This window comes from Amblyraja radiata, unplaced genomic scaffold (assembly GCF_010909765.2).
Source record: "Amblyraja radiata isolate CabotCenter1 unplaced genomic scaffold, sAmbRad1.1.pri scaffold_354_ctg1, whole genome shotgun sequence".
NCBI classification, from domain to species: domain Eukaryota; kingdom Metazoa; phylum Chordata; class Chondrichthyes; order Rajiformes; family Rajidae; genus Amblyraja; species Amblyraja radiata.
The window spans coordinates 37,955-110,043 of record NW_022630508.1 but is presented as its reverse complement, the minus strand read 5'-3'; the positions used below and the strand labels follow the sequence as shown (position 1 = coordinate 110,043).

The 72,089-nt window shown below is 47.1% G+C and overlaps 1 protein-coding gene across 1 annotated transcript; it reads left to right on the top strand.

The window, feature by feature from the left end:
- Positions 1-44,739: 44,739 nt before the first annotated feature.
- On the top strand, positions 44,740-66,403 carry LOC116969867. Its single transcript, XM_033016631.1, has 5 exons — positions 44,740-44,779; positions 47,690-48,037; positions 48,116-48,376; positions 56,895-57,002; positions 66,030-66,403. Exons 1-5 carry the CDS (start codon positions 44,740-44,742, stop codon positions 66,401-66,403), a joined length of 1,131 nt encoding a protein of 376 aa, XP_032872522.1.
- The last annotated feature ends 5,686 nt before the right edge of the window (positions 66,404-72,089 follow it).

Genomic DNA, 72,089 nt, shown 5'->3' with positions numbered 1-72,089 from the left:
GACCCCTGACACATGTGGCTGGTCACATTGACGCAGTGAAATGCCGGCTGTTCACCGTGGGACTGCAGGTGGAACCGGAAACATACAGGCATTGTTGTATTTACACATGCTCTGTTTCAAATATTCACAAACTGTTGAAATGCATCTATTTCCAAACCTTCTAGGTGTATCTGATTGGTCTCAGGAGGTGAACTCTATGACAGAGCCCATGTTCCACAGGTGATGGATGGACTTCCATCCACCTGTTCACAGGGTAACATTAAGTAGCAGTGTCACCCCGGGACCACTACACGGACACATTGGTTCCATACCACCTTGCTTGCCGCGATCACGTTACCGTGTGCCGACACGAAGACCATGGTATTCGCTGCGGCTAGATTCATTGATTTGCTGTTCCCAGTGAAGTCATCAAACTATTATCACCCATGCCTGCTGATCATTACAGAATCAATGAACAAAATCACTTCCCCAGTTGTTTGACTTTTCACCGGGTGGAAGAAGTCTCACAATTCCCGCCATCTCTCATCATTCATTATACGTGACAATATTTACAGAGATTAATTCAACATTATTGATCCTTATCGCATCTACTCACCTTTCATCCCAAATACTTCATATTGTTTCAGGATTTGTTTTCTCGGTTCTGTTTGATTCAAAGTGAAAATTCCCGCCAATTTAAATGTGGGTTTATCAATTGTTAGAGCAAGGGTATAGGAATCCACTTTCATCTCCGGGTACAAGTTGCCATCGGTCTTCTCTTTGATCCAATAGTTACCCGTTCTTCTAAAAGTCAATAATCCGATTTCCTTCCCTGAGTGTGGTTTCCATTCCCAGACAACAACAGTGTACATCTCAGCATTGTCCGTTCCGTTTAACACAATGTCGTCTCCATCATCCAAGAAATACATTCGATTTCTGTTTTCTGTTGCGAATACGAACAATAAAGAATTAACATTTAAAACACATTTTCCCCACCCACCCCATATCTATAATCATTAATTTTGAACTGAATTTAATTCCAGACAGTTGTGATCTTCCTTGGAAACCCCAGCGAGGAAGTCACGGTTTGTGAAGAGATGTGTGTGTGGAATAACCTGGCCTGATTGATGCAGGGATATTTCATCACATGAGTGAATGAGTGAGTGAGTGGGGGAGAGGGAGGGAGGGAGGGAGGTGGGGATAGGGGGTTGTGTTGGGGTTAGTGGAGGAACTACAACTGGTTTTGAAGGGACTTTGTGGGAATGTGAAGTGAAGACATTGCGTCTGGTTCTTGGGCTGCGACTGAATCGATAAGTCGAGGGCAGATCCACCCACATGGACTGTGATGAGGAGATGTTGGGGAGGATGGTGTGGACAACCGTGTCAAAGGCTGCAGAGGCTGAGCGGGATGAGGAGGGAGAGTTTAACTCTGCTACAAGTTCACAGGAGGCCATTTCTGACTTTGATAAGGACCGTGTCGGTGCAGGAGAAGGAGAGAGAGTTGATGGGATGGGCTCAGAAATGGAGGTCCAGCAAAGATTGTGTGGATTTTTGAGACAGCAACACATTAATGGATGTGTAGTGGAGGTCCAGCAAGGATGGTGTGGGTTTGTGAGGCAGCAACACATACAGGGATGTGGAATGGAAGTCCAGCAAGGATGGTGTGGATTTGTGAGGCAGCAACACATACATGGATGTGGAATGGAGGTCCAGCAAGGATGGGGTGGATTTGTGAAGCAGCAACACATACAGGGATGTGGAATGGAGGTCCAGAAAGGATGGTGTGGATTTGTGAGGCAGCAACACATACAAGGATGTGGAATGGAGGTCCAGCAAGTATAGTGTGGATTTGTGAGGCAGCAACACATACAGGGATGTGGAATGGAGGTCCAGCTTTATTCACTGATATAACATTATGCCATCAATTGACAGGCTCCAGTGAAGTGACACTTTGATCTGTAGCATTGGGCATTGATGGAAATATGGGAGACTTTGAGAGAAATGGTTTTATTTAGGATTATACAGGGAAAAGGAAGTTTGCAACCTTCACGTGGCCCGCCCAGTGTCAACTAATGCACTAATGCAATCAACTCGACGTGTACAAACGGAAGATCAAAGAGAACAAGTTGGGATGGAATGAAACCTCCCGGAGACTCCCGAGAGCGGTGTGGGAGGTGAATGTCTCTGTTAGTCTGCAGGAGGTGGTTCAGGTTCAGGTTTAGGTTCAGGTTCAGGTTCGGGTTCGGATTCAGGTTCGGGTTCAGGTTCAGGTTCAGGTTCGGGTTCGGGTTCGGGTTCGGGTTCAGGTTCAGGTTCGGGTTCAGGTTCGGGTTCGGGTTCGGGTTCGTGTTCAGGTTCAGTCTGTGGACAGAAGCAGCCCAGAGGATGCCTGCACGGGGCCTGACCCGGTCACGTTGGCACTTCAAGTGGATCGGCTCATTCCCATTATTCCCACCATCCCTCTCCCATTCACACCCATTGATTCCCTGTCCTTCCCTGTTCCCGGGTCCTGCTCCCAGCTGAATGCTGATCCCAAGCCCGAGTCTGCAGCAGCTGGAATCACTTCAAGCAACACCAGACTCGGAGAGAAGGGTCAGTGTGGGGGAGAGGGGATGAATTGTTGTTCAGTGTTGATGTGTGGGTCGGGACCCCCAGTGTGAGTGTGAGCAGCAAGTGCTGGTGACTACACTTTCTGTCTGACACTTTGACGTGAGTCCTGTATCAGTATCTCAGTCTCAGATACTGGAGGATTGATGGCAAGATGAGTCCTGTATCAGTATCTCAGTCTCAGATACTGGAGCATTGATGGCAAGATGAGTCCTGTATCAGTGTCGTAGTCTCAGATACTGGAGTATTGATGGCAAGATGAGTCCTGTATCAGTATCTCAGTCTCAGATACTGGAGCATTGGTGGCAAGATGAGTCCTGTATCAGTATCTCAGTCTCAGATACTGGAGCATTGATGGCAAGATGAGTCCTGTATCAGTATCTCAGTCTCAGATACTGGAGCATTGATGGCAAGATGAGTCCTGTATCAGTATCTCAGTCTCAGATACTGGAGCATTTATGGCAAGATGAGTCCTGTATCACTATCTCAGTCTCAGATACTGGAGCATTGATGGCAAGATGAGTCCTGTATCAGTATCTCAGTCTCAGATACTGGAGCATTGATGGCAAGATGAGTCCTGTATCACTATCTCAGTCTCAGATACTGGAGCATTGATGACAAGATGAGCCCTGTATCAGTATCTCAGTCTCAGATACTGGAGCATTGATGGCAAGATAAACTGACAAAATACTTTACTGAACAATGGTTACAGAAAGACATCCCCCTCCTGTGCTGTGTGTGTGTCTGTCACACAGAGACAAGCAGGCAGCTGCTCCACACAGAGACTTTCTGGAAACTTCTCCCTGATCATTGCAACATTTTATACTGGAGAGCAGTTGGTCACTGCCACAGTTCTTCACGGAGCGTACACATAATATTACAAGAAGGACCGTGGTACAAGTGTCTACTTGATACCCAATGGGAGGTGTGAACACTTACACTTGTCTACAGCAAAACCTGCGTCACTTGTGTGAAGAATGTTTCCGTTTTCCCACACTTCACACACATACAGCTTCCCATCCACTGCCACAGTTCTTCACAGAGCGCACATATAATATTATAAGAAGCACCGTGATACAAGTGTCTACTTGATATCCAATGGGAGGTGTGTACACTTACACTTGTCTACAGTAAAATATCCGTTACTTGTGTGAAGAATGTTTCCGTTTTCCTGCACATCACACACATACAGATTCCCATCCACTGCCACAGTTCTTCACGGAGCGCACACATATAATATTACAAGAAGCACCGTGATACAAGTGTCTACTTCTCAATTTGAGAAGGAGAAGGTTAAATCGGAAGTGTCAGTGATGCAGTTGAACAAAGGGGACTATGAAGGCATGAGAGGGGAGCTGGCCAAGGTCAACTGAAAAGGGATCCTAGCAGGAATGACGGTGGAACAACAATGGCAGGAATTTCTGGGCATAATCCGGAAGACGCAGGATCATTTGATTCCAAAAAGGAAGAAAGATTCTAAGGGGAGTAGGAGGCAACCGTGGCTGACAAGAGAAGTTAGGGATAGAATAAAACTAAAAGTAAAGATGTATAACACAGCAAAGAGTAGCCGGAAGCCAGAGGATTGGGAAACTTTCATAGAACAACAGAAGGAAACAAAGCGGGCAATACGGGCTGAAAAGATGAAGTACGAAGGGAAGCTGTCCAGGAATATAAAGAAGGACAGTAAAAGCTTCTTTAGATATGTTAAGGGGAAAAGAGTAGCAAAGTCAAATGTGGGTCCCTTGAAGGCAGACACAGGTGAAATTATTATGGGCAACAGGAATGGCAGAAGAGTTGAACAGGTACTTCGGATCTGTCTTTACTAAGGAAGACACATACAATCTCCCAGATGTACTGGAGGACAGAAGATCTAAGGGGGTAGAGGAATTGAAATACATTTTCATTAGGCGACAAATGGTATTGGGTAGGCTAATGGGACTGAAGGATAATAAATCCCCTGGGCCTGATGGTCTGCATCCCAGGGTCCTCAGGGAGGTGGCACTAGAAATAGTGGTTGCATGGGTGATCATTTTCCAATGTTCAATAGATTCAGGATCAGTTCCTGTGGAGTCAAGGGATATGGGGAGAAGGCAGGCACGGGTTATTGATTGGGGACGATCAGCCATGATCACAATGAATGGCGGTGCTGGCTCGAAGGGCCGAATGGCCTCCTCCTGCACCTATTTTCTATGTTTCTATATCCAATGGGAGGTGTGCACACTTACCGTTGTTTACAGTAAAACCTGCGTTACTTGTGTGAAGAATGGTTCCGTTTTCCTGCACATCACACACATACAGCTTCCCATCCTCCACTGTAACGTGTCGAACCATCAGATAGACCGTGTTATCCATGAGGATCTGATCAGTGTTGCTCCTGTTCTGCTGGGATGAGTCCATGGGTCTCCAGTGAAGACTGACTGTATCTGAGAGTCTGGAGATGGTGCAGCTGAGTGTAACGTCATTGCCCAGCAGAGGTTTCTGTGGACTTGCCTCAACTGTGAAAAACAGATCAATGAGATTCAGAGTGAGTAGTGGTGTGCACAAGTCTAGTCCCAGATAGGACAATGGCATTCTTGCTTGCTGCAGCACAACAGAATATTGTAGGCATCAATACAGAACAGATCAATGAGATTCAGTGTGAGTAGTGGTTTGTACGCCAAGTCCCAGATAGGACAATTACATTCTTGCTTGCTGCAGCACAACAGAATATTGTAGGCATCAATACAGAACAGATCAGTGTGTCCATATACCATAGAATATTTATATATACACACATAAATAAACAGATAGTGCAATAGGCTGTTATAGTTCAGAGTTTGTTTGAAGTTGTGTTTAATAGTCTGATGGCTGTGGGGAAGTTGCTATTACTGAACCTGGATGTTGCAGATTTCAGGCTCCTGTACCTTCTACCTGATGGCAGTGGAGAGATGAGTGTGTGGCCAGGGTGGTGTGGGGCTTTAATGATACTGCCAGCCTTTTTGAGGCAGCGACTGCGATAAATCCCCTCGATGGTGTAGAGGTCAGAGCCGATGATGGACTGGGCAGTGTTTACTACTTGTTGTAGTCTTTTCAGCTCCTGGACGCTCAAGTTGCCGAACCAAGCCACGATGCAACCGGTCAGCATGCTCTCGACTGTGCACCTGTAGAAGTTAGAGAGAGTCCTCCTTGACATACCGACTCTCCGTAATCTTCTCAGGAAATAGAGGAGCTGATGAGCTTTCTTTATAATTGCATCAGTGTTCTGGGACCAGGAGAGATCTTTGGAAAGATGCACGCCCAGAAATTTGAAGCTCTTGACCCTTTCAACCATCGACCCATTGATATAAACGGGACTGTGGGTCCCCATCCTACCCCTTCCAAAGTCCACAATCATTTCCTTGGTTTTGCTGGTGTTAAGGGCCAGGTTATTGTGCTGGCACCATATGGACAGTTGCTCGATCTCTCTTCTATACTCTGACTCATCCCCATCAGTGATACGTCCCACAATAGTGGTGTTGTCGGCGAACTTGATGATGGAGTTCGAACTGTGACCGGCTACGCAGTCATGAGTATAGAGTGAGTACAGCAGGGGGCTGAGCACGCAGCCTTGAGGTGCTCCCGTGGTGATTGTTATCGAGGCTGACACATTTCCACCAATACGAACAGACTGTGGTCTGTGAATGAGGAAGTCGAGGATCCAATTGCAGAGGGACGCGCAGAGACCCAGTTCCGTGAGTTTGGTAACCAGCTTGGAGGGGATGATTGTATTAAATGCCGAGCTGTAATCGATGAAACAGCCTGACATATGACATTCAGGCCCCGCCACAGCTGCCGAACATCTGTCTCATCCTCCAGCTTGGATCAGAAGTCCCTTTCGGCCTTTTGATGGCCTTACCAAGGTCGTATCTGGACTTCTTGTAGACCTCTGTATCTCCAGACCTGAATGCCCGGGATCTGGACTTCAGAATAGTGCGGATCTCATGGTTCATCCAATAACTGGGCTTAAAACTAACAGCCTAGCTGAAAGTCAGAACAACTTCTCCCCCAGTGCTCTCAGACCCCTGACACATGTGGCTGGTCACATTGACCCAGTGAAATGCCGGCTGTTCACCATGGGACTGCAGGTGGAACCGGAAACATACAGGCATTGTTGTATTTACACATGCTCTGTTTCAAATATTCACAAACTGTTGAAAATGCATCTATTTCCACTCCTTCTAGGTGTATCTGATTGGTCTCAGGAGGTGAACTCTATGACAGAGCCCATGTTCCACAGGTGATGGATGGAATTCCATTCACCTGGTCACAGGGTAACATTAAGTAGCAGTGTCACCCCGGGACTACTACACGGACACATTGGTACCATACCACCTTGCTTGCCGCGATCACCTTACCGTGTGCCGACAAGAAGACCATGGTATTCGCTGCGGCTAGATTCATTGATTTGCTGTTCCCAGTGAAGTCATCAAATATTATCACCCATCCCTGCTGATCATTACAGAATCAATGAACAAAATCACTTCCCCAGTTGGTTGACTTTTCACCGGGTGGAAGAAGTCTCACAATTCCCGCCATCTCTCATCATTCATTATAGGTGACAATATTTACAGAGATTAATTCAACATTATTGATCCTTATCGCATCTACTCACCTTTCATCCCAAATACTTCATATTGTTTCAGGATTTGCTTTCTCGGTTCTGTTTGATTCAAAGTGAAAATTCCCGCCAATTTAAATGTGTGTTTATCAATTGTTAGAGCAAGGGTATAGGAATTCACTTTCATCTCCGGGTACAAGTTGCCATCGGTCTTCTCTTTGATCCAATAGTTACCCGTTCTTCTAAAAGTCAATAATCCGATTTCCTTCCCTGAGTGTGGTTTCCATTCCCAGACAACAACAGTGTACATCTGAGCATTGTCCGTTCCGTTTAACACAATGTCGTCTCCATCATCCAAGAAATACATTCGATTTCTGTTTTCTGTTGCGAATACGAACAATAAAGAATTAACATTTAAAACACATTTCCCCCACCCACCCCATATCTATAATCATTAATTTTGAACTGAATTTAATTCCAGACAGTTGTGATCTTCCTTGGAAACCCCAGCGAGGAAGTCACGGTTTGTGAAGAGATGTGTGTGTGGAATAACCTGGCCTGATTGATGCAGGGATATTTCATCACATGAGTGAATGAGTGAGTGAGTGGGGGAGAGGGAGGGAGGGAGGGAGGTGGGGATAGGGGGTTGTGTTGGGGTTAGTGGAGGAACTACACCTGGTTTTGAAGGGACTTTGTGGGAGCGTGAAGTGAAGACATTGCGTCTGGTTCTTGGGCTGCGACTGGATCGATAAGTCGAGGGCAGATCCACCCACATGGACTGTGATGAGGAGATGTTGGGGAGGATGGCGTGGACAACCGTGTCAAAGGCTGCAGAGGCTGAGCGGGATGAGGAGGGAGAGTTTAACTCGGCTACAAGTTCACAGGAGGCCATTTCTGACTTTGATAAGGACCGTGTCGGTGCAGGAGAAGGAGAGAGAGTTGATGGGATGGGCTCAGAAATGGAGGTCCAGCAAAGATTGTGTGGATTTTTGAGGCAGCAACACATTAATGGATGTGGAATGGAGGTCCAGCAAGGATGGTGTGGGTTTGTGAGGCAGCAACACATACAGGGATGTGGAATGGAGGTCCAGCAATGATGGTGTGGATTTGTGAGGCAGCAACACATACAGGGATGTGGAATGGAGGTTCAGCAAGGATGGTGTGAATTTGTGAGGCAGCAACACATACAGGGATGTGGAATGGAGGTCCAGCAAGGATGGTGTGGGTTTGTGAGGCAGCAACACATACAGGGATGTGGAATGGAGGTCCAGCAAGGATAGTGTGGATTTGTGTAGCAGCAACACATACAGGGATGTGGAATGGAGGTCCAGCAAGGATGGGGTGGATTTGTGAAGCAGCAACACATACAGGGATGTGGAATGGAGGTCCAGCAAGGATGGGGTGGATTTGTGAGGCAGCAACACATACAGGGATGTGGAATGGAGGTCCAGCAAGGATAGAGTGGATTTGTGAGGCAGCAACACATACAGGGATGCGGAATGGAGGTCCAGCTTTATTCACTGATATAACATTATGCCATCAATTGACAGGCTCCAGTGAAGTGACACTTTGATCTGTAGCATTGGGCATTGATGGAAATATGGGAGACTTTGAGAGAAATTGTTTTATTTAGGATTATACAGGGAAAAGGAAGTTTGCAACCTTCACGTGGCCCGCCCTGTGTCAACTAATGCAATCAACTCGACGTGTACAAACGGAAGATCAAATAGAACAAGTTGGGATGGAATGAAACCTCCCGGAGACTCCCAAGAGCGGTGTGGGAGGTGAATGTCTCTGTTAGCCTGCAGGAGGTGGTTCAGGTTCAGGTTCAGGTTCAGGTTCAGGTTCGGGTTCGGATTCAGGTTCGGGTTCAGGTTCAGGTTCAGGTTCGGGTCCGGGTTCGGGTTCGGGTTCAGGTTCAGGTTCGGGTTCAGGTTCAGGTTCAGGTTCGGGTTCAGGTTCGGATTCGGGTTCGGGTTCGTGTTCAGGTTCTGGCTGTGGACAGAAGCAGCCCAGAGGATGCCTGCACGGGGCCTGACCCGGTCACGTTGGCACTTCAAGTGGATCGGCTCATTCCCATTATTCCCACCATCCCTCTCCCATTCACACGCATTGATTCCCTGTCCTTCCCTGTTCCCGGGTCCTGCTCCCAGCTGAATGCTGATCCCAAGCCCGAGTCTGCAGCAGCTGGAATCACTTCAAGCAACACCAGACTCGGAGAGAATGGTCAGTGTGGGGGAGAGGGGATGAATTGTAGTTCAGTGTTGATGTGTGGGTCGGGACCCCCAGTGTGAGTGTGAGCAGCAAGTGCTGGTGACTACACTTTCTATCTGACACTTTGACGTGAGTCATGTATCAGTATCTCAGTCTCAGATACTGAAGCATTGATGGCAAGATGAGTCCTGTATCAGTATCTCAGTCTCAGATACTGGAGCATTGATGGCAAGATGAGTCCTGTATCAGTATCTCAGTCTCAGATACTGGGGCATTGATGGCAAGATGAGTCCTGTATCAGTATCGCAGTCTCAGATACTGGAGCATTGATGGCAAGATGAGTCCTGTATCAGTATCTCAGTCTCAGATACTGGAGCATTGATGGCAAGATGAGTCCTGTATCAGTATCTCAGTCTCAGATACTGGAGCATTGATGGCAAGATGAGTCCTGTATCACTATTTCAGTCTCAGATACTGGAGCATTGATGGCAAGATAAACTGACAAAATACTTTACTGAACAATGGTTACAGAAAGACATCCTCCTCCTGTGCTGTGTGTGTGTCTGTCACACAGAGACAAGCAGGCAGCTGCTCCACACAGAGACGTTCTGGAAACTTTTCCCTGATCATTGCAACATTTTATACTGGAGAGCAGTTGGTCACTGCCACAGTTCTTCACGGAGCGTACACATAATATTACAAGAAGCACCGTGGTACAAGTGTCTACTTGATACCCAATGGGAGGTGTGCACAGTTACACTTGTCTACAGTAAAATATTCGTTACTTGTGTGAAGAATGTTTCCGTTTTCCTGCACATCACACACATACAGATTCCCATCCACTGCCACAGTTCTTCACGGAGCGCACACATATAATATTACAAGAAGCACCGTGATACAAGTGTCTACTTCTCAATTTGAGAAGGAGAAGGTTAAATCGGAAGTGTCAGTGATGCAGTTGAACAAAGGGGACTATGAAGGCATGAGAGGGGAGCTGGCCAAGGTCAACTGAAAAGGGATCCTAGCAGGAATGACGGTGGAACAACAATGGCAGGAATTTCTGGGCATAATCCGGAAGACGCAGGATCATTTCATTCCAAAAAGGAAGAAAGATTCTAAGGGGAGTAGGAGGCAACCGTGGCTGACAAGAGAAGTTAGGGATAGAATAAAACTAAAAGTAAAGATGTATAACACAGCAAAGAGTAGCCGGAAGCCAGAGGATTGGGAAACTTTCATAGAACAACAGAAGGAAACAAAGCGGGCAATACGGGCTGAAAAGATGAAGTACGAAGGGAAGCTGTCCAGGAATATAAAGAAGGACAGTAAAAGCTTCTTTAGATATGTTAAGGGGAAAAGAGTAGCAAAGTCAAATGTGGGTCCCTTGAAGGCAGACACAGGTGAAATTATTATGGGCAACAGGAATGGCAGAAGAGTTGAACAGGTACTTCGGATCTGTCTTTACTAAGGAAGACACATACAATCTCCCAGATGTACTGGAGGACAGAAGATCTAAGGGGGTAGAGGAATTGAAATACATTTTCATTAGGCGACAAATGGTATTGGGTAGGCTAATGGGACTGAAGGATAATAAATCCCCTGGGCCTGATGGTCTGCATCCCAGGGTCCTCAGGGAGGTGGCACTAGAAATAGTGGTTGCATGGGTGATCATTTTCCAATGTTCAATAGATTCAGGATCAGTTCCTGTGGAGTCAAGGGATATGGGGAGAAGGCAGGCACGGGTTATTGATTGGGGACGATCAGCCATGATCACAATGAATGGCGGTGCTGGCTCGAAGGGCCGAATGGCCTCCTCCTGCACCTATTTTCTATGTTTCTATATCCAATGGGAGGTGTGCACACTTACCGTTGTTTACAGTAAAACCTGCGTTACTTGTGTGAAGAATGGTTCCGTTTTCCTGCACATCACACACATACAGCTTCCCATCCTCCACTGTAACGTGTCGAACCATCAGATAGACCGTGTTATCCATGAGGATCTGATCAGTGTTGCTCCTGTTCTGCTGGGATGAGTCCATGGGTCTCCAGTGAAGACTGACTGTATCTGAGAGTCTGGAGATGGTGCAGCTGAGTGTAACGTCATTGCCCAGCAGAGGTTTCTGTGGACTTGCCTCAACTGTGAAAAACAGATCAATGAGATTCAGAGTGAGTAGTGGTGTGCACAAGTCTAGTCCCAGATAGGACAATGGCATTCTTGCTTGCTGCAGCACAACAGAATATTGTAGGCATCAATACAGAACAGATCAATGAGATTCAGTGTGAGTAGTGGTTTGTACGCCAAGTCCCAGATAGGACAATTACATTCTTGCTTGCTGCAGCACAACAGAATATTGTAGGCATCAATACAGAACAGATCAGTGTGTCCATATACCATAGAATATTTATATATACACACATAAATAAACAGATAGTGCAATAGGCTGTTATAGTTCAGAGTTTGTTTGAAGTTGTGTTTAATAGTCTGATGGCTGTGGGGAAGTTGCTATTACTGAACCTGGATGTTGCAGATTTCAGGCTCCTGTACCTTCTACCTGATGGCAGTGGAGAGATGAGTGTGTGGCCAGGGTGGTGTGGGGCTTTAATGATACTGCCAGCCTTTTGAGGCAGCGACTGCGATAAATCCCCTCGATGGTGTAGAGGTCAGAGCCGATGATGGACTGGGCAGTGTTTACTACTTGTTGTAGTCTTTTCAGCTCCTGGACGCTCAAGTTGCCGAACCAAGCCACGATGCAACCGGTCAGCATGCTCTCGACTGTGCACCTGTAGAAGTTAGAGAGAGTCCTCCTTGACATACCGACTCTCCGTAATCTTCTCAGGAAATAGAGGAGCTGATGAGCTTTCTTTATAATTGCATCAGTGTTCTGGGACCAGGAGAGATCTTTGGAAAGATGCACGCCCAGAAATTTGAAGCTCTTGACCCTTTCAACCATCGACCCATTGATATAAACGGGACTGTGGGTCCCCATCCTACCCCTTCCAAAGTCCACAATCATTTCCTTGGTTTTGCTGGTGTTAAGGGCCAGGTTATTGTGCTGGCACCATATGGACAGTTGCTCGATCTCTCTTCTATACTCTGACTCATCCCATCAGTGATACGTCCCACAATAGTGGTGTTGTCGGCGAACTTGATGATGGAGTTCGAACTGTGACCGGCTACGCAGTCATGAGTATAGAGTGAGTACAGCAGGGGGCTGAGCACGCAGCCTTGAGGTGCTCCCGTGGTGATTGTTATCGAGGCTGACACATTTCCACCAATACGAACAGACTGTGGTCTGTGAATGAGGAAGTCGAGGATCCAATTGCAGAGGGACGCGCAGAGACCCAGTTCCGTGAGTTTGGTAACCAGCTTGGAGGGGATGATTGTATTAAATGCCGAGCTGTAATCGATGAAACAGCCTTACATATGACATTCAGGCCCCGCCACAGCTGCCGAACATCTGTCTCATCCTCCAGCTTGGATCAGAAGTCCCTTTCGGCCTTTTGATGGCCTTACCAAGGTCGTATCTGGACTTCTTGTAGACCTCTGTATCTCCAGACCTGAATGCCCGGGATCTGGACTTCAGAAGAGTGCGGATCTCATGGTTCATCCAATAACTGGGCTTAAAGCTAACAGCCTAGCTGAAAGTCAGAACAACTTCTCCCCCAGTGCTCTCAGACCCCTGACACATGTGGCTGGTCACATTGACCCAGTGAAATGCCGGCTGTTCACCATGGGACTGCAGGTGGAACCGGAAACATACAGGCATTGTTGTATTTACACATGCTCTGTTTCAAATATTCACAAACTGTTGAAAATGCATCTATTTCCACTCCTTCTAGGTGTATCTGATTGGTCTCAGGAGGTGAACTCTATGGACAGAGCCCATGTTCCACAGGTGATGGATGGAATTCCATTCACCTGGTCACAGGGTAACATTAAGTAGCAGTGTCACCCCGGGACTACTACACGGACACATTGGTACCATACCACCTTGCTTGCCGCGATCACCTTACCGTGTGCCGACAAGAAGACCATGGTATTCGCTGCGGCTAGATTCATTGATTTGCTGTTCCCAGTGAAGTCATCAAATATTATCACCCATCCCTGCTGATCATTACAGAATCAATGAACAAAATCACTTCCCCAGTTGGTTGACTTTTCACCGGGTGGAAGAAGTCTCACAATTCCCGCCATCTCTCATCATTCATTATAGGTGACAATATTTACAGAGATTAATTCAACATTATTGATCCTTATCGCACCCACTCACCTTTCATCACAAATATTTCATATTGTTTCAGGATTTGCTTTATCGGTTCTTTTTGAGTCAAAGTGAAAATTCCCGCCAATTTAAATGTGTGTTTATCAATTGTTAGAGCAAGGGTATTGGTATTCACTTTCATCTCCGGGTACAAGTTGCCATCGGTCTTCTCTTTGATCCAAAAGCCCCCCATTCTTCTAAAAGTCAATAATCCGATTTCCTTCCCTGAGTGTGGTTTCCATTCCCAGACAACAACAGTGTCCATCTCAGCATTGTCCGTTCCGTTTAACACAATATCGTCTCCATCATCCAAGAAATACATTCGATTTCTGTTTTCTGTTGCGAAGACGAACAATGAAGAATTAACATTTAAAACACATTTTCCCCACCCACCCCATATCTATAATCATTAATTTTGAACTGAATTTCATTCCAGACAGTTGTGATCTTCCTTGGAAACCCCAGCGAGGAAGTCGCGGTTTGTGAAGAGATGTGTGTGTGGAATAACCTGGCCTGATTGATGCAGGTATATTTCATCACATGAGTGAATGAGTGAGTGAGTGGGGGAGAGGGAGGGAGGGAGGGAGGTGGGGATAGGGGGTTGTGTTGGGGTTAATGGAGGAACTACCCCTGGTTTTGAAGGGACTTTGTGGGAGCGTGAAGTGAAGACATTGCTGGTTCTTGGGCTGCGACTGGATCGATAAGTCGAGGGCAGATCCACCCACATGGACTGTGATGAGGAGATGTTGGGGAGGATGGTGTGGACAACCGTGTCAAAGGCTGCAGAGGCTGAGCGGGATGAGGAGGGAGAGTTTAACTCTGCTACAAGTTCACATGAGGCCATTTCTGACTTTGATAAGGACCGTGTCGGTGCAGGAGACGGAGAGAGAGTTGATGGGATGGGCTCAGAAATGGAGGTCCAGCAAAGATTGTGTGGATTTCTGAGGCAGCAACACATTAATGGATGTGGAATGGGGGTCCAGCAAGGATGGTGTGTTTGTGAGGCAGCAACACATACAGGGATGTGGAATGGAGGTCCAGCAAGGATGGTGTGGATTTGTGAGGCAGCAACACATACAGGGATGTGGAATGGAGGTCCAGCAAGGATAGTGTGGATTTGTGAGGCAGCAACACATACAGGGATGTGGAATGGAGGTCCAGCTTTATTCACTGATATAACATTATGCATTCAATTGACAGGCTCCAGTGAAGTGACACTTTGATCTGTAGCATTGGGCATTGATGGAAATATGGGAGACTTTGAGAGAAATGGTTTCATTTAGGATTATACAGGGAAAGGGGTTGGAAGTTTGCAACCATCACGTGGCCCGCCCTGTGTCAACTAATGCAATCAACTCGACGTGTACAAACGGAAGATCAAATAGAACAAGTTGGGATGGAATGATACCTCCCGGAGACTCCCGAGAGCGGTGTGGGAGGTGAATGTCTCTGTTAGTCTGCACGGGGTGGTTCAGGTTCAGGTTCAGGTTCAGGTTCAGGTTCAGGTTCGGGTTCAGATTCAGGTTCGTGTTCAGGTTCAGGTTCAGATTCAGGTTCGGGTTCGGGTTCGGGTTCGGGTTCGGGTTCGAATTCAGGTTCAGGTTCGGGTTCGGGTTCGGGTTCGGGTTCGGGTTCGTGTTCAGGTTCAGGCTGTTGGCAGAAGCAGCCCAGAGGATGCCTGCACGGGGCCTGACCCGGACATGTCGGCTCATTCCCATTATTCCCACCATCCCTCTCCCATTCACACCCATTGATTCCCTGTCCTTCCCTGTTCCCGGGTGCTGCTCCCAGCTGAATGCTGATCCCAAGCCCGAGTCTGCAGCAGCTGGAATTACTTCAAGCAACACCAGACTCGGAGAGAAGGGTCAGTGTGGGGGAGAGGGGATGAATTGTTGTTCAGTGTTGATGTGTGGGTGTGAGCAGCAAGTGCTGGTGACTACACTTTCTATCTGACACTTTGACGTGAGTCCTGTATCAGTATCTCAGTCTCAGATACTGGAGCATTGATGGCAAGATGAGTCCTGTATCAGTATCTCAGTATCTCAGTCTCAGATACTGGAGCATTGATGGCAAGATGAGTCCTGTATCAGTATCTCAGTCTCAGATACTGGAGCATTGATGGCAAGATGAGTCCTGTATCAGTATCTCAGTCTCAGATACTGGAGCATTGATGGCAAGATGAGTCCTGTATCAGTATCTCAGTCTCAGATACTGGAGCATTGATGGCACGATGAGCCCTGTATCGTTATCTCAGTCTCAGATACTGGAGCATTGATGGCAAGATAAACTGACAAAATACTTTACAGAACAATGGTTACAGAAAGACATCTCCCTCCTGTGCTGTGTGTGTGTCTGTCACACAGAGACAAGCAGGCAGCTGCTCCACACTGAGACTTTCTGGAAACTTCTCCCTGATCATTGCAACATTTTATACTGGAGAGCAGTTGTTCAATGCCACAGTTCTTCACGGAGCGTACACATAATATTACAAGAAGCACCGTGGTACAAGTGACTACTTGATACCCAATGGGAGGTGTGAACACTTACACTTGTCTACAGTAAAACCTGCGTCACTTGTGTGAAGAATGTTTCCGTTTCCCCACACTTCACACACATACAGCTTCCCATCCACTGCCACAGTTCTTCACGGAGCGCACAAATAATATTACAAGAAGCACCGTGATACAAGTGTCTACTTCTCAATTTGAGAAGGAGAAGGTTAAAGCGGAAGTGTCAGTGATGCAGTTGAACAAAGGGGACTATGAAGGCATGAGAGGGGAGCTGGCCAAGGTCAACAGAAAAGGGATCCTAGCAGGAATGACGGTGGAACAGCAATGGCAGGAATTTCCGGGCATAATCCGGAAGACGCAGGATCATTTCATTCCAAATAGGAAGAAAGATTCCAAGGGGAGTAGGAGGCAACCGTGGCTGACAAGAGAAGTTAGGGATAGAATAAAACTAAAAGTAAAGATGTATAATACAGCAAATAGTAGCCGGAAGCCAGAGGATTGGGAAACTTTCATAGAACAACAGAAGGAAACAAAACGGGCATTACGGGCTGAAAAGATGAAGTACGAAGGGAAGCTGTCCAGGAATATAAAGAAGGACAGTAAAAGCTTATTTAGATATATTAAGGGGAAAAGAGTAGCAAAGTCAAATGTGCGTCCCTTGAAGGCATACACAGGTGAAATTATTATGGGCAACAGAAATGGCAGAAGAGTTGAACAGGTACTTCGGATCTGTCTTTACTAAGGAAGACACAAACAATCTCCCAGATGTACTGGAGGACAGAAGATCTAAGGGGGTAGAGGAATTGAAAGAAATTTTGGTTAGGCGACAAATGGTATTGGGTAGGCTAATGGGACTGAAGGATAATAAATCCCCTGGGCCTGATGGTCTGCATCCCAGGGTCCTCAGGGAGGTGGCTCTAGAAATAGTAGATGCATTGGTGATCATTTTCCAATGTTCAATGGATTCAGGATCAGTTCCTGTGTAGTCAAGGGATATGGGGAGAAGGCAGGCACGGGTTATTGATTGGGGACGATCAGCCATGATCACAATGAATGGCGGTGCTGGCTCGAAGGGCCGAATGGCCTCCTCCTGCACCTATTTTCTATGTTTCTATATCCAATGGGAGGTGTGCACACTTACCGTTGTTTACAGTAAAACCTGCGTTACTTGTGTGAAGAATGTTTCCGTTTTCCTGCACATCACACACATACAGCTTCCCATCCTCCACTGTAACGTGTCGAACCATCAGATAGACCGTGTTATCCAGGAGGATCTGATCAGTGTTGCTCCTGTTCTGCTGGGATGAGTCCATGGGTCTCCAGTGAAGACTGACTGTATCTGAGAGTCTGGAGATGGTGCAGCTGAGTGTAACGTCATTGCCCAGCAGAGGTTTCTGTGGACTTGCCTCAACTGTGAAAAACAGATCAATGAGATTCAGAGTGAGTAGTGGTGTGTACAAGTCTAGTCCCAGATAGGACAATTACATTCTTTCTTGCTGCAGCACAACAGAATATTGTAGGCATCAATACAGAACAGATCAATGAGATTCAGAGTGAGTAGTGGTTTATACAAGTCAAGTCCCAGATAGGGTAATGACATTCTTGCTTGCTGCAGCACAACAGAATATTGTAGGCATCAATACAGAACAGATCAGTGTGTCAATATACCATAGAATATTTATATATACACACATAAATAAACAGATAGTGCAATAGGCTGTTATAGTTCAGAGTTTGTTTGAAGTTGTGTTTAATAGTCTGATGGCTGTGGGGAATTTGCTATTACTGAACCTGGATGTTGCAGATTTCAGGCTCCTGTACCTTCTACCTGATGGCAGTGGAGAGATGAGTGTGTGGCCAGGATGGTGTGGGTCTTTAATGATACTGCCAGCCTTTTTGAGGCATCGACTGCGATAAATCCCCTCGATGGTGTAGAGGTCAGAGCCGATGATGGACTGCGCAGTGTTTACCACTTTTTGTAGTCTTTTCAGCTCCTGGACGCTCAAGTTGCCGAACCAAGCAACGATGCAACCGGTCAGCATGCTCTCGACTGTGCACCTGTAGATGTCAGAGCGAGTCCTCCTTGACATACCGACTCTCCGTAATCTTCTCAGGAAATAGAGGAGCTGATGAGCTTTCTTTATAATTGCATCAGTGTTCTGGGACCAGGAGAGATCTTTGGAAAGATGCACGCCCAGAAATTTGAAGCTCTTGACCCTTTCAACCATCGACCCATTGATATAAACGGGACTGTGGGTCCCCATCCTACCCCTTCCAAAGTCCACAATCATTTCCTTGGTTTTGCTGGTGTTAAGGGCCAGGTTATTGTGCTGGCACCATATGGACAGTTGCTCGATCTCTCTTCTATACTCTGACTCATCCCCATCAGTGATACGTCCCACAACAGTGGTGTTGTCGGCGAACTTGATGATGGAGTTCGCACTGTGACCGGCTACGCAGTCATGAGTATAGAGTGAGTACAGCAGGGGGCTGAGCACGCAGCCTTGAGGTGCTCCCGTGCTGATTGTTATCGAGGCTGACACATTTCCACCAATACGAACAGACTGTGGTCTGTGAATGAGGAAGTCGAGGATCCAATTGCAGAGGGACGCGCAGATACCCAGTTCTGTGAGTTTGGTAACCAGCTTGGAGGGAATGATTGTATTAAATGCCGAGCTGTAATCGATGAATAACAGCCTGACATATGACATTCAGGCCCCGCCACAGCTGCCGAACATCTGTCTCATCCTCCAGCTTGGAGCAGAAGTCCCTTTTGGCCTTTTGATGGCCTTACCAAGGTCGTATCTGGACTTCTTGTAGACCTCTGTATCTCCAGACCTGAATGCCCGGGATCTGGACTTCAGAAGAGTGCGGATCTCATGGTTCATCCAATAACTGGGCTTAAAGCTAACAGCCTAGCTGAAAGTCAGAACAACTTCTCCCCCAGTGCTCTCAGACCCCTGACACATGTGGCTGGTCACATTGACCCAGTGAAATGCCGGCTGTTCACCGTGGGACTGCAGGTGGAACCGGAAACATACAGGCATTGTTGTAATTACACATGCTCTGTTTCAAATATTCACAAACTGTTGAAAATGCATCTATTTCCACTCCTTCTAGGTGTATCTGATTGGTCTCAAGAGGTGAACTCTATGGCAGAGCCCATGTTCCACAGGTGATGGATGGACTTCCATCCACCTGGTCACAGGGTAACATTAAGTAGCAGTGTCACCCCGGGACCACTACACGGACACATTGGTTCCATACCACCTTGCTTGCCGCGATCACCTTACCGTGTGCCGGCAAGAAGACCATGGTATTCGCTGCGGCTGGATTCATTGATTTGCTGTTCCCAGTGAAGTCATCAAACTATTATCACCCATCCCTGCTGTCATTACGAATCAATGAACAAAATCACTTCCCCAGTTGTTTGACTTTTCACCGGGTGGAAGCAGTCTCACAATTTCTCGCCATCTCTCATCATTCATTATAGGTGACAATATTTACAGAGATTAATTCAACATTATTGATCCTTATCGCACCCACTCACCTTTCATCACAAATATTTCATATTGTTTCAGGATTTGCTTTATCGGTTCTGTTTGAGTCAAAGTGAAAATTCCCGCCATTTAAATGTGGGTTTATCAATTGTTAGAGCAAGGGTATAGGATTCACTTTCATCTCCGGGTACAAGTTGCCATCGGTCTTCTCTTTGATCCAAAAGCCCCCCATTCTTCTAAAAGTCAATAATCCGATTTCCTTCCCTGAGTGTGGTTTCCATTCCAGACAACAACAGTGTACATCTCAGCATTGTCCGGTCCGTTTAACACAATGTCGTCTCCATCATCCAAGAAATACATTCGATTTCTGTTTTCTGTTGCGAATACGAACAATGAAGAATTAACATTTAAAACACATTTTCCCCACCCACCCCATATCTATAATCATTAATTTTGAACTGAATTTAATTCCAGACAGTTGAGATCTTCCTTGGAAACCCCAGCGAGGAAGTCACGGTTTGTGAGAGATGTGTGTGTGAATAACCTGGCCTGATTGATGCAGGGATATTTCATCACATGAGTGAACGAGTGAGTGAGTGGGGGGGAGGGAGGGAGGGAGGGAGGTGGGGATAGGGGGTTGTGTTGGGGTTAGTGGACAAACTACACCTGGTTTTGAAGGACTTTGTGGGAGCGTGAAGTGAAGACATTGCGTCTGGTTCTTGAGCTGCGACTGGATCGATAAGTCGAGGGCAGATCCACCCACATGGACTGTGGTGAGGAGATGTTGGGGAGGATGGTGTGGACAACCGTGTCAAAGGCTGCAGAGGCTGAGCGGGATGAGGAGGGAGAGTTTAACTCTGCTACAAGTTCACAGGAGGCCATTTCTGACTTTGATAAGGACCGTGTTGGTGCAGGAGAAGGAGAGGAGTTGATGGGATGGGCTCAGAAATGGAGGTCCAGCAAAGATTGTGTGGATTTTTGAGGCAGCAACACATTAATGGATATGGAATGGAGGTCCAGCAAGGATGGTGTGGGTTTGTGAGGCAGCAACACATACAGGGATGTGGAATGGAGGTCCAGCAAGGATGGTGTGGATTTGTGAAGCAGCAACACATACAGGGATGTGGAATGGAGGTCCAGCAAGGATGGTGTGGATTTGTGAGGCAGCATCACATACAGGGATGTGGAATGGAAGTCCAGCAAGGATGGTGTGGATTTGTGAGGCCGCAACACATACAGGGATGTGGAATGGAGGTCCAGCAAGGATAGTGTGGATTTGTGAGGCAGCAACACATACAGGGATGTGGAATGGAGGTCCAGCTTTATTCACTGATATAACATTATGCCATCAATTGACAGGCTCCAGTGAAGTGACACTTTGATCTGTAGCATTGGGCATTGATGGAAATATGGGAGACTTTGAGATAAATTGTTTTATCTAGGATTATACAGGGAAAAGGGGTGGAAGTTTGCAACCTTCACGTGGTCCGCCCTGTTTCAACTAATGCAATCAATTCGACGTGTACAAACGGAAGATCAAATAGAACAAGTTGTCCAACAACTTTAGGCTTTGCACGCCACACGCAAGAAGAAGAAGATACCGGAAAAAGTAGAATTAATATTCCAGCAGTGGTTGAAAGTTGTTATTGGTCCTTGTGAAATCTGCGGTTAGAATTTTGTTTGGAAATGCCTCTAATGTCAAGTATTTAATACAGTCAAGTTACAACTATATTCCCCTATCAAATGTCAGGACATCAAAACTCAATCATGACTCTAAGTATGAAGAACAAACCCCTATCACTTACCACGGGGCTCCTGATACGGGACAAAAAGCCGGGGCAGGTCTTGATGAAACAAAACACATCTCCAGTTCCCTCTGCCTCTCTCAGCTTTCTGAATAACCAGACTCTGTGGTTTCTCTTCCACAGTCAGTGCCTTTTCTCCAACACGTTTGCCATCGCCATTGATCCAAACCAGTCTCATTGACCCAGTGACGTGAGACACAGAGCAGGTCAGGGTAACGGTGTCTCCCTCAGTCACTGCATCAGACGGTTCAGCTGTGACTGTGGAAACAAGCAGGTTGTTTACATTTTAAACAATAAGTTCACCAGTAAACTCAGAGGCAACATTCTGACTCCTACCTTTCACTGTGATGAGTTCAATGGTGAGAAATAGATTTCGTTCCAGTTCACAGACGTAAACTCCGGCATCTTGAAACACAACGGGGACAATCCTCACATTGAAATCCTTGCCATCGTACAGTTTCCCTGAGGTCACCAGTCGATTCACGAAGTTGGTCCCATTGACATTGATGATGGCCTGAGAACGTTCTGCAGATGCTATTACTTTGTGTTGTTGAAGGCGATGAGGTGCCCAGGTCCACTCAGCACGGGAATAGATATAATAACCAATACTATAACAAACCAGGTGAAGTTCACTGTGATCGGTGCTGGAGCGGTAAAGTGTGTATCTCTTCCTATATAAATCTGTATCAGAGAGACAGAGGATAACTCCTTTCAGTATTACAGTTACTGTGCCATACACAGATTCTCAACCATATTCTTATAAACATTCGTGGTGTTTTGTTCAACTGATCAAGTTTCAAATGTAACATCTTTCATGAATGCCGCACTAAACTCATCAGATCTTTATAAAATTCAATGTGCTGTACGGCAGGTAAGTTGCAGTGAAGTTTCGGATATTCCACTCTACATTTCAACATGAGGTTGGCCCCCACACCCGGACTGTCCGGGAATGTCCCGGGATGGAATGAAACCTCCCGGAGGCTCCCGAGAGGCGGTGTGGGAGGTGAATGTCTCTGTCAGTGTGCAGGAGGTGGTTCAGGTTCAGGGCAGGGTCGGGTTCAGGTTCAGGTTCGGGTTCAGGTTCGGGTTCAGGTTCAGGTTCGGTTCAGGTTCAGGTTCGGGTTCGGGTTCAGGTTCGGGTTCAGGTCGGGTTCAGGTTCGGTTCGGTTCGGGTTCGGGTTCAGGTTTCAGGTTCGGGTTCAGGTTCAGGTTCGGGTTCGGGTTCAGGTTCGGGTTCAGGTTCAGGTTCAGGCTGTGGACAGAAGCAGCCCAGAGGATGCCTGCACGGGGTCTGACCCCGACAGGTTGGCACTTCAAGTGGGACGGCACATTCCCATTATTCCCACCATCCCGCTCCCAGTCACACCCATTGATTCCATGTCCTTCCCTGTTCCCGGTCCTGCTCCCAGCTGAATGCTGATCCCAAGCCCGAGTCTGCAGCAGCTGGAATCACTTCAAGCAACACCACACTCGGAGAGAAGGGTCAGTGTGGGGAGAGGGGATGGATTGTTGTTTTGTGTTGATGTGTGTGTCGGGACCCCCAGTGTGTGTGTGAGCAGCAAGTGCTGGTGACTACACTTTCTATCTGACACTTTGACGTGAGTCCTGTATCAGTATCTCAGTCTCAGATACTGGAGCATTGATGGCAAGATGAGTCCTGTATCAGTATCTCAGTCTCAGATACTGGAGCATTGATGACAAGATGAGTCCTGTATCAGTATATCAGTCTCAGATACTGGAGCATTGATGGCAAGATGAGTCCTGTATCTCAGTCTCAGATACTGGGGCATTGATGACAAGATAAACTGACAAAATGCTTTACTGAACAATGGTTACAGAAAGACATCCCCCTCCTGTGCTGTGTGTGTGTCTGTCACATAGAGACAAGCAGGCAGCTGCTCCACACAGAGACTTTCTGGAAACTTCTCCCTGATCATTGCAGCATTTTATACTGGAGAGCAGTTGGTCACTGCCACAGTTCTTCACGGAGCGCACACATAATATTACAAGAAGCACCGTGATACAAGTGTCTACTTGATAACCAATGGGAGGTGTACACACTCACCGTTGTTTACAGTAAATTCTCCGTTACTTGTGTGAAGAATGTTTCCGTTTTCCCGCACTTCACACACATACAGCTTCCCATCCTCCACTTTAACGTGTCGAACCATCAGATAGACCGTGTTATCCAGGCGGTTCTGATCAGTGTTGCCCCTGTTCTGCTGGGATGAGTCCATGGGTCTCCAGTGAAGACTGACTGTATCTGAGAGTCTGGAGATGGTGCAGCTGAGTGTAACGTCACTGCCCAGCAGAGGCCACCGTGGACTTGCCTCAACTGTGAAAAACAGATCAATGAGATTCAGAATGAGTAGTGGTTTGTACAAGTCTAGTCCCAGATAGGACAATGACATTCTTGCATGCTGCAGCACAACAGAATATTGTAGGCATCAATACAGAACAGATCAGTGTGTCCATATACCATAGAATATTTATATATACACACATAAATAAACAGTTAAAGTACAATAGACTGTTATAGTTCAGAGTTTGTTTGAAGTTGTGTTTAATAGTCTGATGGCTGTGGGGAAGCTGCTATTCCTGAACCTGGATGTTGCAGATTTCAGGCTACTGTACCTTCTACATGAAGGCAGCGGAGAGATGAGTGTGTGGCCAGGATGGTGTGGGTCCTTGATGATGCTGCCAGCCTTTTTGAGGCAGCGACTGCGATAGATCCCCTCGATGGGAGGGAGGTCAGAGCCGATGATGGACTGGGCAGTGTTTACTACTTTTTGTAGTCTTTTCTGCTCCTGGACGCTCAAGTTGCCGAACCAAGCCACGATGCAACCAGTCAGCATGCTCTCTACTGTGCACCTGTAGAAGTTAGAGAGAGTCCTCCTTGACATACCGACTCTCCGTAATCTTCTCAGGAAGTAGAGGAGCTGATGAGCTTTCTTTATAATTGCAGCAGTGTTCTGGGACCAGGAGAGATCTTCGGAAATATGCACGCCCAGGAATTTGAAGTTCTTGACCCTTTCAACCATCGACCCATTGATATAAACGGGACTGTGGGTCCCCATCCTACCCCTTCCAAAGTCCACAATCAGTTCCTTGGGTTTGCTGGTGTTGAGGGCCAGGTTATTGTGATGGCACCATATGGACAATTGCTCGATCTCTCTTCTGTATTCTGACTCATCCCCATCAGTGATACGTCCCACAACAGTGGTGTTGTCGGCGAACTTGATGATGGAGTTCGCACTGTGACTGGCTACACAGTCATGAGTATAGAGTGAGTACAGCAGGGGGCTGAGCACGCAGCCTTGAGGTGCTCCAGTGCTGATTGTTATCGAGGCAGACACATTTCCACCAATACGAACAGACTGTGGTCTGTGGATGAGGAAGTCGAGGATCCAATTGCAGAGGGATGCGCAGAGACCCAGTTCTGCGAGTTTGGTAACCAGCTTGGAGGGGATGATTGTGTTAAATGCCGAGCTGTAGTCAATGAATAACAGCCTGACATATCAGTTTTTGTTGTCCAAGTGGTCCAGTGCGGAGTGGAGGGCCAGCGAGATCGCATCCACCGTTGATCTGTTGTGGCGGTAAGCGAACTGCAGTGGGTCCAGGTTTTTGTTGAGGTAGGAGTTGATTTGCTCCATGATCAACCTCTCAAAGCACTTCATCACCACCGGCGTTAGTGCCACTGGTCGATAGTCATTGAGGCACGTCACCTTGCTCTTCTTGGGCACTGGTATAATTGATGCCCTTTTAAAGCAGGTGGGGACCTCAGACCTCAGAAGTGAAAGGTTGAAAATGTCCGTAAAAACTCCCGCCAGTTGGTCCGCACAGGTTTTTAGAACACGACCGGGTGTACCATCACGTCCAGGTGCTTTCCGAGGGTTCACCCCTCTGAAGGATTTCCTGACGTCGGCCTCTGTGACTGTGACTGAAATACCATCACAGCGAATGGGGGCTCGGGAAGGCACATCAGTATTCTCCCTGTCAAAGCGTGCGTAAAACGCATTGAGCTCGTCAGGGAGTGATGTTTCACTGACATTCGAACTGCCTCCTGATTTTGCCTTGTAGGAGGTGATTGCATTCAGGCCCTGCCACAGCTGCCGAACATCCGTCTCATTCTCCAGCTTGGAGCAGAAGTCCCTTTTGCCCTTTTGATAGCCTTATCAAGGTCGTATCTGGACTTTTTGTAGACCTCTGTATCTCCAGACCTGAATGCCCGGGATCTGGACTTCAGAAGAGTGCGGATCTCATGGTTCATCCAATAACTGGGCTTAAAGCTGACAGCCTAGCTGAAAGTCAGAACAACTTCTCCCCCAGTTCTCTCAGACCACTGACACGCGTGGCTGGTCACATTGGCACATTGAAATGCCGGCTGTTCACCGTGGGACTGCAGGTGGAACCGGCAACATACAGGCAGTGTTGTATTTACAAATGCTCTGTTTCAAATATTCACAAACTGTTGAATATGCATCTATTTCCACTCCTTCTAGGTGTATCTGATTGGTCTCAAGAGGTGAACTCTATGACAGAGCCCATGTTCCACAGGTGAAGGATGGACTTCCATCCACCTGGTCACAGGGTAACATTAAGTAGCAGTGTCACCCCGGGACCACTACACGGGCACATTGGTTCCATACCACCTTGCTTGCCGCGATCACCTTACCGTGTGCCGGCAAGAAGACCATGGTATTCGCTGCGGCTAGATTCATTGATTTGCTGTTCCCAGTGAAGTAATCAAACTATTATCACCCATCACTGCTGATCATTACAGAATCAATGAACAAAATCACTTCCACAGTTGTTTGACTTTTCACCGGGTGGAAGAAGTCTCACAATTCCCGCCATCTCTCATCATTCATTATAGGTGACAATATTTACAGAGATTAATTCAACATTATTGATCCTTATCGCATCCACTCACCTTTCATCCCAAATATTTCATATTGTTTCAGGATTTGCTTTCTCGGTTCTGTTTGAGTCAAAGTGAAAATTCCAGCCCATTTAAATGTGGGGTTATCAATTGTTAGAGCAAGGGTAGAGGTATTCACTTTCATCTCCGGGTACAAGTTGCCAGCGGCGTTATCTTTGATCCAAGAGTTCTCCGTTCTTCTAAAAGTCAATTTTCCGATTTCCTTCCCTGAGTGTGGTTTCCATTCCCAGACAACAACAGTGTCTTCCTCAGCATTGTCCGGTCCATTTAACACAATGTCATCTCCATTATCCAAGAAATACATTCGATTTCTGTTTTCTGTTGCGAATACGAACAATGAAGAATTAACATTTAAAACACATTTTCACCACCCACCCCATATCTGTAATCTTTAATTTTGAACTGAATATAATTCCAGACAGTTGTGATCTTCCTTGTAAACCCCAGCGAGGAAGTCACGGTTTGTGAAGAGATGTGTGTGTGGAATAACCTGGCCTGATTGATGCAGGAATATTTCATCACATGAGTGAGTGAGTGAGTGAGTGAGTGAGTGAGTGAGTGAGTGAGTGATGTGAGTGAGTGAGTGAGGGAGGGTGAGTGAGTGAGTGAGTGAGTGAGTGAGTGAGTGAGTGAGTGAGGTGAGTGAAGTGCGTGAGTGATGTGAGTGATTGTGATGAGGGAGGGAGGGAGAGAGAGACGGAGGTGGGGATAGGGGGTTGTTTTGGGGTTAGTGGATGGAACTACACCTGGATTTGAAGGGACTTTGTGGGAGCGTGAAGTGAAGACATTGCGTCTGGTTCTCGGGCTGCGACTGGATCGATAAGTCGTGGGCAGATCCACCCACATGGACTGTGGTGAGGAGATGTTGGGGAGGATAGTGTGGACAATCGTTTCAAAGGCTGCAGAGGCTGAGCGGGATGAGGAGGGAGAGTTTAACTCTGCAACAAGTTCACAGGAGGCCATTTCTGACTTTGATAAGGACCGTGTCGGTGCAGGAGAAGGAGAGGAAGTAGATGGGATGGGCTCAGAAATTGAGGTCCAGCAAGTATGGTGTGGATTTGTGAAGCAGCAACACATACAGATACGTGGAATGGAGGTCCAGCAAGGATGGTGTGGATTTGTGAAGCAGCAACACATACAGGGATGTGGAATGGAGGTCCAGCAAGGATGGTGTGGATTTGTGAGGCAGCAACACATTCAGGGATGTGGAATGGAGGTCGAGCACGGATGGTGTGGATTTGTGAGGCAGCAACACATACAGGGATGTGGAATGGAGGTCCAGCAAGGATGGTGTTAATTTGTGAAGCAGCAACACATACAGGGATGTGGAATGGAGGTCCAGCAAGGATGGTGTGGATTTGTGAGGCAGCAACACATTCAGGGATGTGGAATGGAGGTCCAGCAAGGATGGTGTGGATTTGTGAGGCAGCAACACATACAGGGATGTGGAATGGAGGTCCAGCAAGGATGGTGTGGATTTGTGAAGCAGCAACACATACAGGGATGTGGAATGGAGGTCCAGCAAGGATGGTGTGGATTTGTGAGGCAGCAACACATTCAGGGATGTGGAGAGGAAAGTGAGATTGACAATAGGGTGCGGGTTTACACGGACAATGATAATTAATGCAAGGTGATTGTGACCGGTGAAGAGAAAGTACTTACTTGTGTGGAAACTGGTCGAAGCAGGAAAGCAAACAAACCCAACATCAAACCAGCTGGCAAACTGTTGCAGAGAAACCTCGGCCTCATTTTGTACATTCTCTGTTTGGAAACAAGGTGCAGTTTTAGACTAAGGATCAGTAAATTGGTAGTTGGCAAATGTTGTATTGAGAACAGCCAGTTTGAAACTCCCGACCCTCGGGCATTTTAGAATTGGCCGCACACAATTACACGGGGAAAATACATTCACTTGGTGGATTCTGCTGCTGGAATATTGTCACTTCAGTAATCTGGGATTTCACCACCATATTCAACTGCTATTGTCCCAAATCATTCATCTGTACTCCGCCTTTTCCATGTTTGACTCAATTACCTCCTACCACTGGTGAAATGTTCTCAACTAAATCAGACCTCGTTAGTGAGTTAATGAACAGAGAATGCAACACAATGGCAAGGGACATTCAATATTCTCAAACGGTCCCAGGATGTTGCCGAAGAAACGGGAACACAAGTATTCAATTTAGACTGAATAGGAAACGGAGATGAGGAAATACTTTTTCTCACAGAGAGTTGTGAGTCTGTGGAATTCTCTGCCTCAGAGGGCAGTGGAGGCCGGTTCTCTGGATGCTTTCAAGAGAGAGCTAGATAGGGCTCTTAAAGTTAGCGGAGTCAGGGGATATGGGGAGAAGGCAGGAACGGGGAACTGATTGTGGATGATCAGCCATGAACACATTGAATGGCGGTGCTGGCTGGAATGTCCGAATGGCCTCTACTCCTGCACCTGTTGTCTATTATTGACACCAGTATGAAAATGGCATATGTTGGTCATTTAGCTGTGGGAAATAAAGGAGACAAAACAAAATTTATAAAGTTTGTATGCCCTTGTCAAATCTAAAGTGGATCAAACTGATTGAATGAGTGATAAATCACAGTTTACAGGACATCCAACATTGTTCAGTTTGTGGATACCTGTTAAACCACTCTTTGACATGAAGTTAGACTGCAGTGAGGTCACCTACCTTGTGAGAAGAGACTGATGGTGAACGAGTACAGAGACTGAGTGACAAAGCTCCAAGCACGGCGACACACTGAGATTCACAGTCTCACACAGTTTCTTTGGAAGGGCAAACACCCTTCCTCTTTCTATCCAGCTCAGGATTCACACACCATTTGTGTTGATAATGTTTGAGTCAGATTAAAAATCATCTTGTAAAAGCTAATTGGACAAACCAAATGGGGAATTTCCTGAGGTCACAAATACATTGGATAAGTTAGACTTGGAACCTCCTTATATTCAATGCTATTAGTGGGTGGCAAATGTCTAAGATAATGGCAAACGAAGGAATCTGCTGTTTTGTAACGAAGGGAACATGGTCAATATTCACGCCTTGCAGCTGTGTTAGAGCTTTAGCTCAACTTCAGTTCAAGTGAGTTTATTGTCATGTGACCCTGATAGGACAATGAAATTCTTGCTTTGCTTCAGCACAACAGAACAGTAGGCATTGACTACAAAACAGATCAGTGTGTCCATCTACCATTATATGTCCATATACCATTATAGCAGTTTAAATCTATATCCAAATGTAGCACATCACGGTGGGTTTAGGGGGTTACAAATGAGGTACATTTGAGAATCAGGATCATACATTATTTTCAAACTTAGTACAATATTGAATACAAATTTTCTCCTGAGCTTTTAATTTAATTCAAGGAGGAACCTGCAGCCAATATTTTCATTAGCATCCAAATAGTTCCTGCATCTTGCAGTGTTCTCCAAGTTCAACATCACAGAGTGCACCAATACATTCACAGCTCTGAGAATAACCCACATAACCACCTTGCAGTGTTCTCCAAGTTCAACATCACAGAGTGCACCAAGACCTTTCACAGCCTCTGTGAATAACCCACATAACCACCTTGCAGTGTTCTCCAAGTTCAACATCACAGAGTGCACCAAGACCATCACAGCCTCTGTAAATAACCCACATAACCACCTTGCATTTCTCTAAAACAAATGTCACCATTTGAAGTGGTGATGATGTGTAAAATCCTACTGAATAATGTTTGATGGTCGTGTGATCTTGCACGGAACAGGGGCACTAAATAATGTGCAAAGGAAATGCTGCAGTGAATAGCTAGTTGGCAAGTGTTGTATTGAACACAGACACTTTGAAAACCCTGGGCCAGGACCATTTGAGAATTAACCGCACACAATTACACGGGGAAGGACCATTCATCTGTGGAATCTGCCACTGGAATATTATCTCTGCTGTCATCTGGGATTTCACAGCCACATTCAGTCGCTTTGCCTTGACTGAAACGACTCATCTGTACGGTCGACAGTTTCATTCTTGACCCATTTCCCTCCTGCTTCTCGGTAGAATGGTTTTAACTAATTTGTACTTCACTAGTCAGTCAATTAATTGAGCGAGCGGGCAACAGAACGGCGAGGACGTTGAACATCCTCAATCAGTCCCAGAGGATTGCCGGAGAAATGGGAAAAATAAATCCACATGAGCAGCGGTACATTAGATTGACCAGAAAGCCCAAATGGGTAAAATGGCAGATGCTGATCATTTAGTTTCATTACGTTTCTAGTGGAAATAATGGAGACAAAAATACATTGATAAAGTTTCATGTTGGAAGGAAATGCAGACGCTGCTTTACACCGAATATAGACACAAAAGTAACTAGGCGGGACAGGCAGCATCTCTGGAGAGAAGGAATGGTTTCGGGTCAAAGAAGTCTGGATCTGAAGAAGGGTCCCGACCCGAAACATCACCCATTCTTTCTCTCCAGATGCTGCCTGTCCCGCTGAGTTACTCCAGCATTTTGTGTCTCTCTTCATTATTCATTACGTTTCTATGTCCTTGTAAAATCTAAAGCAGAACAGACTGGTACAGTCTAATAAATGGTTGTAGGAGTGGAATATCACATGTTAGAAATTTAAAACCTTACATAGACTATATTACTCAAAAACTAAAATAAGTAAACTTTTTCCAAATGTCTCCCCCATCTGTGATAAATGTATATCCCAAGAAGCAACTATAGCACATTCTATTGTTTTTTGTAGAAAAATCCAAACATTTTGGAATGAAATTTTTGAAATATTTACAAAATTATTTAAAATAAAACTGAAACCGAACGCAGAATTGATTATTTTTGGAAGCATGGAAGTCAGCCCTGAGCTAACTGCGTCCCAAAAAGAGCCGACTTAATTACGGTTTAATAATGGGAAAAACACTCATACTTAAATTCTGGAAAAATGCCCCAACACCAACAATAAATATGTGAATTTCAAATATGTTCGAAACGTTACTGCTGGAAGATATGAGATTCCTTCTAGCAGGCAAACCAGACCATTTCCAAAAGCTTTGGTCTCCATTTATCGACTTACTTCAAGTATAAGGTGCAACATAATTCTGAAAATAAATGGTTTTAGGACCTGGTGAGGGGGGAGGAAAAATACAAAGTTGGTTTATCCCTTTTAGCTCTTCTTTTAGCTTTTAATATATCTTCTGTTTCCTTTTTCTCTCCTTCTTTTTCTATGGCTTGCTTCTTAACTCTTTTTCGAACTTTTTGTGTCTAAGGGTGTTTTTTGATCACTCTTTCACACACTTACTACCCTACTTACTACTATTTACTACCACTTACTACTCTCTTTACTTTTCTACTTTTCAAAGTTTAAAATATAAAGTGGTACAGGAAATGTATTATGTTATTTTTGGCTTATATGATTGTAATGTACACTACTAATAAATACAATTATATTTAAAAAATGAATAAATTTAAAAAAGAAAGTATTGAACACGGAGTTCCGTTTCTAGATCCCATTTAAACCACACCTTTACCTGAGTGAACCTGTAGTAAGGTCGCCTACCTTGTGGGAAGAGACTGATGGTGAACGAGTCCAGAGGCTGGGCAGCAAAGCTCCAAGCACGGTGACACACTGACTTGCCCAGTCTCACGCTGTGTCTTATGAAACTACAGGACCTTCCTCTTCCTCTTCTACTCAGGGTTCAGACATCATTTCTGTTGAAAGTGTTTGTGTCAGTGTAAAACACATCTTGTCAAGCCTTATTCGGCAAAGGAAAATGGGAATTTAGTGAGCTCAAACATGCATTGGATGTGTTGAGACATGGAACCTCATCTTTCTAAATGGGAAGGGGGAAAAGGGGAAGTACAACGGGATCTGGGGGTCCTTGTTCATCAGTCTATGAAAGTAAGCATGCAGGCACAGCAGGCAGTGAAGAAAGCCAATGGCATGTTGGCCTTCATAACAAGAGGAATCGAATATAGGAGCAAAGAGGTCCTTCTGCAGTTGCACAGGGCCCTAGTGAGACCACACCTGGAGTCCCTCCAGCAGATTGTTTTTGTTTGCTTCAGGGAGAACAAGTCGATGTGTCCAATTTTCAGAAGGTCTTTGAATTTTAAATATGTGGATTAGGTAATATTATACAGGCATGAATTGAAAATTATTTGGCAGACAGGAAACAGAGAGGAGACTTTGTTAGGGTGGCAGGTGGTGATGAATAATCCAGCATCAAGCCAGTTCTTGAGTCTGTTATTTTCAATGTTCATCAATGGTATTGACAAGGAAACAAACATAATGTTTCTAAGTTTGATGACATGAAACTGAGAGTAAATAGGAGAAGCAAAGAGGATGCAAAGAGGTTTCCAGGTGATGTCAGTCAGTTGAGTTACTTGTCAAATATACGCAGATGCAGCAGAGAGTCATAGAGCTGTAGAGCATGGAAATAGACACATCAACCCAACACACACATGCTGACCAAGATGTCCAACTGACCCCATCACAATTGGCTACGCCTGGCCCATGTCTCTCCAAACATGTCTTTGTGCTCTCCTTACCGGAGAAAGGGTTTTTCAGCCACACATGTAATGCAGCCAAGGCTGACCAGACTGATTCCTGGAATGGCAGCACTAATGTGTAAGGAGAGGAGGAGCTGACTGAGCCAGTAGTCACTGGAGTTTGGAAGAGTTAAACATGACCTCTCTAAATTAAACAACATTCAAAGCAGAGCTAGACAGACTCGATACATAAAGATATTTCAAGTGACTGTAGGATCTGGAACACGGGGTTTTGGACTCAAGATAAGGGGTGAAACATTTAGGGCTGAGACATTTCTTCATCGTGAATATGGTGAGCCATTGAAATGCACCCCACAGAAAATGGTAGATGGCAGATCACTGAAGCTTGTTAAGTAGGGGATAGATTTATTTGATATAAAATGCATCAACATTTATCGGGAGAGAATTGGAATATGAGAATGTTTTGAATGATTGAACAGGCTCAAAGTGACAAATAATCCACTCCTGATTCTCATTTGCATGTTTCAATAGGTTTTGGGATAGTTTGATGTTGTCTTTGTCCTTCACAATTCTGATGTTTATTTACACATTGTGAAATTTAGTCAGATAAAAAACAGGAAGTGAAACAGCCCACAGGTCAGAATAGACGAACCATTGTTGTTAAATTGCAACAGAGCTTCCTGCAGCCTTGACCATTGCTCCGAATTTTGCATCATGTCCTGAATGTGATGTGGGAAAAGGCAGAATCCTTGCTCTCTTCAAACCTCACATTCTTTATATTCAAAAATAAACTTTATTTCAGAATAAAAAATATATACACCAAACTAGTCTGAAGACTCCCAACTCAAAACTATCCCTGTTCAACAGGAATGCTGCCTGACACACTGAGTTACTCCAGTATTTTCTGTCTTTCCTTGGTAAAACAGCATCTGCAGTTCCATAATTCTATACACAACTAACACAAATGCTTTTGGTGTCTATACATTCAATAATGTCACACTCAGTAGTGTTTGTACCTGTCTTTACACAATATACTGTCATTTGGCCCCCTGGGGTGATATCCCTTCCATTGTATGAAGGTTGACCCACCAGACTCAGTCCTCAATGTCCAGCAGGGGAAGGTCCCAAGACAGTGATCCTCTCTAACAGAGTCTATATGTTGGCTGCACAAAGCTTCAGTGCGTCCCTCGGCATGTTATCCTGCAGTCTGGAGTGGGTCAGTCAGCTACATCCCTAGATGGACATCTCTTTGTCATGTCGTTGTTTTATTCCTCAGCACAGTAACAGTGTGTGGACATGGGGCCAATATTCCTGTCCCCATAATCCAGCCTTTGCCCCACAGTAACAGTGTGTGGACATGGGGACAATGTTCCTGTCCTCATAATCCAGCCTTTGCCCCACAGTAACAGTGTGTGGACATGGGGCCAATGTTCCTGTCCTCATAATCCAGCCTTTGCCCCACAGTAACAGTGTGTGGGACATGGGGCCAATGTTCCTGTCCCCATAATCCAGCCTTTGCCCCACAGTAACAGTGTGTGGGACATGGGGCCAATATTCCTGTCCTCATAATCCAGCCTTTGCCCCACAGTAACAGTGTGTGGACATGGGGCCAATGTTCCTGTCCTCATAATCCAGCCTTTGCCCCACAGTAACAGTGTGTGGACATGGGGCCAATGTTCCTGTCCCCATAATCCAGCCTTTGCCCCACAGTAACATTGTGTGGGAGATGAGCCAATATTCCTGTCCCCATAATCCAGCCTTTGACCCACAGTAACAGTAGGTGGGACATGGGGCCATTATTCCCGTCCCCATAATCCAGCCTTTGCCCCACAGTAACAGTGCGTGGGACATGGGGCCATATTCCTGTCCCCATAATCCAGCCTTTGCCCCACAGTAACAGTGTGTGTGACATGGGGCCAATATTCCTGTCCCCATAATCCAGCCTTTGCCCCACAGTAACAGTGTGTGGGACATGGGGCCAATATTCCTGTCCTCATAATCGAGACTTTGACCCACAGTGGGCAGCACCAGAACAGAAATCATGTATTTGAAGATTTGTCTTTAGAAACAAGTAAACAGAATGCGGTCTCTATATCACCAGCATCCTCAAGGAGAGACAACCTGCAATCCTTATACAGTCTGTGATGTACATGACCAGGGGGCACAATAATGTGGGTGACTGTGAAGTGATTCACAATTGGATCAGTTACAGGATAATTCAGGATGGCACGAAAGTGTCCACATTTAGTGGAAACATTAAAACAATGTGAAATGTTCAACTGTTTTTGTTTACCAGTCCTATAGAGCTGCTTTCTGACATCCTGACTCTGATGTTCAATGGCCTTAGCATTGAAGGCAAGCATACCATACACATTCTTTTCCACCCTATCTACTAAGCACAATCCATACCCAGAATGGTTTGGTCAAGTTAGTGGAGTGACACAAATTGACCCAGTTAGTCACCATCATAACTTGGAAATACATTGCTGATCCTTCATTATCTGTGGGGCCTACTCCTATCATTTACGTCATTTACTGAACACATCATTTACTAAACACGCGAAATTTAGTTGAGGTAAAAAATAGCCCAGAGCTGAGAATAGACGGAACATTGTGGTGAAATTGCAAGACAGATTTTCCTGCAGCTATGACCATTGCTCTGAATGATTCAGGACATGGTGCAAAATTCAGAGCAATGGTCAAAGCTGCAGGAAGATCTGTTGCAATTTAACCACAATGATTCGTCTATTCTCAGCTCTGGGTTGTTTCACTTCCCGTTTTTTATCTGACTAAATTTCACAATGTGTAAATAAACATCATAATTCTGAAGGACAAAGACAACATCAAACTATCCCAAAACCTATTGAAACATGCAAAAGAGAATCAGGGGTGGATTATTTGTCACTTTGAGCCTGTTCAATCATTCAAAACATTCTCATATCCCAATTCTCTCCCGATAAATGTTGATGCGTTTTATGTTAAATAAATATATCCCCTACTTAACAAGATTCAGTGACCTGCCATCTACCATTTTCTGTGGGGTGAATTTCAATGGCTCACCATATTCACATTGAAGAAATGTCTCAGCCCTAAATGTTTCACCCCTTATCTTGAGTCCAAAACCCCTTGTTCCAGATCCTACAGTCACTGGAAATATCTTTATGTATCGAGTCTGTCTAGCTCTGCTTTGAATGTTGTTTAATTTAGAGAGGTCATGCTTAAGTCTTCCAAACTCCAGTGACTACTGGCTCAGTCAGCTCCTCCTCTCCTTACACATTAGTCCTGCCATTCCAGTAATCAGTCTGGTCAGCCTTGGCTGCATTACATGTGTGGCTGAAAACCCCTTTCTCCGGTAAGGAGAGCACAAAGACATGTTTGGAGAGACATGGGCCAGGCGTAGCCAATTGTGATGGGGTCAGTTGGACATCTTGGTCAGCATGTGTGTGTTGGGTTGATGTGTCTAATTCCATGCTCTACAACTCTATGACTCTCTGTTGCATCTGTGTATATTTGACAAGTAACTCAACTGACTGACATCACATGGAAACCTCTTTGCTTCCTCTTTGCTTCTCCTATTTACTCTCAGTGTCATGTCATCAAACTTAGAAACATTCAATTTGTTTCCTTGTCAATACCATTGATGAACATTGAAAATAACAGACTCAAGAACTGGCTTGATGCTGGATCATTCATCACCACCTGCCACCCTAACAATGTCTCCTCTCTGTTTCCTGTCTGCCAACTTATTTTCAATTCATGCCTGTTTAATATTGCCTAATCCACATATTTTAAATTCAAAGACCTGCTGAAAATTGCACACATCGACTTGTTCTCCCTGAAACAAACAAAAACAATCTGCTGGAGGGACTCCAGGTGTGGTCTCACTAGGGCCCTGTACAACTGCAGAAGGACCTCTTTGCTCCTATATTCGATTCCTCTTGTTATAAAGGCCAACATGCCATTGGCTTTCTTCACTGCCTGCTGTACCCGCATGCTTACTTTCATAGACTGATGAACAAGGACCCCCAGATCCCGTTGTACTTCCCCTTTTCCCCCTTCCCATTTAGAAAGATGAGGTTCCATGTGTCAACGCATCCAATGCATGTTTGAGCTCAGTAAATTCCCATTTTCCTTTGCCGAATAAGGTTTGACAAGATGTGTTTTACACTGACACAAACACTTTCAACAGAAGTGATGTCTGAACCCTGAGTAGAAGAGGAAGAGGAAGGTCCTGTAGTTTCATAAGACACAGCGTGAGACTGGGGAAGTCAGTGTGTCACCGTGCTTGGAGCTTTGCTGCCCAGTCTCTGGACTCGTTCACCATCAGTCTCTTCCCACAAGGTAGGCGACCTTACTACAGATTCACTTCAGGTAAAGGTGTGGTTTAAATGGGATCTAGAAATGGAACTCCGTGTTCAATACTTTCTTTTTTTAATTTATTCATTTTTTTAATATAATTTTATTTATTAGTAGTGTACATTACAATAATATGCCAAAAATAACATAATACATTTCCTGTACCACTTTATATTTTAAACTTTGAAAAGAAGAAAAGTAAAGAGAGTTAAATAGGATAGTAAGTGTGTGAAAGAGTGATCAAAAGAGACCCTTAGACACAAAAAGTTCGAAAAAGAGTTAAGAAGCAAGCCATAGAAAAAGAAAAAGAGAAAAAGAAAACAGAAGATATATTAAAAGTAGAAAAAAGAGCTAAAAGGGATAAACCAACTTTGTATTTTTCCTCCCCCCCTCACCAGGTCCTGAAACCATTTATTTTCAGAATTCTGTTGCACCTTATACTTGTAATAAGTCGATAAATGGAGACCAAAGCTTTTGGAAATGGTCTGGTTTGCCTGCTAGAAGGAATCTCATATCTTCCAGGTGTAACGTTTCGAACATATTTGAAATCCACATATTTATTGTTGGTGTTGGGGCGTTTTTCCAGAATTTAAGTATGAGTTTTTTCCCCATTATTAAATCGTAATTAAGTCGGCTCTTTTGGGACGCAGTTAGCTCAGGGCTGCCTTCCATGGTTCCAAAAATAATCAATTCTGCGTTCGGTTTCAGTTTTATTTTAAATAATTTTGTAAATATTTCAAAAGTTTCATTACAAAATGTTTGGATTTTTCTACAAAAAACAACGGAATGTGCTATAGTTGCTTCATGGGATAGACATTTATCACAGATGGGGGAGACATTTGGAAAAATTTACTTATTTTAGTTTTTGAGTAATATAGTCTATGTAAGGTTTTATATTTCTAACGTGTGATATTCCACTCCTACAACCATTTATTAGAGTGTACCAGTCTGTTCTGCTTTAGATTTTACAAGGACATAGAAACGTAATGAATAATGAAGAGAGACACAAAATGCTGGAGTAACTCAGCGGGACAGGCACCATCTGGAGAGAAAGAATGGGTGATGTTTCGTGTCGAGACCCTTCTTCAAACCCAGACTTCTTAGACATGAAACGTCACCCATTCCTCTCCAGAGATGCTGCCTGTCCCGCCCAGTTACTCCCGCCCAGTTACTTTAGTGTCTATGCTCGGTATAATTTTTTGTCTAATTGTAATCTTGTAGGTCTGTGTCCAAGATGGCTGCCGTGAAGGGAGAGTGAACGCTGGCGCGCTTTGGCTGCCGCTGCTCCCTCTTCACACTGTGTTTTTGATTTTCTGTTTTTGGATTGAATCCTGTTTTTAATTTGTGTCTCTGTGATGTCTTTATTACTTGTTTTATTCCGATTATATGTTATTCCGATATACTATGTAAGGTGTCCTTGAGATGTTTGAAAGGCGCCCATTAAATAAAATTTATTATTATTATTATTATAAAGCAGCATCTGCAGTTCCTTCCAACAATAAACTTTATCAATGTATTTCTGTCTCTATTGTTTCCACTAGAAACTTAATGAAGCTAAATGATCAGCATCTGCCATTTTACCCATTTGGGCTTTCTGGTCAATCTAATGTATCGCTGCTCATGTGGATTTTATTTTTCCCATTTCTCCGGCAATCCTCTGGGACTGATTGAGGATGTTCAACGTCCTCGCCGTTCTGTTGCCCGCTCACTCAATTAATTGACTGACTAGTGAGGTACAAATGAGTTAAAACCATTCTACCGAGAAGAAGTGGGTCAAGAATGAAACTGTCGACGTACAGATGAGTCGTTTCAGTCAAGGCAAAGCGACTGAATGTGGTTGTGAAATCCCAGATGACAGCAGTGATAATATTCCAGTGGCAGATTCCACAGAGGAATGGTCCTTCCCCGTGTAGTTGTGTGCGGTTAATTCTCAAATGATCATGGCCCAGGGTTTTCAAAGTGGCTGTGTTCAATACAACACTTGCCAACTAGCTATTCACTGCAGCATTTCCTTTGCAAATTATTTAGTGCCCCTGTTCCGTTCAAGATCACACGACCATCAAACATTCTTCAGTATGATTTTACACATCATCACCACTTCAAATGGTGACATTTGTTTTAGAGAAATGCAAGATGGTTAAGTGGGTTATTCACAGAGGCTGTGAAGGTCTTGGTGCACTCTGTGATGTGGAACTTGGAGAACACTGCAAGGTGGTTATGTGGGTTATTCTCAGAGGCTGTGAAGGTCTTGGTGCACTCTGTGATGTTGAACTTGGAGAACACTGCAAGATGGCTATGTGGCTTATTTACAGAGGCTGTGAAGGTCTTGGTGCACTCTGTGATGTTGAACTTGGAGAACACTGCAAGATGCAGGAACTTTTTGGATGCTAATGAAAATATTGGCTGCAGGTTCCTCCTTGAATTAAATTAAAACCTCGGGAGAAGATTTACATTCAATATTGTACTAAGTTTGAAAATAATGTATGATCCTGATTCTCAAATGTACCTCATTTGTAACCCCCTAAACCCACCGTGATGTGCTACATGTGGATATAGATTTAAACTGCTATAATGGTATATGGACATATAATGGTATATGGACACACTGCTCTGTTTTGTTGTCAATGCCTACTATGTTCTGTTGTGCTGAAGCAAACCAATAAGTTCATTGTCCTATCAGGGACACATGACAATAAACTCACTTGAACTTGAAGTTGAGCTAAAGCTCTAACACAGCTGCAAGGTGTGAATATTGACCATGTTCCCTTCCTTACAAAACAGCAGATTCCCTCGTTTACCATTATCTTAGACATTTGCCACCAACTAAAAGCATTTAATATAAGGAGGTTCCACGTCTAAACTTATCCAATGTATTTGTGATCTCAGGAAATTCCCGATCTGTTTTGTCCTAATTAGCTTTTACAAGATGATTTTTAATCTGACGCAAACATTATCAACACAAATGGTGTGTGAATCCTGAGCTGGATAGAAAGAGGAAGGGTGTTTGCCCTTCCAAAGAAACTGTGTGAGACTGTGAATCTCAGTGTGTCGCCGTGCTTGGAGCTTTGTCACTCACTCTCTGTACTCGTTCACCATCAGTCTCTTCTCACAAGGTAGGTGACCTCACTGCAGTCTAACTTCATGTCAAATAGTGGTTTAACAGGTATCCACAAACTGAACAATGTTGGATGTCCTGTAAACTGTGATATATCACTCACTCAATCAGCTTGTTCCACTTTAGATTTGACAAGGGCATACAAACTTTATTAATTTCGTTTTGTTTCGTTTATTTCCTACAGCTAAATGTCCAGCATATGCCATTTTCCTACCGGTGTCAATAGACAATAGGTGCAGGAGTAGAGGCCATTCAGTCCTTCCAGCCAGCACCGCCATTCAATGTGATCATGGCTGATCATCCCCAATCAGATCCCCGTTCCTGCCTTCTCCCCGTATCCCCTGACTCCGCTATCTTTAAGAGCCCTATCTAAGTCTCTCTTGAAAGCATCCAGACAACCGGCCTCCACTGAGGCAGAGAATTCCACAGACTCACAACTCTCTGTGAGAAAAAGTGTTTCCTCATCTCCGTTTCCTAGTCAATCTAAATTGAATACTTTTGTTGCCGTTTCGCCGGCAACATCTTGGGACCGTTTGAGAATATTCAATGTCCCTTGCCATTGTGTTGTCTTCTCTGTTCATTAACTCGCTAGCGAGGTCTGATTTAGTTGAGAACATTTTACCGAGTGGTCGGAGGTAATTGAGTCAAACATTAAAAAGGCGGTTGAATATGGTGGTGAAATCCCAGTTTACTGAAGTGACAATATTCCAGCCGCAGAATCCACCAAGTGAATGTATTTTCCCCGTGTAATTGTGTGCGGCCAATTCTAAAATGCCCCAGGGTCAGGAGTTTCAAACTGGCTGTACTCAATACAACATTTGACAACTACCAATCTTTTGATCCTTAGTCTAAAACTGCACCTTGTTTCCAAACAGAGAATGTACAAAATGAGTCCGAGGTTTCTCTGCAACAGTTTGCCAGTTGGTTTGATGTTCTGTTTCTTTGTTTTCCTGCTTCGACCAGTTTCCACACAGAGTAAGTACTTTCTCTTCATCGGTCACAATCACCTTGCATTAATTATCATTGTCCGTGTAAACCCGCACCATATTGTCAATCTCACTTTCCTCTCCACATACCTGTATGTGTTGCTGCCTCACAAATCCACACCATCCTTGCTGGACCTCCATTCCACATCCCTGAATGTGTTGCTGCCTCACTAATCCACACCATCCTTGCTGGACCTCCATTCCACATCCCTGAATGTGTTGCTGCTTCACAAATCCACCCTATCCTTGCTGGACCTCCATTTCTGAGCCCATCCCATCAACTCCCTCTCCTTCTCCTGCACCGACACGGTCCTTATCAAAGTCAGAAATTGCCTCCTGTGAACTTGTTGCAGAGTTACACTCTCCCTCCTAATCCCGCTCACCCTCTGCAGCCTTTGACACGGTTGTCCACACTATCCTCCCCAACATCTCCTCACCACAGTCCATGTGGGTGGATCTGCCCTCGACATATCCATCCAGTCGCAACCCGAGAAGCAGACGCAATGTCTTCACTTCACGCTCCCACAAAGTCCCTTCAAAACCAGGTGTAGTTCCTCCACTAACCCCAACACAACCCCCTATCCCCACCTCCCTCCCTCCCTCGCTCCCACTCACTCACCCACTCATGTGATGAAATATCCCTGCATCAATCAGGCCAGGTTATTCCACACACACATCTCTTCACAAACCGTGACTTCCTCGATGGGGTTTCCAAGGAAGATCACAACTGTCTGGAATTAAATTCTGTTCAAAATTAATGATTACAGATATGGGGTGGGTGGGGAAAATGTGTTTTAAATGTTAATTCTTCATTGTTCGTATTCGCAACAGAAAACAGAAATCGAATGTATTTCTTGGATAATGTAGATGACATTGTGTTAAACGGACCGGACAATGCTGAGAAAGGCGCTGTTGTTGTCTGGGAATGGAAACCACACTCAGGGAAGGAAATCGGAATATTGACATTTAGAAGAACGGATAACTCTTGGATCAAAGATAACGCCGCTGGCGACTTGTACCCGGGGATGAAAGTGAATACCCTTGATCTAACAATTGATAAACCCACATTTAAATGGGCGGGAATTTTCACTTTGACTCAAACAGAACCGAGAAAGCAAATCCTGAAACAATATGAAATATTTGTGATGAAAGGTGAGTGGGTGCGATAAGGATCAATAATGTTGAATTAATCTCTGTAAATATTGTCACCTATAATGAATGAGGAGAGATGGCGGGAATTGCGAGACTTCTTCCACCCGGTGAAAAGTCAAACAACTGGGGAAGTGATTTTGTTCATTGATTCTGTAATGATCAGCAGTGATGGGTGATAATAGTTTGATGACTTCACTGGGAACAGCAAATCAATGAATCTAGCCACAGCGAATACCATGGTCTTCTTGCCGGCACACTGTAAGGTGATCGCGGCAAGCAAGGTGGTATGGAACCAATGTGTCCGTGTAGTGGTCCCCGGGTGACACTGCTACTTAATGTTACCCTGTGACCAGGTGGATGGAAGTCCATCCTTCACCTGTGGAACATGGGCTCTGCCATAGAGTTCACCTCTTGAGACCAATCAGATACACATAGAAGGAGTGGAAATAGATGCTTATTCAACAGTTTGTGAATATTTGAAACAGAGCATGTGTAAATACAACAATACCTGTATGTTGCCGGTTCCACCTGCAGTCCCACGGTGAACAGCCGGTATTTCATTGTGCCAATGTGACCAGCCACGTGTGTCAGGGGTCTGAGAGAACTGGGGGAGAAGTTGTTCTGACTTTCAGCTAGGCTGTTAGCTTTAAGCCCAGTTATTGGATGAACCATGAGATCCGCACTCTTCTGAAGTCCAGATCCCGGGCATTCAGGGCTGGAGATGCAGAGGTCTACATGAAGTCCAGATACAACCTTGGTAAGGCCATCAAAAGGGACTTCTGCTCCAAGCTGGAGGATGAGACAGATGTTCGGCATCTGTGGCAGGGCTTGAATGTCATATGTCAGGCTGTTATTCATCGATTACAGCTCGGCATTTAACACAATCATCCCCTCCAAGCTGGTTACCAAACTCTCAGAACTGGGTCTCTGCGCATCCCTCTGCATTTGGATCCTCGACTTCCTCATCCACAGACCACAGTCTGTCCGTATTGGTGGAAATGTGTCAGCCTCAATAACAATCAGCACGGGAGCACATCAAGGCTGAGTGCTCAGTCCCCTGCTGTACTCACTCTATATTCATGACTGTGTGCCGGTCACAGTGCGAACTCCATCTCCAAGTTCGCTGACGACACCATTGTTGTGGGACGTATCACAGATGGAGATGAGTCACAGTATAGAAGTGAGATTGACCGATTGACCAAATGGTGCCAGCACAATAATCTGGCTTTTAACACCAGCAAATCCAAGAAATTGATTGTGGACTTTGGAAGGGGTAGGATGGGGACCCACAGTCCCGTTTATATCAACGGGTCGATGGTGGAAATGGTCAAGAGCTTCAAATTCCTGGGCGTGCACATCTCTGAAGATCGCTCCTGGTCCCAGAACACCGATGCAATTATAAAGAAAGCTCATCAGCTCCTGTACTTCCTGAGAAGATTACGGAGAGTCGGTTTTTCAAGGAGGTCTCTCTCTAACTTCTACAAGTGCACAGTAGAGAGCATGCTGACCGGTTGCATCGTGGCTTGGTTCGGGAACTTGAGCGCCCTGGAGAGGAAGAGACTTAAAAAGTAGTAAACACTGCCCAGTCCATCATCGGCTCTGACCTTCCCACCATCGAGGGGATTTATCGCAGTCGCTGCCTCAAAAAGGCTGGCAGCATCATCAAAGACCCACACCATCCTGGCCACACACTCATCTCCCTGCTACCATCAGGTAGAAGGTACAGGAGCCTGAAATCTGCAACATCCAGGTTCAGGAACAGCAACTTCCCCACAGCCATCAGACCATTAAACACAACTACAAACAAACTCTGAACTATAACAGTCTATTGTACTTTATCTGTTTATTTATGTGTGTATATATAAATATTCTATGGTATATGGACACACTGATCTGTTCTGTATTGATGCCTACAATATTCTGTTGTGCTGCAGCAAGCAAGAATGTCATTGTCCTATCTGGGACTTGACTTGTACAAACCACTACTCATTCTGAATCTCATTGATCTGTTTTTCACAGTTGAGGCAAGTCCACAGAGGGCTCTGCTGGGCAGTGACGTTACACTCAGCTGCACCATCTCCAGACTCTCAGATACAGTCAGTCTTCACTGGAGACCCATGGACTCATCCCAGCAGAACAGGGGCAACACTGATCAGATCCGCCTGGATAACACGGTATATCTGATGGTTCGACACGTTACAATGGAGGATGGGAAGCTGTATGTGTGTGAAGTGCGGGAAAATGGAAACATGCTTCACACAAGTAACGGAGATTTTACTGTAAACAACAGTAAGTGCAAACACCTCCCATTGGATATAGAAACATAGAAAACAGGTGCAGGGGGAGGCCATTCGGCCCTTCGAGCCAGACCCGCCATTCATTTTGATCATGGCTGATCGTCCCCAATCAATAACCCTTGCCTGCCTTCTCCCCACATCCCTTGGCTCCACAAGAACTGATCCTGAATCTATTGAACATTGGAAAATGATTACCAATGCATCCACTATTTCTAGAGCCACCTCTCTGAGGACCCTGGGATGCAGGCCATCAGTCCCAGGGGATTTATCATCCTTCAGTCCCATTAGCCTACCCAATACCATTTGTCGCCTAATGAAAATTTCTTTCAGTTCCTCTACCCCCTTAGATCCTCTGTCCTCCAGTACATATGGGAGATTGTTTGTGTCTTCCTTAGTGAAGACAGATCCGAAGTACCTATTCAACTCTTCTGCCATTTCCTTGTTGCCCATAATAATTTCACCGTGTCTGCCTTCAAGGGACCCACATTTGACTTTGCTACTCTTTCCCCCCGTAACATATCTAAAGAAGATTTTACTGTCCTTCTTTATATTCCTGGCCAGCTTCCTTTCGTACTTCAGCATTTCAGCCCGTATTGCCCGTTTTGTTTCCTTCTGTTGTCCTATGAAAGTTTCCCAATCCTCTGGCTTCCGGCTATTCTTTGCTGTGTTATACATCTTTTCTTTTAGTTTTATTCTATCCCTAACTTCTCTTGTCAGCCACGGTTGCCTCCTACTCCCCTTAGAATCTTTCTTCCTGTTTGGAATGGGATGATCCTGCGTCTTCCGGATTATGCCCAGAAATTCCTGCCATTGCTGTTCCACCGTCATTCCTGCTAGGATCCCTTTCCAGTCTACCTTGGCCTGCTCTCCTCTCATGCCTTCATAGTCCCCTTTGTTCAACTGCATCACTGCCACTTCCGATTTAACCTTCCCCTTCTCAAATTGAGTAGACACTTGTATCACGGTGCTTGTAATATTATATGTGCGCTCCGTGAAGAACTGTGGCAGTGGATGGGAAGCTGTATGTGTGTGATGTGCGGGAAAACGGAAACATTCTTCACACAAGTAACACAGGTTTTACTGTAGACAAGTGTAAGTGTTCACACATCCCATTGGATATCAAGTAGATACTTGTATCATGGTGTTTCTTGTAATATTATGTGTGCGCTCTGTGAAGAACTGAGGCAGTGACCAAATGCTCTCCAGTATAAAATGCTGCAATGATCAGGGAGAAGTTTCCAGAAAGTCTGTGTGGAGCAGCTGCCTGCTTGTCTCTGTGTGACAGACACGCACACAGCACAGGAGGGAGATGTATTTCTGTAACCATTGTTCAGTAAAGTATTTTGTCAGTTTATCTTGTCATCAATGCTCCAGTATCTGAGACTGAGACTGAGACACAGGACTCATCTTGCCATCAATGCTCCAGTATCTGAGACTGAGATACTGATACTTGTATTTTAACTTGTATTTTAACTTGTTAAGTATGGAAGCCATTTGAGGAAATGTGTGGTGTTATGTCTGTCTTGAAGCTGTCGTGGCACTGTAATTTCCTGTAAAGGATTATTAAAGATATAATCTAATCTAATCTAATCTGATACAGGACTCATCTTGCCATCAATGCTCCAGTATCTGAGACTGAGATACTGATACAGGGCTCATCTTGTCATCAATGCTCCAGTATCTGAGACTGAGATACCGATACAGGGCTCATCTTGTCATCAATGCTCCAGTATCTGAGACTGAGATACTGATACAGGGCTCATCTTGTCATCAATGCTCCAGTATCTGAGACTGAGATACAGATATAGGACTCATCTTGCCATCAATGCTCCAGTATCTGAGACTGAGATACAGGACTCATCTTGTCATCAATGCGCCAGTATCTGAGACTGAGATACAGGACTCATCTTGCCATCAATGCTCCAGTATCTGAGACTGAGATACTGATACAGGGCTCATCTGGCCATCAATGCTCCAGTATCTGAGACTGAGATACTGATACAGGACTCATCTTGTCAACAATGCTCCAGTATCTGAGACTGAGATACTGATACAGGACTCACATCAAAGTGTCAGATAGAAAGTGTAGTCACCAGCACTTGCTGCTCACACTCACACTGGGGGTCCCGACCCACACATCAACACTGAACAACAATCCATCCCCTCTCCCCACACTGACCCTTCTCTTCGAGGCTGGTGTTGCTTGAAGTGATTCCAGCTGCTGCAGACTCGGGCTTGGGATCAGCATTCAGCTAGGAGCAGGACCGGGGAACAGGGAAGGACAGGGAATCAAAGGGTGTGAATGGGAGAGGGATGGTGGGAATAATGGGAATGAGCCGATCCACTTGAAGTGCCAACCTGTCCGGGTCAGTCCCCGTGCAGGCATCCTCTGGGCTGCTTCTGTCCACAGCCTGAACCTGAACCTGAACCCGAACCCGAACCCGAACCCGAACTCGAACCTGAACCCGAACCCGAACCCGAACCTGAATCCGAACCTGAACCTGAACCTGAACCCGAACCCGAACCCGAACCCGAACCCGAACCTGAACCTGAACAACTTCCTGCAGACTGACAGACATTCACCTCCCACACCGCTCTCGGGAGTCTCCGGGAGGTTTCATTCCATCCCGGGACATTCCCGGACAGTCCGGGTGTGGGGGCGAACCTCATGTTGAAATGTAGAGTGGAATATCCAAAATTCACTGCAACTTGCTGCCGTACAGCACATTGTATTTTATAAAGATCTGATGAGTTTAGTGCGGCATTCATGAAAGATGTTACATTTGAAACTTGATCAGTTGAACAAAACACCACAAATGTTTATAAGTATACTGTTGAGAATCTGTGTATGGCACAGTAACTGTAATACTGAAAGGAGTTATCCTCTGTCTCTCTGATACAGATTTATATAGGAAGAGATACACACTTTACCGCTCCAGCACCGATCACAGTGAACTTCACCTGGTTTGTTCTGTGAGTAATGGTCGTAGCTATTCCCGTGCTGAGTGGGCCTGGACACCTCATCCCCTTCAACAGTGGAAATTAATAGCATCTGCAGAACGTTCTCAGCCCATCATCATCAATGTCAATGGGACCAACTTCGTGAATCGACTGGTGACCTCAGGGAAACTCTTCGATGGCAAGGATTTCAATGTGAGGATTGTCCCCGTTGTGTTTCAAGATGCCGGAGTTTACGCCTGTTTTCTGGAATCAAATCTATTTCCCACCATTGATCTAATCACAGTGAAAGGTAGGAGTCGGAATGTTGCCACTGAGTTTACTGATTAACTTATTGTTTAAAATGTAAACAACCTGCTTGTTTCCACAGTCACAGCTGAACCGTCTGATGCAGTGACTGAGGGAGACAACGTTACCCTGACCTGCTCTGTGTCTCACATCATTGGGTCAATGAGACTGGTTTGGAGCAATGGCGATGGCAAACGTGTTGGAGAAAAGGCACTGACTGGGGAAGAGAAATCACCGAGTCTGGTTATTCAGAAAGCTGAGAGAGGCAGAGGGAACTGGAGATGTGTTTTGTTTGATCAAGACCTGCCCCGGCTTTTTGTCCCAAACTATCAGGACCCCAGTAGTAAGTGATAAGGGTTTGTTCTTCATACTTAGAGTCATGATTGAGTTTTGATGTCGCTTATTGGTCCTGACATTTGAGTGGAATATTTTCTTCCAGTTTGAGTGGTCTAACTCTGTTATGATCAATGAATTCTCAAATTTCAAATAACACTTCCCGAACACCACTTCTCCCCCCACCTTCATTGTGCACGCATTTATCCCACCACCCAGTGATCCTATTCTCTTCCCTTCCTCTTTCAACTCATTTCCCACCCCTTCCAATTGCAGAGTTTTGCTTTGGTTCTTGCTCCACTTCCACCCATATCCCTCCCTCTGTTACTGATCTGACTGTAGGTCAGTCAGTATTAGTTGACCTGATCTATGTCATGTTTTACTGCATGCTGCTGTGTACTCAAACAGTCATCTGGTTGAACCAGGATTTATATAAAGGACTTCAAGATTATGTAAAAGGAAACACTATAGAAACAAAACAGAAATGGGAATTGGAAATGAATATTATTATTACTGACGAAATGTGGGAAAAGACATGTCTTTTGTTCATACGTTAACAAACAGGTATAAATATGGGCCAGGAAACCAGGAGACCAAGGTATGTATCTCCACTGCACATTGGTGGTTCAAACTTCAAGTGAAAACTTTGCCTTGTGTACCATCCTAACATGGTCATAATTTAGGGAACACTGTGTTTCCATGGACTCTGATTTTATACACAAGGTCTTATCCCACAATTAAATGTATCTGACGTACATCTGAAGTCATGTTCCTGGTCATTCTGGTGGATCTCATTATTAATGGGGCACAATTTAAACACTGGATTGTTGCTTGTTTAAAATCAAACCAAATTAATGTCTTAATCAGAAAATAAAATACTTATTTTCCAGAAACCAATGTGACCCCAGTACCTGACATGAGCCCTGTTACTGAATATACGTCTGTGACTAGGAACACAAAGCAACAAGGTAAATAGATGACTCTGTCAATAAATCTCTAGTTGTACAGGTATTGTATTTGATGAAGCAACCTATTTCACATTTCACATATTACTACTGATGAAATGTGGGAAAAGACATGTCTTTTGGGTCATACGTTAACAAACAAGTTTCTTATAGAAACTTACAAAATTCTTAAGGGGTTGGACAGGCTAGATACAGGAAGATTGTTCCCGATATTGGGGAAGTCCAGAACAAGGGGTCACAGTTTAAGGATAAGGGGGAAATCTTTTAGGACCGAGATGAGGAAAACTTTTTTCACACAGAGAGTGGTGAATCTCTGGAATTCTCTCCCGCAGAAGGTAGTTGAGGCCACACAGTTTATTGGCTATATTTAAGAGGGAGTTAGATGTGGCCCTTGTAGCTAAAGGGATAGAAACATAGAAACATAGAAAGTAGGTGCGAGAGTAGACCACCAGGTCCGTCGAGCCCGCACCGCCATTCGCTCATGGCTGAACACTAAACAGACCCACTTACCCACAAACAGTAGACACAAGACACAGAACACAAGACACTACCCTCCCCTTTATACCGCTATCACCCCTCTCCACCCCAAGAACCTCGTGATCTCCTGGGGGAGGCAAAAAAACGGATAAAAACCCAGGTCCAATTCGGGAAAAAAATCCGGGAAATTCCTCTCCTACCCCAATCCAGGCGATCGACACTTGTCCAGGAGATCACTCAGGTCTTACTATACTAACCATACCTAGGTCCATATCCCTGCCCTCTCCCCGTAGCCCCTTATCCCCTTGGCAGCTAAAAAACCATCTATTATAGTCTTAAATATATTTAACGTTTCTGCTTCCACTGCTCCCTGGGGCAGTGAATTCCATAAATTAACCACCCTCTGGGTGAAGAAGTTCTTCCTCATCTCAGTTTTAAAAGAGCCCCCCCTTATTCTGCAACTATGTCCCCTAGTTCTAGTTTCCCCGATCATTGGGAACATCCTCGGTGCATCCACCCGATCAAGGCCCCTCACGATCTTATATGTTTCAATGAGATCGCCTCTCATTCTTCTAAACTCCAAAGAGTAGAGTTCCAGCCTACTTAACCTTTCCTCATATGTCAATCCCCTCATTGCAGGAATTAATCTTGTAAACCTTCGCTGCACTGCCTCCAGGGCTAGTACATCCTTTCTTAAGTATGGACCCCAGAACTGTACACAGTATTCCAAACGTGGTCTCACTAATACTGTGTACAGATGCAGCAAGACCTCCGTGTTTTTATACTCAATCCCCCTAGCAATAAAGGCCAAAACTCCATTGGCCTTCCTGATTGCTTGCTGCACCTGCATACTAACTTTTAGTGATTCATGTACTAATACCCCTAGATCCCTTTGCGTTGCATTACAACGCAGCTCCTCCTCATTTAGAAAATAACTTGCCCTATCATTTTTTTTCCCCAAAGTGAATGACTTCACATTTATTAATATTAAATTTCATCTGCCAAGTTGTTGCCCACTCACCTAGCTTATCTATATCCTTTTGCAGACTCTTCCTATCCTCCTCATCCCCTACTTTTCCTCCCATTTTTGTATCGTCCGCAAATTTTGATATATTACACTTGGTTCCCTCCTCCAAATCATTTATATAAATTGTGAACAACTGGGGTCCCAGCACCGACCCTTGCGGAATCCCGCTAGTTACCGGTTGCCATCCCGAGTATGAACCATTTATCCCCACTCTCTGCTTCCTATTTGTTAGCCAATCCTCTACCCATGCTAATATATTACCCCCAATCCCATAATTTTTTATTTTTAGCAATACTCTCTTATGTGGCACCTTGTCAAAAGCCTTTTGGAAGTCCAAGTATACCACATCCACCGGTTCCCCTTTATCCACCCGGGTTGTTACTTCCTCAAAGAATTCGAGCAGATTCGTTAAACAGGACTTCCCCTTCACAAAACCATGCTGGTTCTGTCCGATGAAGTCATGTTTATCCAAGTGCCCCGTTAGTGTTTCTTTATTAATTGTCTCTAACATTTTACCCACCACCGATGTTAGACTAACCGGTCTATAGTTACCCGCCTTCTGTTTACTTCCTTTTTTAAATATAGGTGTTACATTGGCCATTTTCCAATCCACTGGGACCGTTCCTGCCTCCAGGGAGTTTTGGAAAATTATCACCAATGCATCCACAATCCCCACCGCTATCTCCCTCAAGACCCTTGGAAGTAATCCATCAGGCCCAGGGGATTTATCCTCCTTCAGTCTCATTAATTTCCCTAATACCTCCTCCTTGGTGATCTTAATAGTATTTAGCTCCTCCATTCCTACCGCCCCCTGTTTATCCAGCGTTGGAATATTTTTTGTGTCTTCTATGGTGAAGACTGATACAAAATACTCGTTTAATGCCTTTGCCATTTCCATGTTCCCCACCAACAACTCTCCAGTCTCACCCTCCAATGGATCAACGTTCACCTTAGCCACCCTTTTTCTTTTTATATAGCTATAAAAACTCTTACTATTAGTTTTTATGTTGTTCGCTAAATTCCTTTCATAGTCTATTTTCCCCGTCTTAATTAATCTCTTAGTTATTTTTTGCTGACCTTTAAATGCTTCCCAATCCTCTACCCTCCCACTATCTCTGGCTACCTTATATGCCCTTGCCTTCAGCCGAATACTATCCTTTATAGTTTTACTGAGCCATGGCTGACTGTTCTTACCCTTACCCCTTTTTTTCTTCATAGGAATAAATTTTTCTTGAAGGTTATACAGTAGACCCTTAAACGTACACCACTGCTCATGTACCGTCTTATTCTTGAGTCTGCTATCCCAGTCAACTTTGATCAGCTCAGTCCTCATACCTTCATAATCCCCCTTATTTAGACTAAGCACCCTAGCCTGAGTTTCAACCTGCTCCCCTTCTATTTGAATATGGAATTCGACCATATTGTGGTCACTTGTTCCCAACGAGTCCCTAACTATGACATTTTTAATTAATCCTGCTTCATTACACAGGACCAGATCCAAGATTGCCTCCCCCCTTGTCGGTTCTGTGACATACTGTTCTAGGAACCCGTCTCTAATACATTCTATAAACTCTTCCTCTAGTCTACCCTGCCCAGTTTGGTTTGCCCAATTAATATGAAAATTGAAGTCCCCCATGATTACAGCAGTTCCCTTTTTACATGCGTCAACTATTTGCAGATTTATGTTCTGACTAACAGCGTCACAGCTATTTGGAGGTCTATAAATTACACCCACTAGTGTTTTTTCCCCTTGTTATTCTCTATCTGTACCCAAGCTGTTTCACTATCCTGATCCTTCAACGCAATATCCTTCCTCTCTATTGCCGTTATTCCCTCCCTTATTAAAAGGGCCACCCCTCCTCCCTTTCTTTCCTGTCTATCTTTCCTAATTGTCGAGTACCCCTCTATATTTAACTCCCAGTCCTGATCCCCTTGCAGCCATGTCTCCGTAATGGCCACGATATCATAACTATATATACTTAATTGCACCGTTAATTCATTTATCTTATTTCGAATACTCCGTGCATTTAGATAAAGCACTTTCAGATGATTTTTACTACCCTTCCTTTCCGTTTTTGCCCCTTTTACATCTAGAGCTTTATCTTCACACATTCTGTCTCCTGTCACATTTTGACTTTCCGCTTCCCCACTGATACCCTGCTCTATTTCCTCTACCCCTGCCGTTATTACCCCCCTTGATACCTCCCCCCCCCGCTACTTAGTTTAAAGACCTCTCTACTGCCCTAGTTATATGATTTGCCAGGACCCCAGTCCCAGCACCGTTCAGGTGAAGTCCGTCCTTACAGAACAGATCCCCCCTGTCCCAGTACTGGTGCCAGTGGCCCAAGAAACCAAACCCATTTTTCCCACACCAGTCTTTGAGCCACGCATTCAGCTTTTTAATTTTATGTACCCTCGCCGATTTGGCCCGTGGCTCAGGTAGCAATCCGGAGATCAGTACCCTCGAGGTTCTGCTTTTTAATTTATTCCCTAACTGCTCAAACTCCTTCAGCAGATCCTCCTTCCTCGTCCTTCCTATGTCATTGGTCCCCACATGGACCACGACCACTGGATCCTCCCCCTCCCTCTGCAAATTTCTCTCCAGCATCGCAGAGATATCCTTAACCCTAGCACCGGGTAGGCAACACAGCCTTCGGGACATGTTCTGCTGGCCGCAGAGAACCTTATCTACCCCCCGAATAATACTATCCCCTATCACTACGGCATTTCTTCTAACTCCCCCCTCTTGAATGGCCCCCTGATCCACGGTGCTGCAGCCAGGTTGCTCATCCCTCCCACAGCCCCTGATCCCGTCCTTACATTGAGTAAGAGCCTCGGTCATGCTCGTCAGGGACAAGGGCTGTGGCTCCTGCCGCATCTCCTCCTGGTTCCCCCTACCTGCCTCGCTTATGGCCACACCTTCCTTTCCTTGCTCACTGCCTACTGAATTAGTTAAACTGGTCGGTGTGACCATCCCCTGGCACAAAACATCCAGGTAATACTCCCCCTCCCTGATGTACCGCAGCGTATGAAGTTGGGTCTCCAGCTCATCAATGCGGAGCTCGAGTTCCTCTAGCCTCAAACACTTACTGCAGCTGTAGGGATCTTCTACATCAATGGTGTCGACAAATTCCCACATCTCACAGTATTGGCACATCTCCTGGCCGCCCATCTTATATAAGTAATTAACTGGTCCTATTTAAGAATCCCCTACCCGGATTACTGTATTGATACACCCCTTATTTATATAATCCTACCTCCTATAAATGGGAAAGTACTCACCCCAGCCGTAAATTACCTACTGGTTTGGCTGTCTAGTGGTAAATCCGTCCGCTCTTCCTGTCTGGTCCACTGCTCCCTTGCAGTGCGTGGCAAACCTCTTTGCCTCTATTAGCCTCTCGAGCCGCGGATCAGGGGGTATGGAGAGAAGGCAGGTACAGGATACTGAGTTGGATGATCAGCCATGATCATGTTGAATGGCGGTGCAGGCTCGAAGGGCCGAATGGCCTCTACTCCTGCACCTGTTGTCTATGTTTCTATGTTTCTATGTCTAAACAGCCCCGCCTTGAGGGAGTTTGAATGGAAAACTAGAATGAGAATATTTCAGACTCCTCTTATGTTAGCAAGATATAGCAACATCTCAGATTTATGCTGGAGACAATGCGGGAAGAGTGGTGATCATACACATATTTTGGGGGATTGTCACAAATTGTATCAATATTGGAGAGACATTCAGACGGAGATCAAGCTAATCTTGGGGGTGGATCTACCTATGGAGCCGGCATGCTTCATACTAGGAGAGACTCCAGAAAATATAGATACCAAAACATAGAAACATAGAAACATAGACAATAGGTGCAGGAGTAGAGGCCATTCGGCCCTTCGACCCTGCACCGCCATTCAATATGATCACGGCTGATCATCCAACTCAGTAACCCATCCCTGCCTTCTCTCCATACCCCCTGATCCCTTTAGCCACAAGGGCCACATCAAACTCCCTCTTAAATATAGCCAATGAACTGTGTGGCCTCAACCACCTTCTGTGGCAGAGAATTCCACAGATTCACCACTCTCTGTGTGTGAAAAAATGATTATCTCATCTCGGTCCTAAAAGATTTCCCTCTTATCCTTAAACTGTGACCCCTTGTTCTGGACTTCCCCAACATCGGGAACAATCTTCCTGCATCTAGCCTGTCCAACCCCTTAAGAATTCTGTACGTTTCTATAAGATCCCCCCTCCATCTTCTAAATTCTAGCGTGTCACACATGCTTGCTTGGGGGGTTGCTGTTGATGGCAAAGAAGATGATTACAATGTCATGGAGAAATGTAAAGTCACCAAATGTTCAACAGTGGAGGGAAAGATTGAAAAGTGTATATATGATGGAAAGTATAACAGCTACACTCCAGTTAAGGACGGATGCTTTCCACATTATGTGGACATCGGTATTACTACAGATGCCAAGACTGATTAAAGACACAATTTCTCCATAGCCCCAGTGGAGGGGAGGAATTCGATTGGTACTGTATACGTGTATTTGGAACCATATGTACATACATGTGTGTGACTGTGTATAAGTACATACATAGTGGCCATCAATGACAAAATAAGTTATGCTAGTGGCATACACGTGTCTGGTTTAACATAACGGGTGATTATATATTAAATTGGATTAAATATGATGAGCTTGCGTGGGTGCCTGTGAATGTGATGCTTCTGTGACAGAACTCTAGGATAATCTGATGTGATGCTGACAGCTGCTGTGTGATTTGTATATCTTGTTTGTATGTGTACTTTGTCTTGTTAATAAATGTTGATTGTTGGCTCGAGGGGCTGAATGGCCAACTCTTGCACCTATTGTCTATTGTCTATTGTCAAATATCCTTTCTTTGAATCTGACAAAACATGAACTCACTTCTTTCCCATTTCACAGATACTGCTCAAACGGCTGAATATTTCTAACATTTACAGTTCTTGTGCTCCTGGTTAGAGATGATTGAAACTGGAGGGCAATATCCACTCTGTTGTCAGCAGTGCTCATTCAACCATTGTTTCAGGCTTAGACTATGATAGATATTTGTCCACTGTACAATGGGAAGTATCACAGCTGAATCAGCTACTTTATCAGCCAACCATCAGCTCCCATCTCCTGCCTGAGAAATGTCAGCAGATTGTAACCAAGAAATAGAAACTTGTGTGAATGTTTACAGTCTCTAACTGATGGCTACTGAGGCAAGTTGTGGCTCTCTGATCTTTGTACTCGGCTTGTACTCGCTAGAATTTAGAAGAGTGAGGGGTGATCTGATAGAAACTTACAAAATTCTTAAGGGGTTGGACAGGCTAGATACAGGAAGATTGTTCCCGATGTTGGGGAAGTCCAGAACAACGGGTCACAGTTTAAGGATAAGGGGGAAATCTTTTAGGACCGAGATGAGGAAAACATTTTTCACACAGAGAGTGGTGAATCTCTGGAATCTCTGCCACAGAAGGTAGTTGAGGCCACAGTTCATTGGCTATATTTAAGAGGGAGTTAGATGTGGCCCTTGTGGCTAAATGGATCAGGGGGTATGGAGAGAAGGCAGGTACGGGATACTGAGTTGGATGATCAGCCATGATCATATTGAATGGCGAATGGTGCAGGCTCGAAGGGCCGAATGGCCTCTACTCCTGCACCTATTTTCTATGTTTCTATGTTTTTAAGTAAGATCAATTAATCTGGGGAAAAAATACACAATGTGCTGGAGAAACTCAACGGGTCAGGCGGAATCCCTGGAGAACATGGATAGGTGAGGGTTTTGGGTTGGGACCCTATTTCAGACTAAAGGGCTGTGACCTGAAATGTCACCTGCCTAACCTGCTGAGTTTCTCCAACACCTTGTGTCTTTTATTGGTAAACTATCATCTGTAGTACCTTGTGTCTCAGTTAATCTGGATCACAAGTTAAACTCAAGACTTCTGATCTAAATTAGTCAGTCTGGTTAATGCCTGGTCTTTGTGGGAGCTTTTGAATGATGCACATTTATTCTACAAATGTGAACTCTGTGTTTATTATTTTGACAGGGAATTACACTTTCATTATCAGATCTGTTGTAATTATCGGAGGCCTGGCTCTTCTCCTCGTCATTGTACTGGCAGTGGTGTGGTGTCAAAGAAGGCACAAGCCTACAGGTAAAGTACATGAAGACATCCTTAATGCAGCACAGATTCCCCCAAATTATCAATGACAATGTTATCTTTGTTACAATGAGAAAATAACAATATATTTTGGATAAGAAAAGTATCTGTTTGTGCTTATGTTGTTGACAAATTGATTTCAGACTTGTTGTCAATTGAAGCATTATTTATGCAATGTGCATTGTCCTGTCTACCTGCGTTGCCATGAGGAGTCTGCTGTATGATGCTGTTCAGGTGGTGATCTGCAATGATCTGACCATGTGGTGGTTGTGTCACCATCCCCTTTTACCACTTTCTGAAGTTACTTGGCATTTTAGTATTGGTTGTGTGTGTGTGTGTGTCAGTGTGTGAGTGACTGAGTGTGTGTGAGTGACTGAGTGTGTGTGAGTGTGTGAGTGTGTGAGTGTGTGAGTGTGTGACTGTGTGAGTGAGTGAGTCTGTGCGAGTGAGTCTGTGTGCGTGTGATTGAGTCTGTGTGTGTGTGAGTGAGTGAGTCTGTGTGTGTGTGAGTAAGTGAGTCTGTGTGTGTGTGAGTCTGTGTGTGCGTGTGTGTGTGTCTGAGAGTGTGTGCGTGAGTGTGTGCGTGAGTGAGAGTGTGTGCATGAGTGTGTGCGTGTGTGCGAGTGCGTGCGTGAATGAGAGTGTGTGTGGCTGAGAGTGTGTGTGTGGCTGAGAGTGTGTGTGTCTGAGGGAGTGTGTGTGTGTGTGTGTAGGGGGGTTGCACACAAGGTCACCGGGTCAAAGGGCATGACGCACGGAGTCGCTCAATCCATCTGGAGGATATCGCAGCTTCCAGTATATGTTGTTAATACACGAAACGCATAACTTTCCTACCTGTTAACAACTGCCAAAATGGCGAATTTCTGTGCTGTAAATAATTGTGGAAGTCGGGGTAACCGTGAGAGATCTATCCTTCTTCACAATTCCAAAAGTGAAGCGAAATGAAAGTAAAGAGAAGCGAGAGCTGAAGGAACAACAACAGCTAAAGTGCTTGGCGAACATTGGCCATGCAGATATCGAGATTGCAAATATTGGGAATTATCGTCTTTGCTCACTGCATTTCATCAACAGTGAGGCATTATTTGTGTTTGTTCTTGGTCCCTTTGGTATCTAAAAAATTTCCGAAGTGATAAATCTGGCTGTAAATTTTTTAAATCGTCCATGTTTCTGAAGTGGGTTTGTACATGCAAAAAGTAAATGCTTCTGAAGCTAAATGTATCATTAAAAAAATCTCCACACTTACGAGTGATGTGTAGAAAAGTTTTCGATCATTATGCTATGGAGATGTATATTTTGGCAAATAATAAAATGGCCTGACAGCTTAAACACCCACTGTCTTTCAATGGGCTATTGTCAATTTGCTGAGGTTGATTATGTCCAATTAACAACTAACAATGATGCCATTTCAGCTCAGCATTTAACACGATAATCCCCCAGCATCTGGTGAGCAAACTGGCACCCCTAGGTTTCAATTGCATACTATGCAACTGGATCCTGGATTTCCTTTCTGAAAGACCCCAGTCTGTGCGGGTGGGAAAGAACACCTCCTCGGTCATCACATTGAGCACCGGCTCCCCTCAGTGCTGTGTCCTGAGTCCGCTGCTCTTTACATTGATGACACATGACTGTGTCGCCAGGTCCACTAATAACCATATCATCAAATACGCGGATGACACAACAGTAGTGGGCCTCATCCGCAATAACGACGACCAGGCATATAGAGAGGAGGTGGAACAGCTGGTGAGCTGGTGCAGCAGGAACAACCTTCTCCTAAATGTGAACAAAACCAAGGAGATTGTCGTCGATTTCAGAAGGAAAATTCAGCCCAGTCACACTCCACTTTGCATTAACAACTCAGCAGTGGAGCAGGTGAAAAGGATCAAGTTCCTGGGGGTGCATATAACGGACACCTTAAACTGGTCCACAAACATTACATCTCTGGCAAAACGGGCACAGCAGCGGTTGTACTTCCTCCGCAGGTTGAGAAGTTTACACCTCCACCCTCCCATCCTCGCCACTTTCTACAGAAGCACAATTGAGTCGGTCATGACCAGCTGCATCTCTACGTGGTGCGGCAGCTGTACAGCTGCGGACTGGAAGTGCCTTCATAGAGTGGTGAGGACAGCGGCAAACATCATTGGGACTTCTCTTCCTTCCACCATGGACATGGGATACAAGCGCTGTCTGATTAGAGCTAAGGGCTTTACCAGAGCCCCCACACACCCACAATTTGGACTGTTTATACTGCTTAACTCTGGGAGGAGGTACCGCAGCATGAAGAGCGGGACAACCAGGTTCTGCAACAGCTTCATCCCCCAGGCCATAAGATTACTGAACAATCAACAAAACCGAGGCTAGAACTTTTAAATATCGACACTTTTTAAAAACTGTTTATATATATTTATTTTACAGAACCATGCTCATGAGACATTTTTATGGACGCACCTAGCACTTTTACTTTTACTATTTACCTGATTTGGAGAGTCAAATGCAACGAAATTTCGTTCAAGGTGCACCGTGTCTAGGTGTATATCTGAATGACAATAAAGTTTTCATTCATTCATTTCTTGGCTTGCATCTGAGTAAAATGTAATTCAAAACCCACGGCCTACCATCGGACTGGAGCGGAGTTTCCTGCCGGGACCGGCTAGGACAACAGCTTCGGTGGCGGCACAGCGCTGGGACACCATCATGGAGCGGGCGATGCCTTATCGGGTCGCCGTGCAGTAAGCTCTGGAGTGCTGTGGCCGCTGACTCCAACATCCGAGGAGCTGCGGTCTGCGGAGCTTCCAGCCGCGGGCGGGCGGCGCTGGATTTAAAACACCGCGGTGCCTGGGATCTGTTGCCGAGATCGCCAGAGACGGAGCTCCAGCCAGCGCGGCCTGCCGACGTCGGGTACCGCGGTCTGCGGAGCTTCCAGCCGCAGGTGGGCGGCGCTGGATTTAAAACACCGCGGTGCCTGGGATCTGTTGCCGAGATCACCAGAGTCGGAGCTCCAGCCAGCGCGGCCTGTCGACTTCAGGTGCCTCGGTCTCCGGGGAGGGAGCGGCCGCTCCAGACATTTCCAAGCCGCTGAGGAGTGTTCACCAGACGCCGGAGTTCCAGCTTCCCGGCAAGAGTCCTGAAAACATCGGACTGGCTGTGGAGGCTACAAATCAGCCCCGACCTCGGGTGATTCACAGAGGACGAGGACTTAACTTTTTGATGCCTTTCCCCAAAGTGGAAAACGTTGATTATGTTGTGAGGGGACGTTCATGTTGAATTCTATAATGTGTTGTCATTTTTTCTTATTTTTAATTTTTTCTATGGATGTACGGAAACGACATTATTTATTTTAAGTAAAGCACTTTGATTTAAACGCAAGTTGATTTAAACATGCTATATAAATACAATTTACTTACTTACTTACGTATGGTTTGTGATTTATTTACCCACACCCACCCAAAATCACCCTCACCCGCCCCTAAGCCACCCTCACCCGCCCCTAAACCACCCTCACCCGCCCGAAATCACCCTCACCCGCCCGAAACCACCCACACCCACCGAAACAACTCTCACCCGCCCAAAACCAGCCACACCCGCCCGAAACCACCCTCACCCGCCTGAAACCACCCTCACCCTCCCGAAACCACCCACACCAACCGAAACAACCCTCATCGGCCCCAAACCACCCACACCCATCCGAAACCACCCACACACGCCCGTACAGGGTCTTGGTGAGTCCACACCTGGAGTATTGTGTACAGTTTTGGTCTCCTAATCTGAGGAAGGACATTCTTGTCATAGAGGGAGTACAGAGAAGGTTCATCAGACTGATTCTTGGGATGTCAGGACTTTCATATGAAGAAAGACTGGATAGACTCGGCTTGTACTCGCTATAATTTAGAAGATTGAGGGGGGATCCGATAGAAACTTACAAAATTCTTAGGGGGTTGGACAGGCTAGATGCAGGAAGATTGTTCCCGATGTTGGGGAAGTCCAGAACAAGGGGCCACACACACAGTTTAAGGATAAGGGGGAAGTCGAGATGAGAAAAACTTTATTTTTTCACCCACAGAGAGTGGTGAATCTGTGGAATTCTCTGCCACAGAAGGTAGTTGAGGCCACACAGTGCATTGGCTATATTTAAGAGGGAGTTAGATGTGGCCCTTGTGGCTAAAGGGATCAGGGGGTATGGAGAGAAGGCAGGTACAGGATACTGAGTTGGATGATCAGCCATGATCATATTGAATGGCGAATGGTGCAGGCTCGAAGGGCCGAATGACCTCTACTCCTGCACCTGTTGTCTATGTTTCTATGTTTATCCAACAGTTACAGCCGCCACCGCCATCTCCACCATCAGGGTCCGGGTTCCATCTTGTTCCCGCCCAAAGCTCCAACCGCCAACCGCCAACCGTCAACCGCGCGCCGACCTCACCTGCCCTCGCCAAGATGGCCGCCGACCTCACTGTGTAGTCAATATAGTACAGTCTAGTGTAGACAACACAGTGTGGTTACAGTACACGTGTGGTCAATATAGTACAGTCTAGTGTAGACAACACACAATGTAGTTACAGAACACTGTGTGGTCAATATAGTACAGTCTAGTGTAGACAACACACAGTGTAGTTACAGTACACGTGTGGTCAATATAGTACAGTCTAGTGCAGACAACACACAGTGTAGTTACAGTACACGTGTGGTCAATATAGTACAGTCTAGTGTAGACAACACACAATGTAGTTACAGAACATTGTGTGGTCAATATAGTACAGTCTAGTGTAGACAACACAGTGTAGTTACAGTACACGTGTGGTCAATATAGTACAGTCTAGTGTAGACAACACACAGTGTAGTTACAGAACATTGTGTGGTCAATATAGTACAGTCTAGTGTAGACAACACAGTGTCGTTACAGTACACGTGTGGTCAATATAGTACAGTCTAGTGTAGACAACACAGTGTAGTTACAGAACACCTGTGGTCAATATAGTACAGTCTAGTGTAGACAACACACAGTGTAGTTACAGAACACGTGTGGTCAATATAGTACAGTCTAGTGTAGACAACACAGTGTAGTTAGTCGCTGGTGTGCATTCGCACCAAGGTGGCGGCTCTCCGCCTCAGGACCTTGCAGAGATACCTGTACTCAGGGCATCCTCCCAGGTGGCACGTGCTGGCAACGCACTTTTTCCAACGGAGCCGCTGCCTTCAAGGAGGTACGCGGATCCCGATGGTGGGGGTCAACCGTGCGGTCCTGATGGGGATGCCTGGCTTCTACAGGGACTTGTTGAGAGTCTGGAACCTGGTTGCCATTGACCAGGCCTCACCTCCACCGGCGGAGGGTGACGGCCCGGGCTTGAGAGCAGCCGGTCCCTGCCCCGCCCCATCGGGTGACCGGGGGGCTCAAACGTGTGGAGTACTGGTGGTTGAGCAAGCCCCCGCTCAGCCGGAAGTACTCATCGGACCAAGGCGCCGTAATCCATCCCGGGAGCCGGTCCCACACAATTTGAGCCGCCTTTCCTCGACACCCTTCGTCTCCCTCCGAGACGCAGGGAGGCGTGTCCTGTACAGGCTCCTCCTCCACACCCTGCACTTCCTCGCCCTGGTCCACCGTCCGGACACCAAGTGGCGGTCGGTGTTCCCTTCCGGTCGCGAGGGGGGGCCCCGGTGGGGGTCCCTCTACGCAGGGATTCTCCCCCTCTACATTGGGGACCTGGGGTGGAGGGTATTGCACCGAGGTGTTCCCTGCAACCTGTTTCTCTCGCGGTTCACAGACTCGCCAGCCGCCTGCCACTTTTGCGGGCTGGAAGAGTCTGTGTACCACGTGTACATGGAGTGCGTGAGGCTGCAGCCACTGTTTCAATACCTAAAGGGGCTGCTCCTTGCCTTCTGGCTGCATTTTTCTCCCACCATCCTCATCTTTGGACACCCTGTGCGTAGGGGAGAGGGTAGGGCTGAAGATGTGCTGGTTGGGTTGCTCCTGGGCCTGGCCAAGCTGGCCATCCGCGAGTCACGGCGCCAGACGGTGGAGGGCTCTACCCGAGCCGGCTGCCTGCCCCTTTTCCGGGGATACGTCCGTGCCCGGGTGCGGATGGAAAGGGAATACGCCCTGTCTAATGGCACCCTGAGGGAGTTCCGGGACCGCTGGGCACCGAGGGGGGTTGAATGTATCCTTGACAAGGATTGCAATATAATTGTTTAGCTCGTCTTGTATTATGGTGGTGTTTTGTTTTATTGTATTGTCAATACTATTTTAATATGTGAATAAATATTTTTGATTAAAAAAAAAAAAAAAAATAAATAAATAAATAAAAAATAAAAAAGTGGCGGCTCTCCGCCTCAGGACCTTGCAGAGATACCTGTACTCAGGGCATCCTCCCAGGTGGCACGTGCTGGCAACGCACTTTTTCCAACGGAGCCGTTGCCTTCAAGGAGGTACGCGGATCCCGATGGTGGGGGTCAACCGTGCGGTCCTGGTGGGGATGCCTGGCTTCTACAGGGACTTGTTGAGAGTCTGGAACCTGGTTGCCATTGACCAGGCCCCACCTCCACCGGCGGAGGGTGACGGCCCGGGCTTGAGAGCAGCCGGTCCCTGTCCCGCCCCATCGGGTGACCGGGGGGCTCAAACGTGTGGAGTACTGGTGGTTGAGCAAGCCCCCGCTCAGCCGGAAGTACTCATCGGACCAAGGCGCCGTAATCCATCCCGGGAGCCGGTCCCACACAATTTGAGCCGCCTTTCCTCGACACCCTTCGTCTCCCTCCGAGACGCAGGGAGGCGTGTCCTGTACAGGCTCCTCCTCCACACCCTGCACTTCCTCGCCCTGGTCCACCGTCCGGACACCAAGTGGCGGTCGGTGTTCCCTTTAGGTCGCGAGGGGGGCCCCCGGTGGGGGTCCCTCTACGCAGGGATTCTCCCCCCTCTACATTGGGGACCTGGGGTGGAGGGTATTGCACCGAGGTGTTCCCTGCAACCTGTTTCTCTCGCGGTTCACAGACTCGCCAGCCGCCTGCCACTTTTGCGGGCTGGAAGAGTCTGTGTACCACGTGTACATGGAGTGCGTGAGGCTGCAGCCACTGTTTCAATACCTAAAGGGGCTGCTCCTTGCCTTCTGGCTGCATTTTTCACCCACCATCCTCATCTTTGGACACCCTGTGCGTAGGGGAGAGGATAGGGCTGAAGATGTGCTGGTTGGGTTGCTCCTGGGCCTGGCCAAGCTGGCCATCCGCGAGTCACGGCGCCAGACGGTGGAGGGCTCTACCCGAGCCGGCTGCCTGCCCCTTTTCCGGGGATACGTCCGTGCCCGGGTGCGGATGGAAAGGGAATACGCCCTGTCTACGGGCACCCTGAGGGAGTTCCGGGACCGCTGGGCACCGAGGGGGGTTGAATGTATCCTTGACAAGGATTGCAATATAATTGTTTAGCTCGTCTTGTATTATGGTGGTGTTTTGTTTTATTGTATTGTCAATACTATTTTAATATGTGAATAAATATTTTTGATTAAAAAAAAAAAAAAAAAAAAAAAAAAAGTGGCGGCTCTCCGCCTCAGGACCTTGCAGAGATACCTGTACTCAGGGCATCCTCCCAGGTGGCACGTGCTGGCAACGCACTTTTTCCAACGGAGCCGTTGCCTTCAAGGAGGTACGCGGATCCCGATGGTGGGGGTCAACCGTGCGGTCCTGATGGGGATGCCTGGCTTCTACAGGGACTTGTTGAGAGTCTGGAACCTGGTTGCCATTGACCAGGCCCCACCTCCACCGGCGGAGGGTGACGGCCCGGGCTTGAGAGCAGCCGGTCCCTGTCCCGCCCCATCGGGTGACCGGGGGGCTCAAACGTGTGGAGTATTGGTGGTTGAGCAAGCCCCCGCTCAGCCGGAAGTACTCATCGGACCAAGGCGCCGTAATCCATCCCGGGAGCCGGTCCCACACAATTTGAGCCGCCTTTCCTCGACACCCTTCGTCTCCCTCCGAGACGCAGGGAGGCGTGTCCTGTACAGGCTCCTCCTCCACACCCTGCACTTCCTCGCCCTGGTCCACCATCCGGACACCAAGTGGCGGTCGGTGTTCCCTTCCGGTCGCGAGGGGGGCCCCCGGTGGGGGTCCCTCTATGCAGGGATTCTCCCCCTATACATTGGGGACCTGGGGTGGAGGGTATTGCACCGAGGTGTTCCCTGCAACCTGTTTCTCTCGCGGTTCACAGACTCGCCAGCCGCCTGCCACTTTTGCGGGCTGGAAGAGTCTGTGTACCACGTGTACATGGAGTGCGTGAGGCTGCAGCCACTGTTTCAATACCTAAAGGGGCTGCTCCTTACCTTCTGGCTGCATTTTTCACCCACCATCCTCATCTCTGGACACCCTGTGCGTAGGGGAGAGGGTAGGGCTGAAGATGTGCTGGTTGGGTTGCTCCTGGGCCTGGCCAAGCTGGCCATCCGCGAGTCACGGCGCCAGACGGTGGAGGGCTCTACCCGAGCCGGCTGCCTGCCCCTTTTCCGGGGATACGTCCGTGCCCGGGTGCGGATGGAAAGGGAATACGCCCTGTCTACGGGCACCCTGAGGGAGTTCCGGGACCGCTGGGCACCGAGGGGGGTTGAATGTATCCTTGACAAGGATTGCAATATACTTGTTTAGCTCGTCTTGTATTATGGTGGTGTTTTGTTTTATTGTATTGTCAATACTATTTTAATATGTGAATAAATATTTTTGATTTAAAAAAACAAAAAAATACAAAAGGTGGCGGCTCTCCGCCTCAGGACCTTGCAGAGATACCTGTACTCAGGGCATCCTCCAAGCTGGTTATGCGAGGAGGTGTGGTGATTAGGAGCTCCCGTCCGGACAAAAGAACTAGTGTGTTTTACATCTTTATGGAATTCGGAGGAGATACAGCGGTACCTTAAACATCTTGTTGTATCGCTGCAACGCTGCAGAGACTTGTTTTAAAGTTTTTCTGCTTGTTTTGGGACTGCGAGCAGTCTTATCAACTGACTGCGTAGCTCCCACTACGGTGGCTGGCAACCTGCCAGGAAACTGTTTTGTGTCCAAAAGAGGGGAGAAAATTATTTCTGGACTTGTACAACTGCGTCCAGAACAACCCCCTTACTGACTCGTTGACCGGTCTGGTTTTCGTGGGGTGTGGGAGGTTTTCTGCACCTCCACCATCTCGACCTTCTTTTGCGGCCTTGGACTGTGGAGCTGACGACGAAGCCTCCTTTCTCTCGGCAAGACCGAGAGAGATAAGAGGCTTCCAACAACAAGACTGCAGGCAAGTCCCCTTTTGTTGCTGTAGGAGCGGCGAAGAACAGCTGGGATTGCCTGCGAAGGTCAGCAGCTCGCCAGGGAACGCAGGAGAGCCGAGAGTTTCCAGCGAAGAGGTGGTGACGCAGCAGTTTTCCGGGGGAGCTGCCATTATCAGCGTTTGAGGCGACACCAATTTGCCTCTCTCTCTCGAACTTCCATTCGTTTGTTTTTTTTGTCTTTGGACTTGGCCTCGTGCCATTTGGACTGTGTGTCGTTTTCAGTGGTATGTTTTAAAATTGTAGCACCTGATACTATGCTGGGTCAGTGTTCAGGGGGAGCGGGGCCCTCCAGGAGCTATGCAAAGGCGGCTGCTTCAGCTGCTTCGGCTACTGCTCTGGGGGCCCGGTTCCCCATGAAGAACCTGCCGTTTGAGCATGGGATAAGGTGCTACTTGCCCACCCAGATCAACCTGGAGGACTGCTCGGCTGCCGTTGCCGTGGCGGCCAAGCCCGCAGGTGTCCTGTATGTGGGCAAAATGTTTGGGAAGGCCGTGCTCTTCCTTGAGTCTGTTGAGGGGGTGAATGCGGCCGTGAGTAAAGGGGTCACAGTGGGGGGAATGTTTTTGCAGGTTGAGCCCTTGGTGACCACTGCGCAGCGGGTGGTCCTGTCCAATGTCCCACCCTGCATCACAAATGAGGCCCTCCTTCCCCACCTTCACACCCTGGGGAAGGTACTCACGGACATCACCCCGATATCCCAAGGGTTCCGCAGGAAGGAGCTGCGGCACGTTCTTTCCCTCCGGCGCCAGCTGTCAATAATGCTGGACCAGGAGGAGGTAGTTGATGGGCGCTTCTGTGTCCAGCAGGATGGGCGTGACTTTACCATCTTCTGGACATCGGAGCGCCCAAGGTGCCATGCCTGTAAGGAAGTGGGGCATATTCGGAGGAATTGCCCCAAATCCCGGGCGGGGGCCTCCGCCTCCAGTGCCACTAACCCCCCTCTCCCCCCTGCTCCCACCCCCCATGTAGTTGAGGCAGCGAACCCTGGGGTTGCGCAGAGCGTGGGTGGGGGTGGGGAGGTTCAAAAGAAGGGGGGCAAGGTGGCAAAGAAGGTGAAGCACCTGGGGAACAAAAACCCCAAGGACAAGAGCAATCTACCCATCCCGTCACCTCCCATTAGGGAGTCCGCAAGCCCCATAATCCAACCGGGGGCAGTGGGGATCGGGCGGGAGGAGGGGGAGCCACAGGAAAAGGCTGTTAAGGCGACACCAGAGCCTGTGAGCTCCTCCCCGGTGAAGAAAAGGAGGAGGCATCTCTCTGGGGAGGAGCAGAAGGGGGACGAACGGGAATCCTCCAGGGAGGAGGGGAGTACTGTGGTGGAGGAAGACTCCCACCCTCTGGTTCAGGCCCCGGTCCCATGTTCTGGAGGGGATTCTGGGGAGGGTGGTGATGGGGACCACTCCGGTGCTATGGAGCAGGGGGAGATTCCTGTTGGGGAGGGACTCCCGCATCAGGCACCTGAGGAAGCCCAGAAGCAACCCACCCAGGACGAGGCGCAGAGCACACCTCTGGAGTTAGAGACTGTAGATGGAGAGGGGGTTGGGGAACCCAGCCCTTCTCTGCCTCAGGACCTGGCTCCAGAGGGACTCCCTGAGTCTGATGCACCAGAGTCCTCTCTGGGCCCAACTGGGGGAGGGATAGTCACCCCCACTGCCGATGGTCTTGAATCCCCGGGTACATCTGGGGAAGGCCCCTCTACCACTGATCCCAGTGTTGGGGCTGAGGTGGAGGAGAGACCAGCGGGTGGGGCAGAGGCAACCGCTGCACAGGGTGAGGCGGGTGTTTTAAGCACAGAAGGTGTGTCCGGAGTTGGGGATGGTGACTCCATCTGCAGTGAGCAGGTGGAAGGGGACTCCTCGGGCAATGAGTCAATGGATGTTCTCGCTCCCCCTGACGCCACTCCACTCATTTCAGTGGAGGAGATCCGCGAGTTCATCACGGCCACCGAAGGAGCCCAACATCGGCCCAGACTGGCCTCCCTTCGGTGGCCGAACATAAAAGGGCTCACTAGCTCGCTAAAACTCATCCTCAAAAAGAGGGTGAGGGGCAAGGGGTCAAAGGGGGTGAAGGGGAACGACCGGCGTCAGCTCAGGTCCTTTTTGGACGACCTGGAGAAGGACGCCAAGGCCGAGAGCAGCGTCGTTCCTGCTGAGGGTAGAGGGAGCCGTAGAGCGTCCCTTGTAGCCAGGATCCGGAAGGTAAAACCTACCGCCAATCCACGTAGGGTCCGGAGGGGGAGGAGCAGCTCTGCTGTCAGCGACCGGGGGACTGGTGAGGGGATCTAGTGTACTCCTGACATGGCGATCACCATAGCCAGTTACAACATAAATGGCAGCAGGAGGCCTCTCCGCAGGTTTAACCATCTCTCAACCCTGAGGGATGGGAAATATGCGGTGAGCTTCCTGCAGGAAACGCACACCACCCCAGGAGACAAGTCCACTTGGCTCCTGGAGTGGGGTGGCGAGGTCTTCATGAGCCACCTCAGCTCCATTTCCAGTGGGGTGGCCATTTTGTTGGCCCCGAATTTCCGGCCTGAGATCCTAAAGGTCCAGGAACTGGTGCCAGGCCGCTTGCTTCACTTGGCCGTGCGCCTGGATGGCGTGCCGTTGCATTTTGTCAACGTGTACGCCCCCAAGCCTGCCGTGTTGCAGACGCGCCTGTTCCGGGAGGTGTCTACGCTGCTGAGCTCCATCGACCCTGGTGACTGCGTGATCCTCGGGGGGGATTTCAACTGTACCCTCGAGGAAGGAGACCGTTCCGGTCTCCAGCGTGGTCAGGAGTCGGTGAAGAAGTTGAAGGAGCTCGTGGGCTCCTTTGACTTGGTAGACACTTGTAGGAACCTCCACCCCGACTCTAGGGCCTTCTCCAGAAGGTCAGAGGGGGGTGGGTCTCGCATCGAGCGCCTGTACATTTCTAGGGCGTACGTCTCCCGCGTCGCGGCGGCCTCCATGCTGCCGGTGCCGTGCTCGGACCACCACCTGGTGTGGGCGGAGTTTAACCCGCTGCGCACGAGGGGAGGGTCCGCGTACTGGCAGTTTAACAACCGGCTGCTGGAGGATCGCCGCTTCCGGGACTCGTTTGCGAGGTTCTGGAATACCTGGAAGAGGAAGCTGGGAGGATTTCACTCCCTGCGGCTATGGTGGGATGTGGGCAAGGCCCACATCCGGAGTTTCTGTCAGGAGTACACTAGAGGGTCGACCAAGAGACGCGATTCCAAGATCAGACAGCTCGGGAGCGAGCTGCTCGATTTGGATTCGCGTCTAAGTCAGACCGTCGGGGACACGATCCTCTGGAGGGAATACCAGGAGAAGAAGGACGCGCTGAAGGAGCTACAGTTGGAGCAATCTCGAGGCGCGTACGTGAGGTCGCGGATCCAATTGCTCCACGATTTGGACCGCGGTTCACCCTTCTTCTACTCGCTGGAGAAGTGGCGGGGAGTCCGTCAGCAGTTAGTGGAGCTGCTCGCTGATGATGACTCCTCCGTCACTGAACCAGAGGACATTAACGCAGCAGTTCGTTCCTTTTATGGGACCTTGTTCTCACCAGATAGCTCTGGCGGGGACGAGTGCAGTGATCTGTGGGAAGGTCTAGCCACGGTCGACCCGGAGGGTGCCGAGCGTCTGGATGCCCCCCTTACACTGGATGAACTGACCGCGGCCCTCCATCAGATCCGAAGGGGCAAATCCCCTGGCCTAGACGGACTGACAGCAGAGTTCCTCCGCACTTTCTGGGGGATCCTTGGGGAGGACTACACCATGGTATTGAGGGAGAGCCTGGCGACCGGAGAGATGCCCCTGTCTTGGCGAAGGGCTGTCTTGGTCCTTCTGCCCAAGAAGGGCGATCTCCGCCGTCTAAAAAACTGGCGCCCAGTCTCCCTCCTCTGTACCGACTACAAGGTCTTTGCCAAGGCAATGGCAAACCGTCTGGGCCCAGTGCTGGCTCAAGTGATCCACCCTGACCAGTCTTACACGGTCCCAGGCCGGTCCATCCAGGACAATATCCATCTGGTCCGGGACCTGGTCTACCTGGCTCAGGAGACCGGTGTACCCACTGCCTTTCTCTCCCTCGATCAGGAGAAGGCTTTTGACAGGGTGGATCACGAGTATCTGTTGAGGACTCTGCGGGCGTTTGGGTTCGGACCGCACTTTGTGTCCCGGATCCGACTTTTATACGCCACCGTAGAGTGCCTCGTGAAAGTCAATGGATCCTTGACGGCCCCCATTCCCTTCCACAGAGGAGTACGTCAGGGATGCCCCATGTCTGGCCAACTGTACGCCATCTGCGTGGAGCCATTCCTTAGTCTGCTTCGGAGGAAGTTGACGGGCATGGTTCTACGCGAGCCGGTCATGGAGGTGGTCCTCTCGGTCTACGCCGATGACGTGCTCCTCATGGTCACCGACCCCGTCGACCTGCAGAGGATGCATGAGTGCCAACGAGTCTTCTCGGCAGCCTCCTCTGCCAGGATCAACTGGGTGAAATGTTCTGGACTCTTGGTGGGTCCCTGGCAGGTGGACTCCCTCCCGGAGGAGATGAGGTCTTTCACATGGAGTACCACACACCTCCTCTACCTGGGAGTCTACCTGAGTCCCGGTGCGGAAACCTGGCTGGCGAACTGGCAGGAGCTGGAGGTGAAAGTCGTCACCCGGCTGGGGCGCTGGGCGGGTCTCCTCATAGTGCTTTCGTACCGGGGCAGGGTGTTGGTCATTAACCAACTCGTGGCCTCCATGCTCTGGTACAGATTGACCACATTGGTCCCATCAGCCACCTTTGCTGGGATCATCCAGAAGAAGTTGGTGGACTTCTTCTGGGGCAACGGAAAGCACTGGGTCTCTGCTGCGGTCCTGAGTCTCCCGATCGAGGAGGGCGGTCAGTCGCTGGTGTGCATTCGCACCAAGGTGGCGGCTCTTCGCCTCAGGACCTTGCAGAGATACCTGTACTCAGGGCATCCTCCCAGGTGGCACGTGCTGGCAACGCACTTTTTCCAACGGAGCCGCTGCCTTCAAGGAGGTACGCGGATCCCGATGGTGGGGTCAACCGTGCGGTCCTGATGGGGATGCCTGGATTCTACAGGGACTTGTTGAGAGTCTGGAACCTGGTTGCCATTGACCAGGTCCCACCTCCACCGGCGGAGGGTGACGGCCCGGGCTTGAGAGCAGCCGGTCCCTGTCCCGCCCCATCGGGTGACCGGGGGGCTCAAACGTGTGGAGTACTGGTGGTTGAGCAAGCCCCCGCTCAGCCGGAAGTACTCATCGGACCAAGGCGCCGTAATCCATCCCGGGAGCCGGTCCCACACAATTTGAGCCGCCTTTCCTCGACACCCTTCGTCTCCCTCCGAGACGCAGGGAGGCGTGTCCTGTACAGGCTCCTCCTCCACACCCTGCACTTCCTCGCCCTGGTCCACCGTCCGGACACCAAGTGGCGGTCGGTGTTCCCTTCCGGTCGCGAGGGGGGCCCCCGGTGGGGGTCCCTCTACGCAGGGATTCTACCCCTCTACATTGGGGACCTGGGGTGGAGGGTATTGCACCGAGGTGTTCCCTGCAACCTGTTTCTCTCGCGGTTCACAGACTCGCCAGCCGCCTGCCACTTTTGCGGGCTGGAAGAGTCTGTGTACCACGTGTACATGGAGTGCGTGAGGCTGCAGCCACTGTTTCAATACCTAAAGGGGCTGCTCCTTGCCTTCTGGCTGCATTTTTCACCCACCATCCTCATCTTTGGACACCCTGTGCGTAGGGGAGAGGGTAGGGCTGAAGATGTGCTGGTTGGGTTGCTCCTGGGCCTGGCCAAGCTGGCCATCCGCGAGTCACGGCGC

Excerpts from the sequence above, each read along its gene's own strand:
- LOC116969867 (XM_033016631.1), top strand. The coding sequence starts at position 44,740 with ATGCTTCACACAAGTAACGGAGATTTTACTGTAAACAACA. Across the intron at positions 48,038-48,115 it reads TGATCTAATCACAGTGAAAG|TCACAGCTGAACCGTCTGAT; the intron begins GTAGGAGTCGGA and ends TTGTTTCCACAG. Across the intron at positions 48,377-56,894 it reads AAACTATCAGGACCCCAGTA|GGAATTACACTTTCATTATC; the intron begins GTAAGTGATAAG and ends TTATTTTGACAG.